This window comes from Henckelia pumila, chromosome 3, assembly GCF_033568475.1.
Source record: "Henckelia pumila isolate YLH828 chromosome 3, ASM3356847v2, whole genome shotgun sequence".
NCBI classification, from domain to species: Eukaryota; Viridiplantae; Streptophyta; class Magnoliopsida; order Lamiales; family Gesneriaceae; genus Henckelia; species Henckelia pumila.
This window is the reverse complement of record NC_133122.1, coordinates 127,879,892-127,951,980: the sequence shown is the minus strand read 5'-3', so window position 1 is coordinate 127,951,980 and position 72,089 is coordinate 127,879,892. Positions and strand designations below refer to the sequence as shown.

Sequence of the window (72,089 nt, the reverse complement as noted above, 5' to 3'; positions counted from 1 at the left end):
TGTTGGCACTGTATCTATTTGTGAATCTTGTTTGAAAGGAAAAATGACTAAAAGTCCTTTCTCTGCAAAGGGCAATAGGGCCAAGGAACAACTACGACTAATACATAGTGATGTATGTGATCTCATGACTACACAAGCTAGAGATGGTCATGAGTTCTTAGTCACTTTTATTGATGATTACTCAAGATATGTATATGTTTATCTTATGCATAGAAAATACGAGACTTTTGGAAAGTTCAATGAATTTCATGCGGAAGCCGAAAGGAAACTAGGTAAATCGTTGAAGTGTCTTCGATCTAATTGAGGCGCTGAGTATCTTGATACAAAATTCAAATATTATTTGCTAGAGCGTGCTATATTGTACCAACTCACTGCGCCTAGTACCCATCAACAAAATGGTGTTGCTGAAAGGAGAAATCGTACTTTGCTTGATATTATGAGATCCATCATGAGCTACTCATCAATGCCAATCTCGTTTGGGGTTATGCAATAGAGACGACAACATACATTTTGAAGGCAGTGCCATCAAAGTCAATCTAAAAGACGCCCCTAGAGTTGTTGAATAGGAGAAAACCAAGTTTATCTCATTTTCACATATGGGGTTGTCCAGCACATGTGTTGGAAGGAAAGACTGGAAAATTGCATCCACGTTCAAAAGTGTGTTTGTTCATTGGATACGCCAAAGGGACGAGAGGAGGTTGGTTTTATGATCCCGAAGATAATAAGGTAATTGTTTCAACTAATGCCATCTTTCTTGAAGAGGATTACATGACCAACTTCAAGCTTCAAAGCAAGATTGTACTTGAGGAGTTACTAAATGATGAGATCATTCATAGTTCAAAAAAAGTTATTAATCAAACCATTAATCATACCACTGAGTCAAGTCAGGACATCATGCCACCTAAACGTAGTGGGAGGGTAGTGAGACTACCAATCCGCTATCGACAAGAGGAAGAGGCAAATGTTGCCATGATTGATGGGGTAAAAGATGATCCATTGTCATTCAAACATGCAATGGAAGACTCTGACAAAGAGAGGCGGCTTAAAGCTATGAACCAAGAAATGGAGTCGATGTATTCTAATTCTGTCGGGTTCTTGTAGATCCACTGGAAGAGGTTAGGCCTATAGGATGTAAATGGATCTACAAGAGGAAAAGAGGTGTAGATGGGAAAGTGGAGACTTTCAAAGCAAGGCTAGTAGCAAAATGTTATACCCAAAAGGATAGAGTCGACTATGAAGAGACTTTCTCTCCAGTAGCTATACTAAAATCAATCCACATATTAGTTTGACTATGTAATATGGCAAATGGATGTCAAGACGGCCTTTTTGAATGGCCATCTAGACGAGAAAATCTATATTCAGCAACCAGAGGGTTTTATAGCCCAAGGCGAAGAGCAAAAAGTTTGCAAATTACATGGACTAAAGCAAAACTCTAGATCATGGAACCATAAATTTGATGAAACGATCAAATCCTATGGGTTTGATCAAAATTTTGATGAGCCTTGTGTATACAAGCACATCTGATAAGTACATTTTGTGTGCATTATTTCGTAATAGGTTTATGTCTATTTTGTGTGCATTCATATTTTTTTTATGTGTTTTAGTGCATGCTTGTGTATTTCACTCCTCGGGTTGATTTTGTAGGAAAATGGATTTTTGAAGAGTAAATTACGGAGCAGCTTTGTTCAAAAAATCAAATTTAATTTTAGAAAAATCTAAATCAGATCTCCACCTTTCAGAATGAATTCCAAGATGTTTTAAAGCTGCTGTTTAAATTTTAGCTCGATCGGACTGTTAGAACTTGAGATATGAATTTTTCAAAATCATCGCTCGGAGCATAAAATATGAGGTGCGTGAGCAATATTTGAGCTCGCCCGCGTGCGAATCAGAGTTCCAAAAATCTGTTTTTTTGTTGTGCGCGCGCGCGATACTTCTTCTTGGCGCGCGCGTGTTCTGGCGTCAAATTTATTCGATAATCCTATTTTGTGAAGGAAATTAATTGGTACAAGTTCAGGACACTATAAATGGATGATATATCATATTTTGAAGGTGTCCGAAGTTTCAGAACGTAGACAACACAGAGGAGGAGGCTACAAGGCTTGGGAGAGAAGATTTCTCTTTTCTTTTCTTCTTATTTTTATTTTTGAATTATTGTTTTTAATTATTGAGTAGTTTTTATTCAACCAAAATGGCGTGATTGGGCCGAACAAATTTATGTAGAAAACTTGGATTTTTGTTTGGGATTTTTCAGAGTTGATTTTATTTTATTGATTGTCAAATTTATATTTGTCTTGTGAATAGTCTGATCAAATGTTTGCTTGCATGTTAATCTATTCCAAGTCGACAGTTGAGATTTTGATTTTGATCACTTTGATAATAATCATATTGTAAAACCGACTAGAAATAGAATTCGGTTTCAGTGTGCAGTTTGGATGTAAACTGAATTTTCACAAATATTTAATGCACTCAAATTTGATTAGAATTATGAAAGATTAATCCATCAATATTTGAGTAGGTTTGATTATTCTAGAAATATACCTTTGAACAAGATAGAATAATTCCTGTAATTTAAGATTAAATCTGAGTCCTGAATCGGCTACATGCTACATGATTTGTTCGGTACCTGCGTGTGTCTTGGTTGTCTCGTTTTAATTAAATTTTCCTTTCAACTATTTTAATTATTATTTGTTAAGCAGTTTTTTTATTTTATATTCTTATTTTATTTAAATCAAATTTCTCTTTATAATTTTGTCTAGATTAAGTAAAATAATTAATTCTTGAGAATTGACTGCAGTCCCTGTGGGATCGATACTTGGACTCTCTGTCCACTTTACTATTACTTGACCTGGTACGCTTTCCAGTAGATTTATATCACACCGATTTAGCCGGTCAAAATCAAAGATGGGAAAGTGGTATTTATTGTGATTTATGTAGATGACATTCTATTTATTGGGAATGATGTGAAAAAATTGTCAACGGTAAAGGGTTGGCTAGCCAAGCAATTCCAAATGAAAGATTTGTAAGAAGCAAATTACATCCTTGGAATTTGAATCGTTCGAGATCGCAAGAATAAATTGTTGGCATTTTCTCAAACAACTTATATTGATAAGATGCTAATGCATTATAGAATGCAAGATTCTAAGAAGGGTTTCCTACCAACCCAACATGGGGTCGTCCTCTCCAAAGAGCGGTGTCCTAAGACACCTCAAATGGTTGAGGACATGAGACGAGTTCCCTATGCCTCTGCAGTAGGCAGCCTCATGTATGTGATGTTGTGCACAAGGCCAGAAAATTTGTTATGCTGTAGAGATAGTCGGCCATTTTCAGTCAAATCCTGGTATGGATCATTGGACCGCGGTGAAAAATATTCTCAAGTATCTTCATAGAAAGAGAAATTATATGCTTGTCTATTCGGGTAAAGACCTCAAAATAGATGGTTACACTGATTCTGATTTCCAATCAGATAGAGATAATCATAAGTCGATATTGGGATCAGTGTTTACTATTGGTAGCGGTGCCATAGTCTGGAGAAGCATCAAGCAATCCAGCACAGCCGACTCGACCATGGAGGCCGAATATATAGCCGCTTCCGAAGCTTCTAAAGAGGTTTTATGGCTCAAGAAGTTCCTATCTGATAAAAATATTTAATGACATGAAAAGAAACCACGATTATAAATAATATCGCGCCCTCAATTCAATAAAAAAAATATTTAATTGTTTTCCAAATATTTTTGACACAAGTAAGTTTGAATATTCACCCATATTTTACAATGAAACTTGTAACAAATAAACGCAGAATAAACAATTGAATTCAAATGAACCTTCAAGAATCTTGTTTCTGACAATCCACGATGAAGAACAATCGATAAACGCCACAAAGTTGTTAAAATTTGATAAGTTTGATTTGAAAAACAAAGAAAAACTTTTAATAGAATTCTAGAGGGAATTTTAGGATTGATAAAAATCAATAAATCAATAATAACCGATGTGTTGTTGTATTGTAAAATTTAAAATATATAAAAAAAAACAAACTAAGACCCCTAATAAAATTATACTATAAGTTTTCTAGTTGAAAAATAATACCAAAATAATCAAAATATAGTTTTCTAATATGCTTCAAACTCAAAAAAAAAAAGGAAAATATCACAAAAATACTCAAAAATCTCGCACACATAGTACATGTCGCACTATGTGAGAGAGACAACAACGCGGGTGCGCTAGGAAGGAAGTGCGGGTGCTCCATGGTTTGGGCGTGGGTGCGCTGGCCCTGCGAAAATCATGGCGCGGGGGCGCCAGTCCTCGAGCAAGGGTGTGCTGGTGCTTCGAACCATGTGGCTTCTTTTTGTGTTTTCGTCAAGGATTTCTTCACTTTTTTGATCTTTTTGGACTTCACTAACATTATAACATCTTACAAATTGATCTCCAAGCATTCCAACTTGATTACCATGGATTCCAAATCCGTCTAATCTCGATGGCAAATTACGGAACAACTCTTGGAACAATATGAATCTTCGAGCGCCTTCTAGATTCGTATCAGACTCCCCTTGTTCAAAAAGATTTGTCCTCACATCTTTCTCGTTACCTAACAAAACAACAAGATATTAATAATACTAAAAAGTTTATTGAAAATACACTTACCTCGTATTTTCTCGTTGCAAGCTTTATCATCCAACTCGAGCAACTCCTCCTTATCAATGATTGTACCTTGTATTCTCATAACAAGATCGAAGAACACCTTATAACCATTAGCATGCATAAACATGATCAAAATTCCATCAAGTAGGACAACGATCAAATTCCTCCCCTTCTTCGACCTAGTGAACCACAACACAAAATTCATATATTTATATAACCATTGTGTTTTAGGAATAATAAGTATTTTGAACAAAGCATACATTTATAAATTAAACATTCTTTGCCTACATGCAATATCCTTCTCACAACTCCACTCAACATACATCTTCATATGTAAACACAACAAATATTCATTCAAAGTAGTTATCACTTCAGATTTGTCATTGTAACACCTCAAACATATGCTATAGGTTCCCTCAACAAGTAACTCATTCAAAGATGAACTCATAAAAAAATTCATTTTCTTTAAACAAGTAAACATTGCGCAAACAAAATTTATCAATATGATTACTCCAACAAAGCTCAAACTCACACTTAAAACCACTATCCAATGCATACAATTTTTTAGCATTCTCAACCCCCAAAAAATTTAAATCCAACATAATTAACACAAGTCTATAATGTTCAACATGCTCATTCAAGTTTTTGCTATATACTAAGATATAATCAAAATATACCACAACAAAGTTACCCATATATGCATGCAACACACAACTCCTCAATCTCATGAAAGCACTAGGTGCATTAGTTAGTCCAAAAGATACTACTTACTACTAAAAAAGATCAGACTTTCCACCTAGACAACTCATGCGCAATTCACACACATCAACACGACTCAAATAACTCAATTTCTTAACATAACAAGATTTAAACAACTTAATATTAAGATTTGAATTTAAAACATAATTCATATGTAGTACATTCTTAAACCTTTCAACAAAGTAGTTAAATCCAAAAAATTTAGAATTGAGATCATACCTTTGAAAGTTGACATGGTATTTGTACCTTTGATTTGAATTTACATCATACCTCACAAAGGACAACTTTCAAGTTTCCAACCTTACCTTGTGTGTGACCAACTTTACATTGATCAATCATGCTTACTCTTTTAGCATTAAATACCCTTTGCCTCATCATGAATACATCTACAATATCCTGCAAAGAAGAAAACACAATGCCCGAGATTGAACCAGTTATATCATCACAATGAGATAAAACCTCTTTGTACATAAGTACTTTAAAGATTTTACTTAATCTCAAAATTTTTTCCATCTCACTATTTTGGATCATAATATTATTTTTCGTGGTCTCTTTCCAATTTTTTTTTCTTTCCTCTCTTTTTTTCTCTCCAATGTCATTTCACTCTTTTGTACACTCTTTTTTTTCGCCCTCTTCTTTTTCTTTTTCTTTTTCTTTTGCTTTTTTTTCCATGACCACCTCACTTTTTTCTTCACTCTTTCTTTCGGCCATATCACTCAATTTATGCAATTCCAATTGATCCTCAAAAACTTCTTTTGGATTCAAATGCAAAGAAGGACTACATGGTTTTTCCTCCAAAAATTCATTACTAGCTTCAATAGTAACACCAACATCACTATCTTTCACAACATGCAAAATTGAAGATTTTTCATCAATTAATAATTCACCTTCCATCGCACATTCTCCAACATTCACTTCATCAATCATTGAAGTATCATAATCCTCAATTTTCTCAACTTCAACTTTTGATTCAACATTAACTGCAACTTTGGATTCAACATTTTCTTGAGAATCCCCCACTTTCCTCACCTCACTCGGACATTGGATAACATCATGCCCAGTTTTATAGCACCATAAGCATATAATATCACAAGTACTAGAATTTAAAAATTTAGATGTACCTTGATATCCATGCTTGGGAACTTCACTTCTTGAATTCCTCATTGATTCAGTCACGATCTCCGCTTCTTCACTCGATCTCCATGTGGATGCCTCACGCAAATTACACCTATCAATTTTATTATAATGATTAGGAGCAAAACGTTTTCTCATCACACTTTTCACCTCATTATTTGTTGATATAAGAATAATTCCACATCTTTACCTATTCTCCACCAATCGATCTCAACAAGTGCAAGCATAGTCGGTAAACTCTTTTATGACAAGTTTAACATTCTTAGCTTCAAAAATATCATGACTATAAAATAAATAATCTACCCTTTTCTCCCACTTCAAATACAACTCTGGATCCAAATCTCCATGGAACGACGAAATATTGTTTTCCTTATTTCTACCCACATAGTCTCATCATCATCATCATGTCTAAAACGCATCTCTATACCCATCAACTCTTCTCTCTCTTCTACTACTATCATACCCATGGTATCTCCTTTCTCTTTCCCAATTCTCACTACAACTTTCATCATCTCCACCAATGACATATTTTCTACAAGACATTGTACCTGCAAGAAAAAAGGTTAGTAATAAAAATTTCTTCACACAAATTCTCACAATTCGCTCCAAAGAAAATCACCCACTCTCTCTTTTTTTTCACTAAAAAATATGTAGAAGGGATTATGCTTTGTGGTTTAAGTATATCAAACTCACAAGTTCAAAACTTGTAGACACTTTCAAATCGAATCACGTGAACGTCACAAAAAACAAGCGAATTGACTATGGAAAATTGATTTTGACTTTGCACCCAAGGATAAACAAAAACAAAAGAAATTTGCCACAAGTTATTTTGCTTCTTTTTTTTTAAATTCGGTACTTTCTATTTTTTTTAACCAAACTGAAACTTTTTTAAAAAAAAAACTTGTAGCACAAGAAACGAAACGTGGGTAACAAGATTGACAAAAAAATGACCTAGAAATTTGACGAAGAAAAGACTCAAACGAAGAATGACAGACGAAGAACGAAGAACAGATAAGAATCAAAGATATTGAAAACTTTTTCAAAACCTTAGTTCTTGATACCATAAGATAAGAAGAACGAAAAACAAGATACGAAGAAATAATATGGATAAAAGAAGGATAATACTTAATTGAATCAAAACTTAAACTCTGATTACCAAATGATAAAAAACTTTAATGGCATGAAAAGAAAACACGATTATAAATAATATTGCGCCCTCAATTTAGTAACAAAAAGATTTATTTGTTGTACCAATCTTTTTGACACAAGTAAGTTTGAATATTCACCCCTAGTTTACAATGAAACTAGTAACAAATAAACGCGAAATAAAAAATTAAATTCAAAGGAACCTTCAGGAAAAATTTTTCTGACAATCCAAGATGAAGAACAATCGACAAACGCCATAAAGTTGTTAAACTTTGATAAGTTTGATTTGAAAAACAAAGCAAAGCTTTGAACAAAATTTTAGAGAGAATTTTAGGATTGATAAAAATCAATAAATCAATAATAACTGATGTGTTGTTGTATTGTAAAATTTACAATATATAAAAGAAAACAAACTAAGAATTCTAATAGAATTATAATATAAGTTTAGTAGTTGAAAAATAATACCAAAATAATCAAAAAATAGTTTCCTAATAGGCTTCAAACTCAAAATATAGGAAAATACACAAAAATCCAACACACATAGTACATGCCGCACTATGTGAGAGAGACGACAGCGCGGGTGCGCTAGGAAGGATGAGCGGGTGCGCCATGCTGGGAACGGGTGCGCGGGCACGGATGCGGTCGCTCTGCGTAAAACACGGCGCGGGGGCGCAAGTCCTCGAGCGCGGGTGCGCTGGTGCTTCGAACCATGTGGCTTCTTTTTGTGTTTTCGTCAAGGATTTCTTCACTTTCTTGATCTTTCTGGACTTCACTAACATTATAAAATCTTACAAATTGATATCCAAGCATTCCAAATTGATATCCAAGCATTCCAACTTGATTACCATGGATTTCAAATCCGTCTAATGTCGATGGAAAATTACGGAACAACTCTTGGAACAATATGAAACTTTGAGCGCCCTTTAGATTCATATCACTATCTGAACTGAAAGTTGTTCCTAATATATATAAGCCACTCACACAATGGTGCGACAATAATGGGGCAGTGGATAATTCAAATGAACCTCGTAATCACAAGAGATCGAAGCAGTTTGAAAGGAAGTACTATTTGATTCGAGAGATAGTGCAAAGAGGTGACACTTCCATTCTTAAGATTGCGTTTGCTGATAACCTTGCCGATCTATTCACCAAGACATTGCCAACAAAAGTGTTTGAAAGGAATATGCTGAATCTAGGACTTAGAGATATGGCTCACATGCTTTTTGTCAAGTTTGATGGGATAGTGTCCTAAAAGCATTGTAATAATACATGTTTTTATTGATAAAAGTGATATTTATTATGGAATAGTTTTCCTTGCAATTATTGTCTTGAATATCATAGAAAAATCTCAAGTTTATTGAATGTAACCATGATTTTAGTATAAATATAAGTTATATATATACAAGAGGATTAAAATTATGGATAATAAACTTAAATAAAGTCATTGATGAAATTAATTAAAGACTTAAAGTATGAGATCTTTAATTAAATAATCACTAATGCGGCCCATGAACATTATGAATGTGACCATATTATCCGGACCATCTATGTGGAGACATCTATATGAGGGCATTTATATATAATGAGATTATATAGGAATTGGACCGATTTAATTATTTATTTCATGATAAATTCCGTTATTCATATGAAATTCTAATTAAATCATAAGATAGTCATATATGGACAAATCTTTCAGCGAGAGTAGAAAGATAATTTTCTCATTTGTTAATTCTAGAACTGAGTGTTGAGCACAAATAATTTATAACTATGTTATAAATTTGTAAGGGATAATTGGTTGCACATAAACAGATTTAGGTGTTGTCACAAGATGTTGACATCACCTTCAATAACACCTTGAGTAATATGCAGCGAAAAATAATAAATGCGTGAATAAAATAAACAAACAACCAAATAAATAGACTTAGATATTTAATTAAGAGAATAAAATACTCTTGCAACGCCTCAGGGCAAAACTTTCACTAGAAAATAATCAAAGAGTTTACAAAACCTTAAAACTAGTTGATATGAATCTTGGATGCATGAAAAGCAAACACGATTATAAAGAATCGTACCCTCAATTCAATAACAAAAAGATTCAATAATTTTGTCCCAATATTTTGAACAAGTTAATTTTAGGATATCCACCTCTAATTTACTTGAAATTAGCAACAGATAATCACGAGAAAAAAACAATCAATCACAACGAAACCTTCAGAAAACTTGTTTTTGACAATTCACGAAGATAATAAATTGACAAACGCCACAAAGTTTATGAAACTTTGATAAGTTTGATTTGATAAAATAAAGCAAAGCTTTGACAAAATTCTAGAATTTTTTTTAAGAATTGATAAAAAAAAATCAATAATTCAATAACTTCAATAATCTATGTTATTTAATAATGAATGTCATGATTGTATTTATAATACAACTACAAAATAGTAAAAGATAACGCAAAATAATGCAAAAGATATCAAAGATATCACCAAAAGTTTCCTAATAAGCTAAAAAGACTCAAAAATAGGAATAATATCAAAAATATCACAAATCCGCCAAAACATGCACAAACACGCCGCAGTGTATGTGTGCACGGACCCTAGATAGGGGTCCGGATCAAGGTCCGTGTGCCCATGGAAATTGAACTCAAAATTTGACGAAGACGTCTTCTTGGGCACGGTGTCCTTGCCTAGGCCCGTGCCATGCACGGACCTATGTCCAGGATCTGGACACGGGTCTGGACCTGGTCCGGGCTGGGTTTGGATGTGGGTCCGGGCCTTGATTTGGGCTGGTCCTTGACTGGTCCGAAGTTGGTCCGAAGCCGACCTTATTTCCTTGGTCTTCTTGCACTCTAATCATGTTAAAATGCTCTCCAATTTGATTCCCATTGGATCCCAAATCCTTCAAGTCTTGACGGAAATTCATGAGATGATTTTTGATACATTACAACTCTTTGATGCGGCACTTTGAACTTCTTGCCTTGGCTTCTTGATTTAGGACTTTCCTGCAACTCTATCACATTCATAGCATCCTTAGCATCTTGATCAATTTGTAGGCTTTTCAGATTCATATCAGACTCCCCTTTTTCAAAAAGATTTGTCCTCAAATCTTGCACCTTACCTACAAAAACCAAACAAGATCTAGTAACTTTAAAAATATTCTCCACATGCACTAGTGTACCTTGCAAACTCTTAACCATAACAAAATTCATGAAATTCTTCATGCTTAAACTAGAAACCTCATAACCATTAACACACATAATCATGATTAAAATTCCATTAAGCATTATAAAAAATCAAGTTTCTCCCCTTCTTCGACCTAGTTAACCCCAACACAAAATTCATAGTTAAGTACAAACATTGTTTTCTAAGAATAAGAAACACTTCACATACAATATGTCACTCACAACTCCACTCGATATATCTCTTCATGTGTAACCATAACAAATATGCATCCATTAGACTCATTCTTTGGGATCTCTCAAAATTACACTTCAATCTCAAGACACATACCCTTTCATCAAGAAAATCATGCAATGAAGAACATATATAGAAAAACTTATTTTCTTTAAACAAATACTTGCTCACATAAAATTTATCATGAACAATGCACAAGTATTTTTCAAACACATCCTCAAAATCATTAACCCATTCATGCAATTTATTAACATTTTCAGACCATAAGAACCATGTAACCAAAAGAGATAAGAACTCATACCTTTGTGATAGTTTAGTAACTACCACATTTTTCTTATCTCGTTGGTACTTGATCAACTCTTTACCAACAATTCTAAATCCTTGAGAACTTACACCAAAATCAACAAGTTCTCTTGAATGAAATACACTCAACTTCATATTTCATGCTTTCACAACAAGTAACTCATTCAATGACGAAGATGAAATGAAAAACTTTAAATCCCATGCAATTAACACAAATCTCAATTGCCCAACATGCTCATTCAAATTTTTGCTATATACTAAGATATAATCAAAGTATACCACAACAAATATATCTCTAGATGCATGCAAAACACAACTAATCAATTCCATGAAAGTATTAGGCACATTAGTTAGTACATAAGACACTACTAACCACTCAAAATGATAAGACTTACCACCTATACTATTCATGCACAATTGACTCACATCAACATAACCCAAATAACTCAAGTTCTTAATATGCCAAGAGTTAAACAACTTAATATCAAGATTTTAATTTAAAACATAATTCATATGTAGTACATTCTCAAACCTTTCAATGAAGTAGTTAAACCCAAGAAATTTAGAGTTAAGTTCATACCGCTGAAAGTTTGTATTAAATTTGTACCTTTGAATTAAATCTACATCATACCTCTCAAAGGGAACAACTTTCAAACATCCAACCTCACCTTGTGTGTGACCAAATTTACTTTGATCAATCATGCTTATTTTTTTTTGCATTAAATATCCTTTGCTTACTCATCCCAACATCTTTCACAACCTGCAAAGAAGAAAGAATACTGCTCGGGATTGAACCGGCTATTTCATCACAATGAGATAAAACCTCTTTGTACATAAGTACTTTAAAGATCAATTGCACAAATTTTTCAACCTCACAATTTTGTACCATAATATTTTCTTTTTCTTATTGGTCTCTTTCTTCTCTTTACTTTTCTCTCTTTTTTACCTCAAAGGTCATCTCACTTTTTTGAACACTCATTTTTTCGGCCTTTTCTTTTTATTTTTTTATTTTTCCATGGCTATATCACTCTTTTTATCACTCTTTATTTCAGCCATATCACTCAAATTTTGAATTTTCAATTGATCTTCAAGAAAATCTTTTGGATTCAATTGAAAAGAATGATTACAAGACTTATCAATAGACTCACAAGTGATACAAACAAGATTATCATCTACAACATGCACAACAGAATAATTCTCATCAATCAATGATTCACCCTCCACCGCACATATTTCAACACTCATATCATCAATAGTTGAAGTATCATCAACCTCAAATTTCTCAACTTCTTCAACTTCAAATTTTTCCTCAACATCCACTAAAACATTGGATTCATCATCTAATTTACAATCCACCACTTTCATCATAACCTTCTTTGAACATTGACTCTTATCATGCTCATCTTTTATATGACATCATAAGCATTTAATGTCACAAGTACTAGAATTTGAAATTTTAGATGTACCTTGATATTCACTCTTTGGAACTCCACTTTTTTCTCATTAGGAGCAAAACGTGTCCGCATAGCTCTCTTCATCTCATCTCATGTAGAAATAGGACTCATTCCATGTCTTTTCCTATTCGCCATCACTTTATCCCACCAAGTGCAAGCATAGTCGGTAAACTCTTTTAAAATAAGTTTAACCTTCTTAGCTTTAGACAAATCATGACCTTCAAATATATTCTCTACTCATTTCTCCCACTTCAAATACGACTCCGAATCCATATCTCCATTGAACGACGAAATTTTATTTTTCTTAAACAAATCAAAATAATAAAAAAAATCTCTCCTATCTTCTTCATCATATCTCCTTTCATCTCCATACCCATCAAATATTTTCTCTCTCCTACTACTATCATATCCATAGAATCTCCTTTCACTCTCCCTATACCCATCGAATTTTCTTTCAAACATTGTACCTGCAAGAAAAAATTAGTAATAAATATCCTCACCCAAATTCTCACTAGTCACTCCAAAGAAAATCACTCAATCTCTCTTTTTTTTTCACTCAAAATATGTAGAAAGGGCTTATGCTTTGTGATTTTGTGTGTATCAAATTCACAAGTTCAAAACTTGTAAACACTTGCCAATCGAATCACGTAGATTGCACAAAAACAAGGAATTGAATTTATGAAGATTGAAAAAACTTTGTACCCAAAGACTCACAAGACACAAGAAATTTTGCCACAAGTTTTTTTCTCGCTTCTCTTTTTTTTTTGAAGCTTTTTGGTCCTTCAATTTAATTTTTTTGATCGATTTTTTTTTGACTTTTTCGATTTTTCTTTTTTTTTGATAACTTGTAGTACAAGACATGAAACTTGGGCAACAAGACTGACAGAATGAAGAACAACGAACGAACAACGAACGAAGAACACGAAGAAAGGATAAGAAGAACAAAGAATAGATAAAAAGAACAAATAGAAAGTTACGACTTACTTGAATCAATGAAACCTTAAGCTTTGATACCAATGATATGAATCTTGGATGCATGAAAATCAAACACGATTATAAAGAATCGTACCCTCAATTCAATAAAAAAAAGATTTAATAATTTTGTCCCGATCTTTTGAACAAGTAAGTTTTCGGATATCCACCTCTAATTTACTTGAAATTAGCAACAGATAATCACGAGAAGAAAACAATCAATCACAACGGAACCCTTAGAAAACTTGTTTCTAACAATCCACGAAGATAATCAATTGACAAACGCCACAAAGTTTATGAACTTTGATAAGTTTGATTTGATAAAAACAAAGAAAATATTTGGCAAAATTCTAGAAATATTTTTTAAGAATTGATAAAAAAAATTAATAATTCAATAACTTCAATAATCTATGTTATTCAATAATGAATGTATGGTTGTATTTATAATACAACTACAAAATAATAAAAGATAACGCAAAATGATGCAAAAGATATCAAAGATATCACCAAAAGTTTCCTAATAGGATTAAAAGACTCAAAAATATATAAAAAAATATCACAAATCCGCCAAAACATGCACAAAAACGCCGCACTATGTGTGTGCACGGACCCTGGATAGGGGTCCGGATCAAGGTTCGTGTGCCCATGGAAATTGAACTCAAAATTTGACGAAGACGTTTTCTTGGGCACGATGTCCATGCCTAGGTCCGTGCATGTCCGGGGTCTGGACCAGGTCTGGGCCGGGATTGGACGTGGGTTCGGGCCTTGGTTCGTGCTGGTCCTTGACTAGTCCGACGTTGGTCCAAAGCCGACCTTATTTCCTTGGTCTTCTTGCACTCTAATCATGTTAAAATGCTCTCCAATTTGATTCCCGTTGGATCCCAAATCCTTCAAGTCTTGACGGCAATTCATGAGATGATTCTTGATACATTACGACTTTTTGATGCGTCTCTTTGAACTTCTTGCCTTGGCTCCTTGATTTAGGACTTTCCAGAAACTCTATCACATTCATAGAATCCTTAGCATCTTGATCAATTCGTAGGCTTTTCAGATTCATATCACTAGTGAATTATTTTCAAATTAAATTTTCTAAAAAACAAGTGAGTAAATAAAAAGTAAGAACAACTCCTAAAATTATGTACAAGATAGAATAATAAAACAAAGCAAGGAGTTGAAATCTTGATGAATAAAACACGAGAGCAACACGGGCTTGAATCTTCAATGCTCTCCAATTCTTTAAGTCGATCAAGCAAGAGCGAGACCAATATGAGCTTTAGAAATATCCGGAATTCTTCTTGAGTTGTATGCACAAAAATCACAAAGCTCTCTTCAAGAATATCACCCAGTCTCTCTATATCTTCATGTACACGCCTTCTTTTATAAACAAGGCCAAATAATCCTTCTTCACATTGTTTCCTTATATGCGTAGGATTCCCCTAGATTTGACCATATCAGATCTACAAAAATAAGAAAGAGATCAATAAGATATGAGAGAGTTAAATATTATGATAATATCTCAAATCTACTCAAATAAGGAAATAAATATTTTATCTCAAAGATACTTCATGTCCAAGAAAGGCAAAAGACTTTAAATAAAATCTTTTTAGGCTTAAGAAATTTTAGGAATAAAATATTCCCTTCAATCTCCCCTTTTTTGCCTTTCTGGACAAAACACATTTAATTCAAGAAAAATAAGTTTCCCATTCATCAAAACTCCCCTTGAATATAAGAACAAATTCTCCCCCTTAGTATAAGCAGAAATGTTGTTACAAGATGTTGACAACATCTAGCTACAACACTCCAGATCAACAATCATATGTAAAAGGAGAAACAAATAACACATCAGAGTAGAAAAAAGGGAAAAAATATTTTTGATTAGGAGCAGAGCAAAAAAAACTTATTAAAACTCAAAACAGAAACAAATAAACAAAACTAAACCAACTAAACTAAACCAACTAAAACTGATTGCTCTCAGACGAGCCATCTTTAGCCTTTTCTTCTTCATCTCCTTCTCCAGATTCACCACTTTCTTCTCCCCCTTTTTGTCCAGAAGAGGGACCTACTCCAAGGAGATTTTGGTAGTGAACTTTCAAAGCCTCATAGTAAGCAAGATCTGCTTTGGCTTGATTTATTTTATGTTCAGCATGCAGTAGTTGAGCTTCAATAAAAGTGTTATCCAAAGATTGAGGTACAGATGGGGGCACAAATATGGCAGTGGCAGAGGAGGTGTTGGCAACATCTGCCACAACATCTGCAGCATCACCTGATTCAGACCAAGGAAAATCCAACTTCCTATTTTCTCGTAGTAGTGCAGGTGAAATCTTCAACACCTCTCCAGGCTCAGTAAGTGATTCATCATCATCCTTCTCGATTTCTTGAGATATCAACATTGAATAGATCAAGGAAGGATATGGTAGCTTGAGACTAGGCTGAGCACAATCTGCAAAGGCCATGACTGTGTCAAACACCAGTCGGTCATTATTGAAAGCGACTCCAGTTCCAATAGCATACAAGACAGGATCTCGATGCTTGGTGACAACTGTAGAATTTCCAGAGGGAGTCCAAGTTTTCACAGCAGTTTTGTACAAAATAGAATAATGAAAAGTCAGCTTGGCAGCAGATAGTTTGTGAGGATGAGCTGGGAATGTTGTGACTTGACCACCCGTAATGATAGATGTCATCACATCCAAAGTGGGTAGAGCCGCATCATCACTAGCCGGTGTATGGAGAAAACCATTGATCACAGCAGGACTGAAAGAGAAGATCTGTCCTCGCACATACACTCTCCCATACTTCACAAATCTGGGATCCTTCACGGCTTCAGTAAGATTGCAGTAGAATTCTCGTACGAGTTCCTTACAGTATCGAGCAGCGGTGGTAACAGTGGCAAACATGTTTCTCACTTCAAAAAATCTAACCATGTTCTGAGCTCCATAGCTCTCCAGCTCAATATTATGCTCGTCCAAAAATTCACGATCCGAAAACTTGTCCCAATTATCTGAAATTTCCTTGGAATAAAAAGAGGAGGAGTAAGACTCATTTACCCGATAGTCTTCTCCCAAGGTGTTGTCCAAGGTGTCGTCAACACCTTCCTCAACATCTTCCTCATCTTCTTCAGAGTCATCAGATTCTGACTCTTATTCCAAGTATTTCTCAGCATCTGAATCTTCACTTGAATTAGAACTGGAACTATCAGAGGAATGGGGATGGTTATCAGCAAACTCTTGTAACATCTCCTCGTCGTGTTCATCATCGAAGTCGTGAGGAGAAGCAGTAGGATTTTTACCCTTTGTTTTCTTCATCCCAACCATGAACTTGGCTATGGATGCTTCCTCATCATCCGAAAAAACAAGTGGAACATTAGTGGTTGGATCCTCAACAATAGGAACAGATGCAGATGCATCTTTTGTAGCCGCAATAGGAGAGTGAGTCTCTGACTCTGTAGAATCATTACCATCATCAGAAGAATCACCTGCTGATTTACTTGCAGCAGCAAACGGAACCGTAATGGCATCCCCAGTAGGTTCCTGGGTACTTGATTTTCCCCTCTTATGGCGTACCAGCTTAAAATCTTCATCGGAACTTGCATCACCAAATGAGAATTCGGTGTCCACCAAAGAAGGTCTTGATGGTTGACCTTTCCCACGGAATATCTTTGAGGCATTGTAGTCGGGATTATATTCTGCTTGGCGCTTGGATCGGCGAGTCAAGGATTTCGGAGGAAACACCTTGTTCAGAGTAGAAAGGTCCGGTAGATTCTCCACATCTAACTCATTACCAGGCTCTCCTGGTGCAATAGAGTCCAGGGGCACAGGTTCCTCGACAACAAGAATGATAGCATGCTCAATTAGAGAGTGTGGAGACGGAGGTGTTGTCACACCGTGAGCAGCATCTCCAGAAAATCCCATCTCAGTACAAATATCATGAGAATCATAACCCTTTCCCGCCATTTTAGATTGTGAAAGTGAATGATACAGAGAGAAATTTAGGGCAATAGATAAACAGGGGCGACGAGTGAGTAGAGGGAACACGAAGGCAAAACAAAGAAAATAATATATTTCCAAAACAGATAAATATTCAATATATATCACACAATTCCTTCTCTCCCTAATTTCACTCAGAATGACCGCCCCTCCTAACGCTAAAAAATCCCCCAACGGTAATAAAATCGAACGGCCAAAAAATCCTATTTGAATTAGGAAACAAATCGTTTGATTTTTTTGGCAATAATCAAGACCCAAATATTTAACCAACAATTTCCATAATTAAACTCCTCATCGATATATATAACACCACTGAAACAAAATCGATCGCAATCAAAATCAAAATTTTAGAGGATCAGGCAAAAATCAAACATTTTGTTTAAAACTTCAAACTTCTTAGCCACATATATTCACACAAAAATTAAATATGCATTTCCTAAATATGTCTAAAACAGAGTGTGACATAAAAATAAAATGCGATCACATGCAAAATATATGTTGACAAGTGAGGTGTTTTCCACGATTTTGGCAACATCTTCCAGCAGCACTTCAGGATTCTAAATTTTTTTTGTTATCTAATTAATTATCACAGAAGTGGTAGCCTGCACACTAAAGGAACGATCTTCAACGGATCCTTTTAGGTAGCTTTTTCCATTTGCTTCTGATTTTTCAATCAAATTTGATGATTGAAATAATCACGTTTTACCATACTAATAAAATGCACGTGCTTCGCACGTAAGATCACTTATTTTATGACAAATATATATAATTGAATTAAAGATGATTCTAATAATGAAATATACAGTGACATTTGTTATATATATATATTGTAAATCATTTCACATATTCCAATATGCATCATTAATTAATAGTTTTGATTATTATTTTAATATTCATCCTAAATTTATCATATTTAGTTAACATTTTATTTTATTTTATTTTACCAACTAAAAATTAAACATAACAATTATAATAAAGATAATTTTATAATAAATTTTTAATTATAAACATTTTATTAACGTGTTGTATGATTTATTATATTCTTTTTATTCACTTTATGAAAAGATTTTATTATTGACATATACTCAACCCTATCACCATGTTAAAAAAATAAATGTAAACATAAAAAATGAGGAAATATTTTAACAAAATATTTTTTATACAAAAGTATAAAATATAATAAATTAATCTCCTTGCCATAATAATTTACATATTCAAAATATTATTTGTAAATAAATTATTTTTTCTAAACTTTTTTACTAAGTATTATTTAATGATAATTGATATTTTTATTTTCGATCATTTGAATTTTTTTATACCGAGTAGATAAATTATTTTTATCTAATAATTTTATTTAAATCTATTAAAAGTATTTTTTTATGTTTATAATTTGCTACGTTTTTATTAATCTATTGATTTTTATATCAATTCATGTATATATATATATGTATATAAATATATATATAGATATAAATATATGCATAACATTTCATTTATTAAAGTGATCATAAAAATACATGATATTTTATTTTTATATTAAAATGTATCTTTCGTAAAGAAATATTAACAATTATTGGTTTATAAGCTACACAATAATAAATTTAGATAACCAATGTTTTTTTTGAAATAATGTAACCATTTTTTAAACAACCAAACTAATACAATAATCATGAAAAAATAATATAAGTATACAATATATTATCAAATGCATAGAAATTTCAAATAAATCATCATAATAAATAATTGAAATAAATATTGAAATTTTGAATAATTGTTTAGTTATTTAAAATATTTTAAAAAATTCCAAAAATACTATATAATTTTTACTATAATAATTTATTTATGTTGCAAAATTTTTTTTAATATATTAATTGAATTGTCCTCATGATAATTTATTTGTATATACTATTATAATATAAGTGCAATCAAGGAATAAATTATTTCATATAATTTCTTTGTTATTAAAAATACATTGTGTCAATTCACATGCATCTTATTTAATTATAAAATTCACATTCAATGAATTGGTTTATAAGCTACAAAATAATAATTGTTATATATATATATATATATATATATATATATATATATATATATATACTATTTGAATTGATCTTATAATAGATCTTTAAAATAAATCATCATAATAAATAATTGAAACAAATTTTGGATTTTTGAATTTCTGTCTATTTACTTTAAATATTTTATGAGAATCAGTCAAAATGCTATATACTTTTAATATAAGTATTTATTATTTTGTAATTTTGAATTTCTGTCTATTTAATTACTTTAAATAATTCTTGATAATTTGTCAAAATTCAATATAAATTTACTATATGCATTTTTTTTATTTTGCAAGAATTTTTAATATACTATTTTTCGATGACAATAATCTATTCCTTGATTAAATAGTATTAATATATTATTAAAAAAATTATATTAGAATATTACAAATACATGGACAAAAGGAAAAAAAAACATATAAATTATATTGTATGACAAATATTTAACACAATTAATAGTAGGATAGAACTAAAGTGGAAGTTATATAATTAAATAGAGGTCATTAAAATAGAAGTTATATGTGAAATTATTGTGTTGTGCATTTTACATCTTTGTCCCTATCTTTTTTGTAATTTTACAAATATAACTCTCATTATTATCTTATTTATATAGAATAAAAGGAAAAAAAACATATAAATAACTTTAAATAATTATAGTTAAAAAAACTATATAATTTTGAATTTGTCAAAAATTTATTTTTGAAATATCTTCTAAATATGTTACGAAATATGAATTGTTACGAAATATACACTCTAATACAAATAAAATATCATGCATATGGGTGATCACTTTGAAAAAAAAATCATTATATATGAATTGATAAAAAAAATAAAATATTATTAAAAACGTAGTATATTAGAATTCTTTAATATATGTAAATTATTATGTATACTAAAATATTATTATTATTATTAATATTATTAATAGAAAACGATGATGTGATAATCATAGTATTTAAGTTTTATTAAAACTTTTTTATGAAGTTTTATTTTAATTGTTAAATTTTTTATGTTAAATGGATCATATTATATTATAATTTAATAAATAATTAGAAAAGGATTATATATATTTAAAAAAAGTTTGAAAATTTCAAATAAAAGATCATAAAGTAATGAATTAGTATGACAAAAAAACTTAGCGGTTTAACAATTTTAGTTATTATGTTATTTGTTAATTATGAACATTAATTTTCCTTTACTTCCTTCTTACAATAAATTGTGTCAAATTTTTATATATAAATTTTATATGTTATTGTATGATTTTTTTCTTTTCATCCATGTATTTGTAATATTCCAGTATAAATTTTGTAATAACATATGAATATTATTCAATCAAAGAATACATTATTGACATCGATAAATAGTATATTAAAAATTCTTGGAAAATAAAAAAATACATATAGTAAAATTATATAGAATTGTGACAAATTCTTTGCAACAAAAATAAATGGGATAATAATGAGGGTAAAAAACTTTGCAAAAAAAATAAATAATTACAGTGATTAAAATACTATATAACTTTTACTATAATTTTGAATCATTTATTAAATCTTCGATTGAATATTAATAAAATAGTATTACAAAAATTTATATTAGAATATTGCAAATACATGGATGAAATGGAAAAAAAATCATATAATAACATATAAAATTTATGTATGATAAATTTTTTAGACAATTTGACACAATCAATAGTAAAAAAAATGGAAGTTATAGAATTAAATAACTTCTATTAAGATCGAAGTTAAATGTGAGAAATTATACCACTCAATCAATTATTACACCCAATCAATTCTCGTGTATTTTCTCATTTTTGTCCCTATTTTTTTTTGTAATTTTACTTATATAACCCTCATTAACATCTCATTCATATTGAACAAAAGGGTAAACATGTATATACACAATGCAAAAAATGTGAGAAATTATAACACTCAATCAATTATTACACCCAATCAATTCTCTTGTGTATTTTTTCATTTTTGTCCCTATCTTTTTTGTAATTTTACTTATATAACCCTCATTAACATCTCATTCATATGGAACAAAAGGATAAACATGTATATACACAATGCAAAAACTTTACCCCTACATTCATACTTTTATAGTAGGTAAAGATAGATATTTTGAGTTTCTGAATTTTGAAAAATCAATTTTCACTTGGGACAAGATCATGGAATACACGAACATCTCTTCACTACTTTGTGATTTAGTCAGAACTCTTCATCAATTAATCTTCATTAAACTGTAAAACACTTTTGCAAGGAACCCTGAGTGAAAAATTGGTCAACGGTTACACAGTATCAAACACGTCACAAAACATAGTGAATGCATGAATGCAATATGCCTAAGATCCTAAAAATGCACATGCATGAAAAAGTGTTGTCGAAGGGTGTTGGCAACACTCCAGACAGTATCTCAGTTCTGTATATAATGCACACACGCTGAGAGACTTCCTTATATTGGAAAACCTCTGAAAATCCAAAGCTTTTGTGAATATATATCTGCTAATTGGTTATTAGTTCCAACAAACTCAATAATGATCATGTCTTTCTCGACCAAATCTCAAATGAAGTGATGTCTAATGTCAATGTGTTTGGTTCGAGAGTGTTGTACTGGATTTTTGGATATATCAATGGCACTAGAATTATCACAGTATACAATAGGAGTATCACTCTTAATTCCATAATCATTCAACATTTGATTCATCCATAGGCGTTGTGAGCAACAACTACCTACAACAACATATTCAGACTCGGTAGTAGAAAGTGAGACATAATTTTGTTTCTTACTGTACCATGACAATAAATTATTTCTCAAGTAGAAACATCCTCCCGAAGTGCTCTTTCTCTCATCTAGATCCCCAGCCCAATCAACATCACTAAACCCTACCAAATTCTAATTGATTTCTTTAGTGTACCACAAACCCAAATTTAAAGTACCCGCCACATATTTCAGTATAAGTTTCATGACCTTTAGATGTGTAACTTTTGGGTTAGACTGGTATCTAGCACACAAACAAACGCTAAACATGATATCAGGTCTATTAGCACTCAAATATAAAAGACTATCAATCATGCTTCTGTAGAGGGTGTTGTAAACACCTTCGGAAACATCTTCCCTAGACATTTTTTCATTAGACCCCATAGGTGTATGCATGTGTTTAGTGTTGTCATTCAAGAACTTTTTCATAAGATTTTTAGCATACTTACTCTGACACAAAAATATACCATCATGAATTTGCTTAACTTGCAATCCCATGAAATAAGTTAACTCACCAACCACGCTCATTTCAAATGTAGAAGACATGCACTTCACAAAATCATCAACAAGTTTATCATTTGAAGCACAAAAGATTATATCATCTACATAAACTTCGCAAATTAAAATATTACCTTGAGACTTTTGCACAAATAAAGTCTGATCAACTTCACCTCTTTTGAAGCCAAGATTGAGCAATTACTTGGTTAATCTTCCATACCATGCACGTGGTGCTTTCTTCAATCCATACAATGCCTTTTTCAACTTATACACATAATCAAGATGATTTGGATCCTCAAACCCTTTAGGTTGTTTCACATAAACTTCTTCATTCAAGATCCCATTCAAAAAGGCACTTTTTACGTCCATTTGAAAAAGTTTCATATCCATATTACATGAAATAGCAAGCAAAAGTCGGACTGACTCAATGCAGGCTACATGAGCAAAGGTTTCATCAAAATCTACCCCCTCAACCTGTGTATACCCTTGAGCTACCAACCTAGCTTTATTTCTTATGATGTTTCCTGACTCATCAGTTTTATTCTTGAAAATCCATTTTGTTCCTATGACATTACCATGATCAGGACACGGTACCAAGTACCAAACATCATTCCTAACAAATTTTTCTAGCTCTTCATGCATAGAATTGACCCAAAATTCATCTTTTAAAGTTTCTTCAACCTTTTTAGGTTCAATGTTTGACACAAAACATGAAAATCATACCTGAGAATACATATAGCTCATGCATATCAGACCTGCCATTTTTCTGTAGTCCACTTTCTATTTTCTTCGAGTTTTCATGTCTCCATGTACATCTCCAATAACCTGTTAGGTTGGATGATTCTTCTAAATTTTTCTTAGAATATTTTTACCATCTTCATTTACATCACTGTTATTATCCTCATCAGTAAGTTGTTCAACCTTTGTTTCTGGAATTCGTGCTGAAGGTGTTGTCGGAGGTGTTGTAACACCTTGGAAAACATCTGAATTTTCAGAATTATCAAGTAGATCATCTACTTCATCCTCAGCAGTTTTCTTCTTTAGATCTGCAAAATCATCAAATACAACATCAATAGACTAAAAAATAGTCCTAGTTCTCAAGTTAAAAATCCTATAGGCTCGGTTATTTGATAAATATCTTAAGAACACACATTTATCACTTTTTGCATCAAACTTAGCAAGATGATCTCTATCATTCAAAACGTAACATACACATCCAAAAACATGAAAGTACTTGAGGTTTGGCATCTTTCCCATGAGAATTTAATAGGATGTCATAGTAGTACCATTTCTCAAATAAAATCTATTTGAAATATGACATGCAGTATTCAAGGCTTCAGCCCAAAAAAATTTTAAAATATTTTTCGAACTTAACATCACTCTTTCCATCTCTTGCAAAGTTCTATTTTTTCTTTCAGCAATTCCATTTTTTGTGGGGTTTTAGGAGCAGAAAATTAATGAGAAATACCTTTCTTATCACACAAACTTGCAAAAAAAGAGTTTTCGAACTCCTTACCATGATCAGTGTGAATTCTGATTACCTTCAATTTGTGTAGATTCATAATCTTAGTGAGAAATTTCAAGAAAGGCATCATATGTGTCTGATTTTTCTCTCAAAAAATTCACCCATGTATATCGTGAAAAATCATCAATAAAAACAAAAGAGTATTTCTTACCATCAAAGCTTTCAACATCCATTGGACCCATTAAGTTCATATTAATAAGCTCAAGACAACGTGTTGTCACAGATGTTGACAACACCTGATGTGACACCTTAGTCTGCTTCCCTTTTTGACATGCTTCACACACAAATTGAACACCAGATTTCAAGTTAGGCACACCTCTAACAGCATCAAGCTTACTCAAGTTCTTTAAGGTCTTGAAATTGGCATGACCAAATTTTTGATGCCATAGGTCAAATTCTGTCACTTTTGTGTGCCTACAATCCATCTCTTCTCCAAGTTGATAGCAGTTATCAGATGATCTTGTACCTGTTATTACACACAAGTTAGCACTATAAAAAATTTTGCACAATTTCTTTTCAAACTGAACATGCAAGTTATCATCACAATGCTGGCTAATGCTTATTAAATTTGCTGTAAGCCCTTTTACATGAAGCACGTTGCGAAGCTTAGGCAAACCAGCAATATTTAGTGTGCCTTTTCCAATAATGTTTCCCTTTGAGCCTCCTCCATAGGTTACTTTTCCACTTTTCTGTTCAACATAATCAGTAAGAAACTTCTTGGAACCTGTCATATGACGTGAGCTACTGCTATCAAAGTACCATGCACCTGAAACATTAGTTTTTAAAGAAGTATAAATCATATTACAGTGAATATCAGCTTTTGGTACCCAAACCTTTCTTACAGTAGATCTGTTCTTGGAGATGTTGTGGGAGGGTGTTGGCAACACCTTAGGCAACACATTCGATGCAGATCTTTGTCTGTAATCTTCCTGCAACTTAAAACAGTATGGTTTGATATGACCAGGTCTATGACAATAGTGACAAATATACTTATGTTTTATTCTAGAATTTAAAGGAGCAGTAGGCTGTGGCTTTGTTTTTGGAAAATCGGTTGATGTGACCTTTTTGGTTGAGCTTTCTGAAAAGCTACTTTATTTGATAAACACAGGCCTTTTTGAGCATTCACCAACCTCAAATTTACTGTTCTCAAAGCCTAGTCCAGCCTTACCATCTCTTCCCATCATGAGTAAAGAATCAAGCTTGTTTGTGCTTGAATTGAACTTGGCCAATGTAGCTTTAGCTTTTCCGAGTTCTTCTTTTAATTGACACAATTCCAGATCATTCTTACTCAGCACAACTTCAACTCTTGACACAGCAGCCTTCAAATCAGTATTTTATTTTGAAAGAATAGTGTTCGACTAATTTCTTTCAATCCAATCAGCATAAAGCTCTTCATACATAATCCGAGCTTCATCCATAGACAATATTCCATCACCTGCATCAGAAGTACACAATTTATCAACAGTAGAGAAATTAAAACAAACTGACCTTTGGGAGATGTTGCGGTCAGGTGTGGCAACACCTGCGGCAACACCTAAAGGATTGACTTGAAAACACTTCTTGTTTTCCAGTAGGGCCGATATTGCAATGTGACTTTATTCATCTTCTTGTTATTCATCTTCTTCAGACTCTTCATCAATCAAGAATGTGTTCATTCCTTTCCTATGCATGTTAGCACACTCATTAGCATAATGTCCAAAACCTTGACAAGCATGACACTGTACCGTGTCTAACTTATTTGAAACAGACTTCTTCTTTCCTTCCAACATCAGTCGAGGCTTCGGAGGATCAGTAGACTTCCTTGGTGATTGTTCTGGTCCAGAAATTTTCAAAGGCTTGTTAGACAACATTAGAGCCTTAAGATTTTGATCCGATTTCTTAACCTCCTTCATCCTTTTCAGATATTCATTGAAATTCTTGGTCATCAGTGAAATCGTATCATCTTCAAGATCAGATTGAAGAAAATTCTAACAAAATTGAACATACTCCTTATATGAGTCATCAGAAGTTATCAAGGCAATTGATTTTCCTTTATCCTTCTTCTGTGCAGTGTTATTCATCTCAAATACTTGAAGAATGCTCATCAATTCTATCAACTTCATCTTCGAGGTATCCTTGATTTCTTCAAGAGCCCAAATCTTTCCATTGAATATTTCAGGTAGTAACCGAAGAACTTTATTCACAAGTCTCTCGTTGGCAATTGGTTCTCCAAGATTGAATGTTTCAATAACCAGCTCTCGAAGTCTTTGATCATATTCAAAAATAGTTTCATCTTCGCTCATTCAAAGATTTTCAAACTTGGAGTTAAGTAGCCTCATCCTTGTTCTCTTTACACTCTCGGACCCTTCACAGTGCTCTTTTAGGGTATCCCATGCATCCTTGGCAGTAATACAGTAAGAAATAGGACTGAACATCCTCATGTCCACACTGGAAAATATGGCATTGATAGCCTTAGCATTAAAGTTTGAAATTTGTGCTTCCTCGGTTGTCCATGTGGTTTCTGGCTTGATGATGTAATCACCATTCTTGTCCACAATCTTTGGAGCAGTCCAATCGGTAAGAATACTCTGCCATGCACGTTCATCCATAACTTTAACAATGAAGCACATCCTTGTTTTCCACAAAGGATAATTCGTGCCATCAAAAACCAGAGGTTTCAAAAACGAGTTCGCAGTAGTTGATGAGTTCATCTTATTCCCTATAATAAAATAAACAAAACAGGATCAGTTCTTAGTGTATCAAGAATATGTCTCTGATGTCACTTGTAAGGGATAATTGGTTGCACATAAACAGATTTAGATGTTGTCACAAGATCTTGACAGCACCTTCAATAACACCTTGAGTAATATGCAGCGGAAAATAATAAAAGCGTGAATAAAATAAACAAGCAACCCAATAAATAGACTCAGATATTTAAGCAAGAGTGTAAAATACTCTTGCAATGCCTCAGGGCAAAACTTTCACTAGAAAATAATCAAAGAGTTTACAAAATCCTAAAACTAATGAATTATTGTCAAACTCAATTTTCTAAAAAACAAGTGATAAAATAAAAAAATAAAAGTAACTCTTAAAATTCTATGCAAGATAGAATAATAAAACGAAGCAAGGAGTTTAAATCTTGATGACTAAAACACGAGAGCAACACAGGCTTGAATCTTCAATGCTCTCCAATTCTGTAAGTCAATCAAGCAAGAGTGAGACCAATACGAGCTTTAGAAAATCTCTGGAATTCTTCTTGAGTTGTATGCACAAACCTCACAAAGCTCTCTTCAAGAATATCACCCGGTCTCTTTATATCTTCATGTACACGCCTTCTTTTATAAACAAGGCCAAAGAATCCCTCTTCACATTGTTTCCTTGTATGCATAGGATTTCCCTAGATTTGACCATATCAAATCTACAAAAATAAGAAAAAGATCAATAAGATATGAGATAGTTAAATATTATGATAATATCTCAAATCTACTCAAATAAGGAAATAAATATTTTATCTCAAATATACTTCATGTACAAGAAAGGAAAAAGACTTTAAATAAAATCTTTTTAGGCTTAAGGAATTTTAGGAATAAAATATTTCCTTCAAAATTGAACCACTCACTAGTGAATTAACGGTAAATGAAGATAAAAATAATTGGAGAGCTAAACGAAAAATTTCTAGCTCCAAATTACGAATTGTCTATGGAGGATTAATTCATATGTAATGATTATATCAATGGACTGTACTTCTAGTAGAGTAAAATATTTCATAATTAAGAAGAGTGCAATTTTGTATTTTTAATGGAGTAATAACAGAATTAATAAGTTGGATAAATTGATTAAATATTTTTGTTGTTTATCTGATTTATTGGAGCTTCTAATTATGGGTCCATGGTCTCCGGTAAGCCTTCTTAATAAATTATGGGCTAGAATGAAAATAAGAAATCAAATGTAACAATGAAAAATTGTTCCATTTATTTAAGGGATTGTATATATATATATATATATATAAATTAAATATCATATATTTATTTGATTTAAATTATAACTATGAGATAATTATATATTCGAATTATTATAGTAATATCCAAATAAAACTCAATAATATATTTTATATATTGAGAATACATATTATATATCTAAAAGATTTGATCTGTAGGGATTCAAATTCGAAATTCTCGAGATTGTTTAGGATTTGTGAAATCCTACAATATCAAAAGATAAGAGACTTCAATTTTAAAGTTGATACTTTCTTTTAATATAATTTTTTAAAATAAAAAATTAACAACACCAACGAATTGGTGTTGTTATATATATATAAAGTGTAGCAGAAGTCTGATTACAAGAGATAATAAAGTGGGTCGTAACCCATCATAGGCCCCCCAACTCTCGGGTGGGCCACGTGCGTCGAGAGGACCGAGAGTAGAAAATTTGGATATAATGTTATGAAATAACCATAATAAGATTGCGATGCAATTATTTGCATATATTGATTTGCAGACAACGAATAATGTTTGCCACTGCAAAAACTATGGAGATCGACCTGCCCGGTCAGGTCGCAGGGGCTTGGGGGCAACGTCCCCGAAAGCTCTTCAGATTCCTTGCACCCATTTGCGAGTAGAATAACTCTTCAAAAACAACACCTTATTTCATGAACAGATGTGTGGCCATCTAAATCCTTTCTATATTTCAAAATTTTTCTCAGTAGGAATACAGTCTCAATTTTACTGACGAACGTAAGAATCTGAGTCCTATATGAATAATGATCGCAAAAATGCTGTAGAACTCTGGCTGGATTAATTATTATAAATTCAATACCGTAGTATTTCCATCACAACATATTAACGTGAAATTATCTCTCAATTTTGTATTGCAGTATTTGCGTGGTCGCATGTCAAAAATCGTTAAGGGAGATATAAATCACCGGATACAGATGACATGTAAAAATCACTTTTGTTAATGTGTACCCTTAATTTTGGATAAACTCTTTTCTCTCTCCTCTCTCTTCTCCTCTCCCTTTTTCAACATGAATATTGGTGTATCTATGTGTGTCAATATGTGTGTATATCCCTAACTATTGAATTCTTCACCATCTCCATGGATCATCGACTGAGCACCAGAGGGGCGGCGGCGACGGTGACAAGTGGTGCAGGAGGCGGCGATACAAGCAGATCAAAGAGGGGAGGAGGGGCGGCGGTGAGTTGATACAGAGGTGGAGGAGGTGCGGCAGTGCGATATGAAGGATGAGAAAGGCAGCGACGCGACAAAATCTGAGTGGTTAGAGAACGACAATGGCGATGCAGAGTTGGTGATATGTCGACATTTTCCTATGTTTACTTGGATTAAATTGTCAGGATTAGGTGTGTTTTGATTGATTAAATTCATTTTATAGTTTCTAATAATTGTATGTGATTTGGTGAAGGTAAAGAGAATAAATGGAGCAAAGGATGGAAGAAAAGCGCAGAAAAAGAAAGAATTTGGAGTAGGAGAAGAGCCGCAAGAATGAATTACGGAGCAGCAATGGTCAAAAAAAGAATGAATTTGGAGGAGGTGCGGCAGTGCGATATGAAGGATGAGAAAGGCAGCGACGCGACAAAATCTGAGTGCTAAGAGAACGGCAATGGCGATTCAGAGTTGGTGATATGTCGAACATTTTCCTATGTTTACTTGGATTAAATTGTCAGGATTAGGTGCGTTTTGATTGATTAAATTCATTTTATAGTTTCTAATAATTGTATGTGATTTGATGAAGGTAAAAAGAATAAATGGAGCAAATGATGGAAGAAAAGCGCAGAAAAAGAAAGAATTTGGAGTAGGAAAAGAGCCGCATGAATAAATTACGGAGCAGCAATGGTCAAAAACTTATTTTTGATGCTAGAGAGATCTAAATCCGATGTTCACCGTTCAAAATGAAGTCAATATGTTTTGTAGCGGCTGTCCAAATTTTATCTCGATCCGACGGCTAGAGCTCGAGATATGAATTTTTCAATAAAACTGCGCACTTGAAGGGAGGTATGCACGGACCCAAGAACAGACCTGGCACGGGGTCCGTGCATGTGGAGAAATTTTAAAATTTGGGATAGAAATTTGCTCGCTCGATCGGTAACTTTTGACCAATCGAGCGAGATGCGGATTTCGGGAATTATATTTTAAAAATTAAATTTTTGTGGGAAGGACTCTAGCCTTAATTATAATATATTATCTCGATTTTTAGATGGGAGAATCAGGTTTGAGACGGCGAAAAGGGAGAAGAACTCTTTGGCGTCTAGGTTTTATCTTTCTTGTTCTTAATTAGATTTAATTTCTTCCTTCAATTCTTCTAAGTTTTAGTTCTTAGTAGAGGAAGACGAATTCTTGAAGTTTATTTATCTCGTGAGATTTTGATTTTCTTTGTCTAATTTTTATTTGAGTATCAAGATTTGTTTGGGATTGATTGATATGCTTGTATGTTTGATTGTTGGCTTGATCACCTGATAATTTTCTAATACAATCTACAACTAAATTAGATATCAAATCCATAATTGTTTGATTCCTCTAATTTGTGAAGCAACTATGATTAATAATTTTTGCTTGTGAATTTGTTAATTCGTAGGAACATCTCTTGACTAGATTAAATACAACTGCTTGTGTGACGCCTAAAATCCAATTTACTAATTACATGCATTAATTTAATAAATATTATGATTAATATTTTTACGTTTAATTGATTTAAATTCTTTATTTGAAATTATGTGCTAATAAAATATTTTATTATTTGTTCAAATGATTTTATTTTACTAACTATTTAATTAATGTTTTTAATTGTTTAATTTTATCTGTCTAAATGATTTTATTGTGCAATTTAAATTGTGTTAATATTTTAAAGGTTTAGGCTTGCATATTTAAATGATTTTAATTTTAATTGTTTAGTTTATTCTCTTAAATGATTCTAATTGTCTAGTTTATTCATTTAAATAATTTTAACTGTTTAGCTTATTTGTTTAAATATTTTCGAGTGTCCAACTTATTTATTTTAAATAGTCTAAGATTAGCGCAGTTAGTTATTTTAAATTAATTTTTTTTTAACTATTTTAAGTGTATAGATTATTTGTTTAAAACCTTTTTAATTGTTCAAATCATTTTAAAAGTTTTTATTTCCGCTTGTGTGTTTATTGAAATTGCTTTTAAACGTTAATCTAGTTTGTTTAAATTATTTTAATCGCTCTACTTGTTATTTAAATATTTTACTCGCCGTCGTGACATCAAAATATTCTCAGTGTTTAATTCTTGGATTTTCATGCCTAAATCAGACTTTAATATTTATGATTTTAATTATTTTAATTTTCTGTGTTAATTTGGCTAAATATTATATTTTTCCCGCGCATTAGAATTTATTATTTTTAACTTTTGTGAAAATTAGCATTTTTATTCTCGGTCTACTAAAATCAAATTTAATATTCTAAATTAGGATTTTTAAGCTTGTATTTTTATTTAGTGCGATTTAATTTATAATCCTAATTGCTATTATGATTTGGCACTTTTAAAAAAGTGTGTAGTACTTTTTTTCCTATCATTCACACTCATATACCTATACATACATCTATATTTATACACACCCCTATACACTCAAACTTAATATTTAACCCTAGCCCTAAATTTCACACTCAATCTCACTCAAACTCACGCCCAAACACACTCAACCCCCCTTTCACCACATTTTTCCCATTCTCCTCCAACACAATCCATCGGCTATCTTCTTCTTCTCTCTTCAACTCACCGTGACAGCTCCATATCCTTTCTTCTCATACGAAACACCTTCTAGGCGAGCTGGTCGAAGCTGCTTCCCCTTCCTTGAGCTTGGTTCAGCGCATTTCAGCCCGAGCAGCTCCAATCTCTCTGCTTCGGCTTTAGCTCATTTGAGCTCTTACCTTTCAATTTCCAGCTTAGGCAAGATTATGAGTTCCTTTCTCACCTTGTAGATTTATATGTAGTGTGTTTAAATTGCGTTTACTCATTTCACGTTTTTCTTCAAAATTTATGCCCTGTTTTGTCGAAAATGTCATTTGGAATCTTAGCCAGGTGTATGCATGATTTTATTATGTTTAATGTTGAGAATTGAAGATGGTTATGAGTTTGAAATGTTGAATGCATTGATGCCATGTATTTCGAAAATTCAGAAATGTGCATAGCATGTGTTCGAGCATTGTCCAGATTTCTTCATGCCTTGTTGTTTGAATTTTTCAGATTGGTTGTCATAAGCATGAGTTCGAAATTCCAGATTTTTCTTCATGCTTGTGTTCGAGCATTTTCCAGAATTTTATTCAAGGCTTGTGTTTCGAATATTTCCAGAATTTTACCTTAGCATGTTGTGTTCGAATTCCAGAATTTTCCTTTGCTTGTTGTGTTCGAAATTTTCGGAGTTTCCTTAGCATTGTGGTTCGAATATTTCCGAAATTCATCATGGCTTGTTGTTCGAATATATTTTTTTCCAGAATTCTTCTTGGCTTGTGATTCGAATGTTGGTGTTGTATTGTGTTGATTGGATGGTGAATTTAGGAGCTACCATGGGTGAAATGTAGTTCACATGGTAGCGTTAGAATGTGTGAAATTGCAATGTGGTCTTGGTTTGGAGGATTTCGAAACTGCCCAGTTTTCTTAGGGGTTGGTTTTTGTTGCTTGGTGGAGTTACATTTGAGCTTGGGTATGGTAAATTTTAATGAGTTTTGGGTGAGCTTAGATGTTGGTTTGTGATTCTAGGATAGTGGCTTGGGGTGATGGACAAATAGATAGGATTTGGATTTGATAGGAGGGAGTGGTCATGAGCAGATTTTTGTGAACTTAGGGGCTGTCCAGAAATGTGAGTATAAGGCGGGGTTAAAGGTAGAATTTGGCTAAAGGCTCGAGTCTGAAATTGGGTTAAGATGTTAGGATTATGTCGGTGAAAGCGGAATTTAATTCGGTTAAAGTTTGGTAGGGTTATAAGCTTACGAAGGTCTAGGTGCAGATTTTTGGACTTAAAGGGGCTGCTGTCCAGAAATAAATTTCTATAGCATGATTGGATGGGAATAATACATCGAGGATCACTTATATGTTTAGTTTTAAGTGTGAGGGAGTCTTGGTTTCAAGCGGAATCCTTTTTGAATAAGAATCAAGCAAGTTACAAATTTTACGGGCGAACCGCTCGAATTGTCTTAAGCGCTATATTATGGTTTAGTTTTCCATCCTTTGGTTTGTCTCCTAAATCACCATCCCGATCATCCGTGTGTGAGTCATATGCATGATTATCGTTTAATATTTACATGTACGTCATATTTACATATGCATGCTAAGTCCTATATTCAAGAATGAAAGGAAAATAATTTTTTTTACGAACGAAGTGAGATGATTGTGACTATATTTATTGACGTGTATGTGTAGGGTTGGGAGACGTTCTGGGCTACCTTACCACCTGACGTGTATGTGTGGGGCAGAGAGACGTTTTGGCCTACCTTATCAATTATTTACGTGTATGTTAGGGGTTGAGAGAAATCTTGGTCTCCCTTACCAAGTATGGGCAAGATGGGTTGGGAAATACCTGACCTCTTTGCGGCATAGTGCACTGCATCCATGATCATAATCGAAATCACAGAGTCACAATCCATGGATCTAAGTTCAAATATTTATGACTGTTTCAATACAGTTTATTCAGTTACGGTGATTATATTCTACTTAGCCATGCATATGATTCATTTATGTTCACTTCTTTCCTTTAGAGATCATTTATTCAAATTAAGGGCACAAAGAATTTTATTATCAAGATATTTTTAATTTGTGTGTGCATGTATTTATGTAGTACTCGTTATTTTCCCCATATTCTTGTTAGGCCCCTAGGCTCACTACATCTACTTGGTACAGGTATAAATTATCATTGAGATCGAGGGGCAAGACTATCGAGTGGATTGCGATGCGGGCACGGCACATCCCTCCGACCTATGCTAGTCTTCCGCAGAAGTTTATTTTAAACACTTTATAGCTATTTATTTTGTTGTTTGGACAAATGTAGTGTAAGGATTTATTGTAAGTATATGATTATGTAAATATTAAATTATTCAACCTTTGGTTGTTTGATTATCGAAATTATTTATTGGGTGCTCGTTCTTTTCTCGGTCCAGTTTATTTAGTGTTGTCGGTTGTTTTCTTTTCTTTTAAATTTGCTGTCTGTGACAGGTGGGTTGTGTTATAATTAGTTAGGTCATGTCGAAAATTTTTAAAAACCCGTATTTTTATTTAATTATTATTTAAAGTAGAGTTGAAGTCGTTTCAGCTTGTGCTTGTATTGTTTAGCTTCATCAATTTCACCAGTTTGAATGTTACCTTGGATTTAAATCTTAATCGCTTGTATTTTGGTTAATTCATTGGTAAAGATTAATTTAGAACGCTTGTGTCTAATTAACTAAAATTAAGGCGAGATAGGAATTAAGTTTTCAATGATGAATATTCAAATGTTAATTAATTATTTTTAGAGAATCGATGATCGAGTGAATAACTTCAAGGGTGTAGTCGACCGATACCAAGACTCGTTAATTAATTATTTTTTCATACTCTGAATCTTGCATGCTAGTTGGTAAAATTTATTTTATTATAATTTACTTTTAATTATTAGTAGTTAATTTTAAAATCCAAAACCACTTTTTAATTATTTTCAGTATTTTTAAGAACACAAATAAATTTCACCTTCTTCGTGGGAATGATCCCTACTCTCGCTACTACATGTTTATTTAGTTAATCTGAGTTGGGTTAATTTGGGCTCCACACGACTAAGCGTTACCAAATTTTGGCGCCGTTGACGGAGAAGGCGTTTAATTTATTTGTGATTTTTTTTATTTTATTCACCGTTTTTAATCTGTTTTTTTTTTTTTTGCAAGAATTCTTATGGTGTAATACTTTGAGATGTCAAATCAATACGTATTCACAAGTTTTATCCAACAACACGGAGAACCATTCTACGCAGCATGGGAGAGATTCAAAGATTTGACAACCATCTTCCGGTATCATGATTTTTCTAACTATTCTATTCTTACATTTTTTCTTGAGGGTTTGTATGCAGTGACAAGAAGATGGGTAATTGATGGAGCTTTCACAACCGGTACTCCACTATTTTGCTGAGATGATGATAGTATGATACACCTGTTGGATGATATGGCAGAATTTGACTATCACCAATATTGGGATCTTACACCACAGGTATGGAGCCACCAATACCCACAAAATACTCAATACCCGGATTTTACAGACCAACCATTCGAGTTTCAAAAGGAGAAGGGAAGTTGTTCTCGATTGATTTTACATCCGCTAGAGGATATAATGAGCAATTTTGTGGCATCGACTGAGGCAGCTATAGAGGATCTAATCAATTCTAGATGCCACCTTGTGGATAAAATAGAGAATATGAAGAGATCAATCCTCCATGAACACCAAGAACAAGAAGTGAAGCAAGATACTCAAGCAGTGACCAACCCAATTTGGTTCGATGATGATGACTTAGAGAACCATGATTGGGAGTGCGAATCAAATCATGCTGATGATTTAGAGATATTTGAGTCTTCTCTTTTTATTGAACCTCGGTTGGAAGATGTTATGGAATAAATAGGGTATGATGGAAATATGTTACCACTCAAGTTTGAGGATGACGGAGTTCAAGAGTCTATCGATTTGAGCTCATTGATAGTATTATCATACACACATCTGCAAGATCCTTCATTTTCATCAATGCCAGTTTCAAAAGATTTTGGCTTCCGAGAGCCCACCGATGATTTTATGAAGTTGGAAAAATGAAAATTTTTGTGAAATTTTTTACTCTTGATTGGATATGAGAAACTGTAGGTTGAGTAAATATTTTAAAGCACACATGTTTAACTAGTGAATTGTAGTGATGCATTAGATGATGTTTGTGTCTGTTGGACCATTGCATGGCAATAGGTGTTCGTGGAGTCTGATAGTGTTTTTGAATCTTGATGACCTTTTTAACATGACATATACGATCTTGGGCGCACATGTGAAAATTGTTTTATGAAAATTTTGGGAAAATGAAATTAACTCAATCCGGGTTATGAATAAGTGATTGAAATCCTAGTCGCCTTGTTCTTGACTAAGTATGCGGAATCAATGGGGTTAAAAGTTTAAAATTTTTGGAAATAAATAACAATTCCATCCGGGCCTAGAAAGCGATTGAAATTATAATCACTTTTCCATGGAAAAGTTTGTTGGTTCAATGAGATTGATGCTCCGTCCAGGCTATAGAAGAGGGGATTTAAATTCTAATCCTATCACAGTTATAGCTAAGTTTGCAAGTAATTATTTGGGATTAAAAAAATCAGGTGCAAAATCCGGAGGTGCGTAATAAATCATAAGAAAGTCGTGTTTTTGTTTAGGGATTGTTGGGAGGAAGGAGCCCTTGATTGTGATACTCACACTGATTTGTCATAGGCCGTTAAGCAGTCGTAAAATGGATTCTTTTGAAGTTGCATGTAGCTGGAATAACATGGCACACACGCACGTTTACGCTTGACTGGAGGTGTATTGTGAAAAATCAAGAGTATTCGTAAGTTTGTTTTTGTATGTTGGAACTATTCGGAGGCTATGATGTCATGATTTATCCTTGCTTATGTTTTTTTTATGTTTGCATATTGTTTTTGCATGACTTGCTCGAGGGCGAGCAAAAGTTTAAGTATTGGGGAGTTTGATATGTCGACATTTTTCTATGTTTACTTGGATTAAATTGTCAGGATTAGGTGCGTTTTGATTGATTAAATTCATTTTATAGTTCCTAATCATTTTATGTGATTTGACGAAGTTAAATAGATTAAATGGAGCAAAGGATGGAAGAAAAACGCAGAAAAAGGAAGAATTTGGAGTAGGAGAAGAGCCGCAAGAATGAATTACGGAGAAACAATAGTCAAAAACTTATTTTTGATGCTAGAGAGATCTAAATCCGATCTTCACTATTCAAAATGAAGTTCAATATGTTTTGAAGTTACTGGCTAAATTTCAGCTTGATCCGATGGCTAGAACTTGAGATATAATTTTTTTAAGAAAACTGTGCACTGAAAGGGAGGTATTCACGGACCCAGGAACGGACCTGGCACGGGGTCCGTGCATGTGGCAAATTTTTAAATTTGGGACAGAAAGTTGCTCGCTTGATTGGTAACTTTTGACCAATCGAGTGAGACGCAGATTTCGAGAATTATATTTTAAAAATGAAACTTTTGCGGGTAGGACTCTAGCCTTAATTATAATATATTATCTCGATTTTTAGATGGGAGAATCAGTTTTGAGACGGCGAGAAGGGAGAACTCTTTGGCGGCTAGGTTTTATATTTCTTGTTCTTAGAATTAATTTCTTCCTTCAATTCTTCTAAGTTTTAGTTCTTAGTAGAGGAAGACTAATCCTTGAAGTTTATTTATCTCGTGAGATTTTGATTTTTATTGTCTAATTTTTATTTGAGTATCAAGATTTGTTTGGGATTGATTGATATGCTTGTATGTTTGATTGTTGGCTTGATCACATGATAATTTTCTCATACCATCTACAGCTAAATTAGATATCAAATCCGTAATTGTTTGATTCCTCTAATTTGTGATGCAACTATGATTAATAATTTCCGCTTGGGAATTTGTTAATTCTTGGAACATCTCTTGGCTAGATTAAATACAACCGCTTGTGCTTGTGTTGTTTAGCTTCATCAATTTCACTAGTTTGAATGCTACCTTGGATTTAAATCTTAATCACTTGTATTTTGGTTAATTCATTGGTAATTGTTAATTTAGAACGCTTGTGTCTAATTAACTAAAATTAAGGCAAGATAGGAATTAAGTTTTCAATGATGAATATTCAAATATTAATTAATTATTTTTAGAGAATCGATGATCGAGTGAATAACTTCAAGGGTGTAGTTGACCGATACCAAAGCTCGTTAATTAATTATTTTTCCATACTCTGAATCTTGCATGCTAGTTGGTAAAATTTATTTTATTTTAATTTGCTTTAAATTATTAGTAGTTAATTTTAAAATCAAAAACCCCTTTTTAATTATTTTCAATATTTTTAAGAACACAAATAAATTTCACCTTACTCGTGGGAATGATCCCTACTCTCGCTACTACATGTTTATTTAGTTAATGTAGTGACCCTGCATTGAATCACTTACTAACTGGCAACTATGACATGCATTAAACTTAAATAAAATATAATTACTTAACAGAGTAAAACACGTGGAAACATAACATATATTACAAAACCAATAAGTACAAAGTTCATTGCTTAATACTATAGTGATACAACCATATTGAAACAACTAGAAAGTAAATATTATACAACTACATCGAATCCTGCTGTATAAAATATTCCTGTAGGCTCCTGCTCACTACTCCTGCCTCGAACTACCGGCTCTGTCCATCCTGCGACCTGCCCCATGGAATAGGGTGTCCAATATAACAACTAGGACGTGAGCGCTAACGCCCAATACATAAACATAAGTAAACATATATATATATATATATATAATGCATGCGACCGCGATGACTGGTAAAAAGGTTATCTGATAAGTCATGCTCAGTACAGGCGCCACATGAGTGCTGTAACCTCGCGGATCAACCTCTGGGTACAACCACACTCGTCTAGTACACTAGAGTAGTCAGACATACATGTCCCTGTTGTCGCGGTACTCTCAATGACAAACTATCAAGTATAGAGCTGAGCGGCTCTATAATCATGGTATAACAAGGTACAGGATCAACGTGTATGTGCACATGACATATGAATATAGAAAGAGATAAAACATATATCATGCCACATAATAATGTCAAGTAAATGCAACATATAAACATGTATACTCGCTGGCAATCTCAGTCAATGTGTACGTACTTAACACCAAAGTCCGAACTAAGCTGGAAGAAGACAACCTGTGAGACCTCGGTTCTAAACATCTAATCTCTGATTAAACAGTAATTAAGCATACAATAATCCAAGAATCAAAAGCATAGAAGAATGTTTTTTTTAAAGGTCCTCGCTCGATCGGTAAGATTCAACCGATCGAGCGAGCAAAGAATGGCAAAATCTCTGCCCGAATAAAACCAGCTCCGCTCGATCGGTCAAAAGCCACCGATCGAGCAGGCACCCTGCAACAAGAATAGAAACATGGCAATTTGTCACCCGATCGATCGATCAAATCTCTACGATTGATCGGTGACAGTACAGAAGCAAAAATACATCAAAACATGATACAACTCAAATCCAAAACCTTCAAATCATAATCATGCATTACAATCACAATCTCTCCAAATGATACATGAAGTTCTAGAGTTGATCAACCACTCATAAAGATAGAACATGCATCGGTTCTAGCTATTACAATCCAAATACAAAACATAGCAAGTTTGAGTTCTAACATGCTTCAATCTTAAACTAAATAAACATGCTGATTTGACTTATAAACCGAGTACCACTACTAACTCTCCCTCTTTATGCTAACAAAGTCTTCGCTGACTTGATCCTGCCCCTCCTATTTCCAAGTACACATACAAAACAAAGCAATAGCCGGATAACTCCGGTGAGAATTATATTCCCAGTAAAAGCAACATAACACGTAATACAAGTAACATATCAACAACATGCTTTCAAGACAACAAAAATCAAATCAAAACGAATGATATGCATGTCTTTAAAATAGGGATATCAATTCTGATAAACAAGGGATTGCTGCTCTGATTTTGGGATCCCGAGGATGAGATCACGTAACAACTCACCGACTCTCCCAATCAAGGTGGTGCCACGTATCCCAATCCCCTAGACTTTGGTGCGACTATGAGGAGTATGCTGACACTAGGTAAACTACTAAAACCAAGGCCACTCGCAACATAGCCCCCAAAACGTCTAAATAAAAATGGCCGTTCTTCCCGCTGAAATAAAAGGATTGGCTCAAGATGAATGCATAAGAAAACATAAACATTAAGCCATATAACAAAATCTAAAACAACCCAAAATACAAGTTCCGAATTCTAGAACAAGTATTGATGCAAGTATGTGATTTAAGGGAAAACTCAAGAACCAATCTGTCTCGAGTATGCTATCCCGCTATACAATGACTGCTTTTACCTTTCAATGCAAGTAGCTCCAACTCTGGATACGCTATAAAAAAGGTTATATCAAAATCTAAACAACCTTAACAACAACAAGGCTCAAGGTAAACTCTTTACCACTCTTCGTCCAACTCTTTGACGATTGAATGCTTCTAACACAGAGCTCGACAAACTCTAAACGAATCTGTACGAAGACAAAATATGATCAACAATGGCGATCAACTCACAAGCCAAGGTTCAACAACACAAAACGGTTCAAAATCTCTAAAACTCAAAACGGCGGCATAACGGCTATAAAATGAACAAACCGGGAAAACAGACAGTAGTACAATATCGATATCAACTCATATCAATGCTAAGACAACAATAAAGGCTCAAACCCAACTAATCTCAAAACTAGATTTTTGAAAATAGGCTTCCAAAAATCATAAAAATTCCAAACGTTGCTCTATTTCAAAACCGACTGAGAATAAACGATCAGAACTCTTACAAGAACAACATAATCGAAACTCAATCGTTTCTAACAACATCCAAAAAATTGAATGTATCTGATCGAAGAAAAACTTACGATATAACGAAGCTCTCGCTGCAGTGATCACTAATCTGCCTTCAGAAATAAATTCCAACGGACGGATCGAGCTCGGACTGAAATCCCAAAGCTTGAAAAGGGTGTTGGGGCGTAACAATGGTGGAGGAGACTGCTTTGAGGAGATGGAGTGAGTCAAGCATGACAACCAAGTCAAGATAATATATTGAACTCCAATTTTTCACTTTAGTCCCTGAAATTTCCAAATTTTGCAAAATAGACCCTGATCAAAATCAAGTCGGCTCTTGAACTCTGTAATCTCCGATTAACTCAATTAAGCTCAATTAAGAAAAAATTGGGGCATTTCTATTCCCCCCCCTCTAAGAAGAGATTTCGTCCTCGAAATCAATATGAATCATAGTCATAAGATAGAATAAAGAAATAAAGACAATAAGAAGAACTCACGTCATCCGAATAACTCAGGAAAATGCTGTCTCATGTCAGATTCTGTCTCCCAAGTCGCTTACTCGACTCCGTGACGGCTCCACTGCACTTTCACGAACTGGATCAACTTGGTTCTGAGCTTTTTCTCCTTCCGATCAAGGATCTGAATCGGTCGCTCAAAGTAGCTTAGAGTCTCGTCAAGCTCGGCTTCGTCAGGCTGAAGAATATGAGAAGGATTAGGATGATACTTCCACAACATAGAGACGTGAAAAACGTCGTGAATATCAGATAAAGACGGAGGAAGTCCCAGTCTATAGGCAAGGTCGCCTAACTTCTCGAGAATCTCATACGGTCCGATGAATCTCGGAGATAACTTCCCTCTCTTACCAAACCTGACAGTGCATCTGAAAGGAGAAATCTTAAGGAAAACTCGGTCTCCCTGCTCGAAACTCAGAGGTCTACGTCTGATATTCGCATACTTCTCCTGTCTATCCTGAGCTGACTTCATTCTCGACTGAATGATTTTTACTTGCTCTGCCATATCTCGAAGCATATCTGGTCCAAAATCAGGTGAATCGGACAAATCGTCCCAAAACAACGGAGATCGGCACTTCTTACCATAAAAATCCTCAAAAGGCGCCATACCGATACTCGCTTGAAAGCTGTTGTTGTAAGAGAACTCGACAAGAGGCAAAGAATCTTGCCAACTAGTGCCAAAGTCTAGCACTACTGCTCGAAGCATATCCTTTAAAGTTTGGATAGTCCGCTCTGACTGTCCATCGGTCTGAGGATGATAAGCTGTACTCAGATGCAATCGAGTACCAAGTGTCTCCTGAAGACTGTGCCAAAAGTGCGAAGTGAATCTAGGGTCTCGGTCTGAAACGATCGACTTCGGCACACCATGCAATCTCACAACGTTGCTAACATACAACTCAGTCATCTGATCGTGACGATACGTCATCCTGTACGGAATAAATCAAGCAGACTTCGTCAATCTGTCGATCACTACCCAAATAGCATCGCATCCTCGAACAGATCGCGGTAGCTTCGTGACGAAATCCATAGAAATGTGATCCCATTTCCACTCAGGAACAGATAGACTGTGCAACAGACCTCCTGGTCGCTTCCTCTTTGCTTTCACTTGCTGACAGTTCAAACATCGATATACAAACCTCTCAACATTGCTCTTCATTCTCTTCCACCAAAACTGATTTTTCAGATCGTTATACATCTTCCAACCTCCAGGATGAACACTGAACCGACTGCAATGAGCCTCTCGGAGAATACGCTGTCTCAGCTCCGAAATATCATGCACAACAATACGGTTATTCACAAACAAAACATCATCTCTAACCTGGAATTCATACTGATGCCCAGATCTGACTTTCTCTACTGAAACCTGAATGCTCGGATCAGACGTCTGTGCTTCTTTGATCGCAATAAACAACTCCGGCTCGACTTGAATAGCAAACACTCTGATAGTCTTCCTATATGTTTCAAACCCCAAACCAGAAGTGCAACAATCACTGATCAACTGAGAAACACCGATAGTAGAAAGAGATAAGGAACAAAGCTTTCGGCTCAAGGCATCTACAACTGCATTCGACTTTCCCGGATAATACTTGATTTCACAGTTGAAATCCTTCAACAGATCTAACCATATTCTCTGTCTCATATTCAGCTCTGCCTGTGAAAACAAGTACTTAAGACTCTTATGATCAGAAAAGATCTCGAAAGACTCACCATACAGATAGTGACGCTAGATCTTTAGAGCGATTACAATCGCAGCGAGTTCAAGATCATGAACCGGATAATAAGTCTCGTGTGGCTTCAGCTGCCTCGATGCATACTCTATCACATGCTTATGCTGCATAAGAACACAAACCAAACCTCGGTTAGAAGTATCACAATAGACTGTGAAACCTCCAGTACCTTTTGGAATAGAAATAATCGGAGCACTGGTCAGTCTCCTCTTCAGATCAACAAATCTAGCCTTACAATCTGTAGTCCAGATAAAAGGCGCATTCTTCTGATTCAGCTGGGTAATCGTCTTGGCAATAGATTTGAATCCCTCGATAAATCGGCGATAATAACCAGCTAAACCCATAAAACTTCGGATCTCAGGCACTGATGTCGGTCTAGTCCAATTCATAACCGCTTCAATCTTGCTGGGATCGACATAAATCCCATCTCCTGAAATAATGTGACCGAGAAAGACAACTTGATCCAACCAGAATTCACATTTAGATAGCTTGGCAAACAACTGCTCAACTCGCAAAACCTGCAAGACGATCCTCAAATGCTCTGCATGGTCAGTACGGTTCTTCGAGCAGATAAGAATATCATCGATGAAGATAATAACAAACTCATCCAAAAAGCGCTGAAAGATACGGTTCATCAAACCCATAAAAACTGTCGGAGAATTAGTCAAACCGAACGACATGACTATAAACTCGAAATGACCATAACTCGTTCTGAATGCGATTTTAGGAACATCTTCCTCTCGCACTCTCAGCTGATGATAACCTGACCTCAGATCAATCTTTGAATAGAAAGAAAAACCCTGCAGCTGATCAAAAAGGTCATCTATTCGGGGTAAAGGATACCTGTTCTTGACTGTAGCCTGATTAAGTTGACGATAGTCGATACAGAGCCGCATAGAACCATCCTTCTTCCGAAAAAACAAAACAGGAGCACCCCAAGGCAATACACTAGGTCATATGTATCCCTTGGCAATTAAATCCTCAAGCTGCATCTTCAACTCTCTCAATTCAACCGGTGCCATATGATACAGAGCATTGGGAATAGGTTGAGTACCTGACACCAAATCGATGCTGAATTCGATCTCTCGAATAGGCGGCAATCCAGGAATCTCTTCCGAAAACACATCAACAAATTCTCTAACCACTGGTATATCAACCAATTCAGGGCTAGATTTCAGTACATCAACTGCATAAACCAAAAATCTCTCTGCACCTCTCTGTAACAAACGATTCATAGATAACACTGAAATCAAAGGAATTTTAGATCGAGATCCCTTACCAATGAATTTCCACTAGTCTGCCATTTCAGGTCTAAATCTGACAACCTTTAGAAAACAATCGACGGTTTCCCTGTACTTGGTTAAAGCATCTATACCAACAATACAGTCAAAATCTAACAGCCCAAGTACAATACAGTCAAACTCTAACAAATTTCCCTCAAAACAAAGTTCACAGTTCCTGACTAATCTGACAGAAACAATTCCTCCACCCAAAGGTGAAGTAACAGCTACTACAGTAGGCAAGGCATGCATCAACACAAATTTTTCAGAGATAAAGGAATGGGAATAACCTGTATCTATCAAAACATGAGCAGAATAACCGAAAATCAAATAGTTACCTGCTATAACATCGTCCGGTGCTGCCTGAGCCTGATCCTCTATCAACACAAAGACTCGTGCCTGCTCTCTCGGAGGCTGGTTCGCACTAGAGTTACCTCCCTATCTATTCTGCTACTGAGGCTGGAAGGAGTAAACTGCAGAAGACTGTCGCTCAGGATGAGCTTTAGGTCTAGATGAACTCCCACTCTGAGCTCGATATCTACTACACTGAGGGCACACCTTAGAGAAGTGTCCATGTTGCTGACAGGTATTGCAGTTCCCAAAGAATCCTACACACTGATCCGGTGAGTGTCTACCTCCACACTTGTTGCAGAACAAAGATGAAGATCCAGAACTCTGTCCTGAACCGAATTGCTTGGAACCACTGGAACTAGAAGAACTGTTCCCTTGCCTCTTGAACTGTTTCCCTCTTGCTTTGTAATGATCCTTCCTATTACCACCACTGCTTCCTCATTCGTACCTCTGAGATTGGTTCTGATACTGGGTTGGCTGATTCTGATACTGAGACGGTTGATTCTGAGACTGTCTCTGCTGCTGAGGTACCATCTGATTTCCTCCCTGTCTCCAGAAACCCGCTTTAGCTCCCTTTGCGTGATTCATGACATCCACAAAGTTATCAGGCCTAGCAGTGTTTACCAACATGAAGATGTCGGGATTCAAGCCGTTGATGAACTGATCGGCTTTTGCTTCTTCATTGTCGGCGATATGCGGTGCAAAATGCAACAGAATGTCGAATTTGGCAACATACTCTTCAATGTTCAAGTTCCCTTGCTTCAGATTAGCAAACTCGACACCCTTGTCCTTTCGGTACAAAACATGGAAAAACCGCTTATAAAACTCAGTTTTGAAAAGAGACCAAATAACAACTGTATCTCGATTCACCATGGATCTCTTCGTCGTGATCCACCAGTTTTTAGCAACACCACGAAGCTGATGAATGACTAACCTAGTTCGGCAGTCGTCAGAGTAATCAAGGGAATCGAACAACTGATCAATGTCGTCCAACCATCTCTCACAGTCAACTGGATTCTCTGTACCTAGCAACAAAGGCGGATTAAACGACTGAAACCTCTTCAGCAAGGTTTCCATAGGCGTTGCTGTAGTACCCATTTCAACCGTTTCAGTACTAGCTTGCTCATTCGGTGGAGTAACAAGCGGTGGGTTTCTATTAATAACTCGACGAGGACCCATCTGATAATCAAAGGTTAGGACACGATATATCTCAATTGCTACCAATCGGTTCCTTTACAACCACTCCGAAAATCGGATACCAGTCGATAAACAAAAGCATTTATATCTCAAGTAGATCATGCTTTATAAATTAAATCACATAGTCATGTAATTCAAATAATTCTCAATAATAAAGCATTCTCGCATGGAATTAAATTATCGAATAAAATAACTCAATCACATGCGAGGAGCCAATACACGCAGACTCGATCTACCCCACTCACTCTAGTTCAACCAAGAACTTATCGCTCTGATACCACTTAATGTGAGACCTTGGTTCTAAAAATCTAATATCGAATTAAATAGTAATTAAGCATACAATAATCCAAGAATCAAAAGCATAGAAGAAATTTTTTTTAAAGGGCCTCGCTCGATCGGTAAGATTCAACCGATCGAGCGAGCAAAGAATGGCTAACTCTCTGCCCGAATAAAACCAGCTCCGCTCGATCGGTCGAAAACCACCGATCGAGCGGGCACCCTGCAACAAGAACAGAAACATGGCAATTTGTCACTCGATCGATTGGTAAAATCTCACCGATCGATTGGTGACAGTACAGAAGCAAAAATACAGCAAAACTTGATACAACTCAAATCCAAAACCTTCAAATCGTAATCATGCATTACAATCACAATCTCTACAAATGATACATGAAGTTCTAGAGTTGATCAACCACTCATAAAGATAGAACATGCATTGTAGTGACCCTTAACCGGATCACCTACTAAACAGAACTTAGGCATGCAATTAACTTAATAAAACAAATATCAGAATAAAACTGCGGAAACCAATAACATTATACAATCCCAAGTAAAGGAATCTGTAATTTATCCAATAATATACAACCAAATCGAATAGTTGAATAAACCCAAACAACAGTAATAAAACCTAGACGAAGCTCCAGCTGGCCAACCACTGACTAGCCCCTCCTGGATCCACCCTCCTCGTCCAATCGCAAACCTGCCCCATGAAATAGGGTGTCCAGAAAATACAGAGTACGAGACGTGAGCATAAAACGCTCAGTGCGAGAGTATGAGTATACATGCATGCAAAGTGAACTCCCTATAGACTCGAGGTCAAGGATCAGATAACAGAGACAGACCGGGCCCTGGTATGTAGCACGCTGTGCCGTCGCTTCAGGAGGTGGCTCCCATACCGAGATAATCGTGGATACGCCGGACCCAAATCGATGGAAGTCCATCCACTAACAGGATAGGGTACAAACCTACTACAGACATCTCGAAGGAGATACAGCAAGATGCAAATGAATGCAGCATAATGACAAATAAATCATGCAGTCACATAATACATGCATACTCAGTCAGGATATCTCGAACAGTACTTCCGTACCTCAAAACAGTGCAAGCTCTACCAACTCTAGGTCCACGCCTATAGTCTGCTCTACACTGCCAAATGATACTACTATCATTAAAGTGCTCTAAAAGCCTTAACTAAGCTATTGCATACTCCTAAATATTTATAGGAAGCAAAAGCTATACCTTCGTCCGTCGTTAGCCCTTTGATGTCGATGCCTCCAGAACTTGGGCACAACTCCGCTACGACTACCGAACGCCTCTCCGACCTCCGGACCAAGCCTAAGAAGACTAGAACAGTTCCAAAAGGACTAGAAAGGAAAGGAGAACTCGGAATTGGCAAATAAAAGTGAAGTCTCGGCCTTCTATTTATAGACAACGATCGGAACTTCCGATCCTTGATCGGAACGTCCGAACCTCGATCGGAACGTCCGATCCTGTCATCGGAGCTTCCGAAGATCCTGATCTGCCACGTGTCAAAATATCACTTGTTGACTCCAGATAGGGGTGATCGGAGCTTCCGGTCCTGATCGGAGCTTCCGATCCAACCACACGTCATGCCTGACGTAATATCGATCGGTGCCTCCGATCGCTCATCGGAGCTTCCGATCCTGTTCGGAGCTTCCGATCGTGCCTTCGGAGCTTCCGATCCGTCCAATACCCAATTCAATTAATTAGCATTAATCCTTTAATTACTCAATTAGGGCACGGGCTACTACATTCTCCCCCACTTAAGATATTTCGTCCTCGAAATCAGATCTTAAGTACCGAATGCAAATACAGAAGTCAGAAACATTCTTTATTCAAATCAAACGTTTACAGAGTTTGCAACTGAATACAACTTAAAGAATGAAATCAAAACACTCAGGATGGTCTTTACGCATCCTGTCCTCAAGCTCCCAAGTGGCTTCCTCAGTGCCTCGGCGCTGCCACTGAATTAAAACCAAAGGAATGACTTTGTTCCGTAAAACCTTATCCTTATAATCCAGGATACGAAGAGGTTTCTCAACATAAGTCAAATCCTTGTCTACCTGAACCTCAGACCGCTGCAGAATATGAGATTCATCCGCCACATACCGTCGCAACAGAGATACGTGGAACACGTCGTGAATGCTGGATAGATGCGGTGGCAATGCTAGTCGATAAGCCAAATCGCCAATACTCTCCAAGATCTCAAATGGACCGATAAATCTGGGAGATAACTTGCCCTTAAGGCCAAACCTGAGAATCTTGCGGAAAGGTGACACTCTCAGAAACACTTTCTCCCCGACCTCGAACTGCAAAGGCCTACGCTTGATATTAGCATAACTGGCCTGACGATCCTGGGCAGTCTTAATCCGTTTCTTGATCTGATCAACAATGTCTATCGCCTGCTGGATAAACTTCGGTCCTTCAGCCTGTCTCTCCCCCACTTCTTCCTAGAAGAGTGGAGTACGACAACGTCGCCCATACAACGCCTCAAAAGGTGTCATCCCAATACTAGTGTGATAGCTGTTGTTGTAAGCGAACTCGATCAACGACAAATGATCCTGCCAGGCTGAACCAAAATCCATGACGCACGCTCTAAGCATATCCTCTAACGTACGGATAGTGCGCTCTGACTGACCATCAGTCTCCGGATGATAGGCTGTACTCAAACTGAGAGTAGTACCCATCGCACGCTGAACACTCCCCCAGAATCTAGAAGTAAACCTGGGGTCCCGATCGCTGACAATGCTCACAGGCACTCCATGAAGTCGGACGATCTCCTGAATGTACAACCGAGCCATGCGATCCACAGAGTACTCTCGGCTATAGGCAATGAAATGCGCTGACTTGGTGAGTCGGTCCACCACCACCCAGATAGCATCACAGTTCCTCGTGGATACCGGCAAATGGGTCACAAAGTCCATAGTGATAAACTCCCATTTCCATTCAGGAATAGGCAGACTGTGAAGCAATCCTCCAGGTCGTCGGTGCTCTGCCTTGACCTGTTGACACACCAAACATCTCAAAACAAACTAATAAACACTGCGTTTCATTCCCTTCCACCAGAAACGAGTACGTAGATCCTTGTACATCTTGTTGCTCCCAGGATGAATACTCAACTTAGTGCGATGTGCCTGAGATAAAATCTCCTCTCGCAACTCTTCATCCTGTGGAATCACAAGCCTACCGACAAACACAGAAAGCCATCTGACTGATAATGAAATCCAGACGAGCTACCCTCGTTAGCTAGACGAGCTAAACGCTGGGTCTTTGAATCAGACATCTGAGCATCTCGGATCCACGAGTACAAGGCTGGCTCAGATAATATCGCAAACATCTGGATACTCTGCATACCTTTCTTATGCTTGAAGGTAAAACCTGAAGTACAACAGTCACTGATCGCACTAGACATCGAACAAGTCTGAAGTGCGGATAGTCGCACCTTGCGACTCAAAGCATCAGCGGTGAGATTAGCAGCTCCCGGATGGTACTTAATCTCGCAATCATAGTCCTTAAGCAAGTCCATCCAACGTCTCTGTCTCATGTTCAATTCTGCCTGAGTGAACAAATACTTGAGACTCTTATGGTCGGTGAAGATCTCAAATTTCTCGCCATAAAGATAATGACGCCAGATCTTCAAAGCGAACACAATGACTGCCAATTCCAAATCATGGACTGGGTAATTGTCCTCGTGAAGCTTCAGCTGTCTAGAAGCGTATGCGATCACATGCCCATTCTGAGTCAGGACACAACCTAACCCCTGAAGAGAAGCATCCGTGTAAACTACATACCCTCCAGATCCTGACGGTAATGCTAACACCGGCGCAGAAGTCAACCGCCGTCGAAGCTCACGGAAATTCTCCTCACACTCGGAGGACCACTCAAAATCCACACCCTTGCGGGTAAGCTGCGTCAACGGTCGAGCTAACTGAGAGAAGTTCAGAATGAAGCGACGATAATACCCTGCTAGACCCAGAAAACTACGGATCTCAGCAACTGTTGTCGGACACGACCAATTAAGTACCGCTTCAATCTTGCTTGGATCAACAGAAATCCCCTCCCTGGATATGATATGGCCAAGAAAGACCACTCTATCCATCCAGAACTCACACTTGCTCAGCTTGGAGTACAATTGCTCATCTCGAAGAGTCTGCAGTACCAACCGCAAGTGAGAAACATGCTCTTCCGTATTACGCGAATAAACCAGGATGTCGTCAATGAAGACCACGACAAACTTGTCCAAATACTCCCTGAAGACACGGTTCATCAGATCCATGAATATAGCCGGCGCATTAGTCAAACCAAATGGCATCACTAGGAACTCGTAATGCCCATAGCGAGTACGGAATGCAGTCTTGGCTACGTCCTGATCACGGACTCTCAACTGATGATACCCAGATCTCAAGTCAATCTTGGAGTAAATTGATGTGCCCTGCAGCTGGTCAAACAAGTCATCAACACGAGGCAACGGATACTTGTTCTTCACAGTGACTCGATTCAGCTGCCGATTGTCAATGCACAGCCGCATCGACCCATCCTTCTTCTTTACGAAGAGAACAGGAGCTCCCCAAGGAGATACACTAGGACGAATGTACCCCTTGTCCAAAAGATCCTGTAGCTGATTCTTTAACTCACGCATCTCTGACGGAGCCAGACGATACGGTGCTCTAGAAATAGGCGGAGTACCCGGCATCAACTCTATGCCAAACTCGACTTCCCTAGCAGGAGGAAAACCCGGAATCTCATCAGGAAATACATCTGGAAATTCATCCACAACAGGAATGCTCTCTATCTCAATACTCTCAGCGGACAAATCAACTGCATAGATAAGGTAGCCTTCCCCGCCAGACTCTAGAGCTCGACAGGCTCTCAAAGCTGATACCAAAGGCATCGGGGGTCGCGCTCCCTCACCATAGAAAAACCAGCTCTCACTCCCCTCCGGATGAAAGCGTACTAATCTCTGATAGCAGTCCACTGAAGCTCGATAGGTAGTCAGCACATCTATTCCCAGAATGCAATCAAAGTCGTCCATCGCCAGGACCATGAGATTCGCTAACAGAATGTTCCCTTCGAACTCTAAAGGGCAACCCATCACTAGACGCTTAGCCAAAGCAGATTGGCCCGTCGGAGTAGAAACAGACATCACTACGTCTAGTGCAATGCATGGTAACTTATGCCTCTTAACAAAACATGCAGAAATGAAGGAATGAGATGCACCAGTGTCAATAAGTACAAGAGCAGGTATATCATAAAGCATAAATGTACCCGCGATGACTTTCTCATTCTCCTCCACTGCCTGATCATGTCTCAGGGCAAACACCTGGCCAGAAGCTCGTGGCCTCAAATGAGAACTCCCAGCAGACTGTCCCTGCGACCTCTGCTGTACGGTAGCCTGAGAACCCGATCCTGAACCAGAACCAGAACCACCTCCCCCAGACTGTGGACAATCCCTCCGGATATGACCAGTCTCTCCACAACGGAAACAAGCTCCAGAAGCTCTGCGGCACTTGTCGGATGGATGGTTCTTCCTACAGTGATCACACTTGTCCTTCTTACCGAAACGGACAACACATCCCGAACCAGAGGAAGAAGAAGATCCAGACTTCATGAAAGTTTGGGCACGGGGACCCAAAGAACTAGCAGGCCTCGACTGAGGGAAAGATCTGTTCCGCCGAATGCTGTCCTCTGCCTGATGACAACGGCTCACCAAACCCTCGTAGGACATGTCGTCGCCAACCGCCACACGGTCATGGATCTCAGGGTTAAGGCCCTGAAGGAACAGATTATACTTCATCTCTGAGCTATCAGCAATCTCGGGGCAATAGGATAGCAGATCAAAGAACCTCTGCTGATATTCATCGATAGACATAGTTCCCTGTCGCAGACTCAGCAGCTCGCCTGCCTTCGACTGTCGGAGTGCAGGAGGAAAATACCGCTTTTGGAAAGCTGTGCGAAACTCGGCCCAGGTGGCCACTCCTCTCGCCGCAACAAAAGGTGCAGAAGTAAACCTCCACCACCTGCGCACACGCCCATCCAGAAGATAGCCAAGGGTCTCCACCTTCTGCTCATCGGTGCATTGGAAAGTCTGAAAAGTCGTCTCCATGCGATCTAACCAGTTCTCCGCATCCTCCGGAGACTCACCTCCAACTAAGGGCTTGGGACCCATAGCTAAGAATCGACGCACAGTGAAACGCTCGTCGTCATGGTGACGATGACGCCGTTCTCGACGAGGCTCCCGGTCGGCATCACCTCAACGCCCACCAACACTGCCATGAGAACTCTGGTCGTCACGATTTGACATCTACAAAAATACCTCAAGATGAGACTAAATCCCAATAAATCTTTTGCATGCTCTGATACCATAAATGTAGTGACCCTTAACCGGATCACCTACTAAACAGAACTTAGGCATGCAATTAACTTAATAAAACAGATATCAGAATAAAACTGCGGAAATCAATAACATTATACAATCCCAAGTAAAGGAATCTGTAATTTATCCAATAATATACAACCAAATCGAATAGCTGAATAAACCCAAACAACAGTAATAAAACCTAGACGAAGCTCCAGCTGGCCAACCACTGACTAGCCCCTCCTGGATCCACCCTCCTCGTCCAATCGCAAACCTGCCCCATGGAATAGGGTGTCCAGAAAATACAGAGTACGAGACGTGAGCATAAAACGCTCAGTGCGAGAGTATGAGTATACATGCATGCAAAGTGAACTCCCTATAGACTCGAGGTCAAGGATCAGATAACAGAGACAGACCGGGCCCTGGTATGTAGCACGCTGTGCCGTCGCTTCAGGAGGTGGCTCCCATACCGAGATAATCGTGGATACGCCGGACCCAAATCGATGGAAGTCCATCCACTAACAGGATAGGGTACAACCCTACTACAGACATCTCGAAGGAGATACAGCAAGATGCAAATGAATGCAGCATAATGACATATAAATCATGCAGTCACATAATACATGCATACTCAGTCAGGATATCTCGAACAGTACTTCCGTACCTCAAAACAGTGCAAGCTCTACCAACTCTAGGTCCACGCCTATAGTCTGCTCTACACTGCCAAATGATACTACTATCATTAAAGTGATCTAAAAGCCTTAACTAAGCTATTGCATACTCCTAAATATTTATAGGAAGCAAAAGCTATACCTTCGTCCGTCGTTAGCCCTTTGATGTCGATGCCTCCAGAACTTGGGCACAACTCCGCTACGACTACCGAACGCCTCTCCGACCTCCGGACCAAGCCTAAGAAGACTAGAACAGCTCCAAAAGGACTAGAAAGGAAAGGAGAACTCGGAATTGGCAAATGAAAGTGAAGTCTCGGCCTTCTATTTATAGACAACGATCGGAACTTCCGATCCTTGATCGGAACGTCCGAACCTCGATCGGAACGTCCGATCCTGTCATCGGAGCTTCCAAAGATCCTGATCTGCCACGTGTCAAAATATCACTTGTTGACTCCGGATAGGGGTGATCGGAGCTTCCGGTCCTGATCGGAGCTTCCGATCCAACCACACGTCATGCCTGACGTAATATCGATCGGTGCCTCCGATCGCTCATCGGAGCTTCCGATCCTGTTCGGAGCTTCCGATCGTGCCTTCGGAGCTTCCGATCCGTCCAATACCCAATTCAATTAATTAGCATTAATCCTTTAATTACTCAATTAGGGCACGGGCTAATACATGCATCGGTTCTAGCTATTACAATCCAAATACAAAACATAGCAAGTTCGAGTTCTAACATGCTTCAATCTTAAACTAGATAAACATGCTGATTCGACTTCTAAACCGATCCCACTACTAAATCTCCCTCTTTATGCTAACCAGGTCTTCGCTGACTTGATCCTGCCCCTCTTGTTGCCAAGTACACATACAAAACAAAGCAACAGTCGGATAACTCCGGTGAGAATGATATTACCAGTGAAAGCAACATAACACGTAATACAAGTAACATATAAACAACATGCTTTCAAGACAACAAAAATCAAATCAAAACAAATGATATGCGTTTATTTAAAATAGGGATATCAATTTTGATAAACAAGGGATTGCTGCTCTGCTTTTGGGATCCCGAGGATGAGATAACGTAACAACTCACCGACTTTCCCAATCGAGGTGGTGCCACGTATCCCAATCCCCTAGACTTTGGTGCGACTATAAGGAGTATGCTGACACTAGGTGAACTTCTACAACCCAGGCCATTAGCAGCATAGCCCTCAAAAAGTCTAAATAAAAAGGGCCGTTCTGCCTACTGAAATCAAAGGATTCGCTCAAGATGAATGCATAAAAAAACATAAACATTAAGCCATATAACAAAAGCTAAAACAACCCAAAATACAAGTTCCACATGCTAGAACAAGTATTGATGCAAGTATGTGATTTAAGGGAAAACTCAAGAACCAATCTGTCCCGAGTATTCTATCCCGCTATGCAATGACTACTTTTACCTTTCAATGCAAGTAGCTCCAACTCTGGATACGCTACAAAAGAGGTTATATCAAAATCAAAACAACCTTAACAACAACAAGGTTCAAGGTAAACTCTTTACCGCTCTTTGTCCAACTCTTTGACGATCGAATGCTGCTAACACAAGGCTCGACAAACTCCAAATGAATCTGTACGGAGACAAAAGATGATCAACAATGGCGATCAACTCACAAGCCAAGGTTCAACAACACAAAATGGTTCAAAATCTCAAAAACTCAAACCGGCGGCATAACGGCTATAAACTGAACAAACCGAAAACGCAGACAACAGTACAATATCGATATCAACTCATATCAATGCTAAAACAACAATAAATGATCAAACCAAACCAATCTCAAAACTAGATTTTCGAAAATAGGTTTCCAAAAATCATAACAATTCCGAACGTCGCTCTATTTCAAAATCGACTGAGAATAAACGATCAGAACTCTGCCAAGAACAACTTACTCGAAACTCAATGGATTCTAACAACATCCAAAAAATAGAATGTATCTGATCGAAGAAAAACTTACGATATAACGAAGCTCTCGCTGCAGTGATCGCTAATCTGCCTTCAGAAATAAATTCCAACGAACGGATCGAGCTTGGACTGAAATCCCAAAGCTTGAAAAGGGTGTTGGGGCGTAACAATGGTGGAGGGGACGGCTTGGAGGATATGGAGTGAGTCAAGCATGACAACCAAGTCAAGATAATATATTGAACTCCAATTTTGCACTTTAGTCCCTGAAATTTCCGAATTTTGCAAAATAGACCCTGATCAAAATCAAGTCGGCTCTTGAACTCTGTAATCTTTGATTAACTCAATTAAGCTAAATTAAGATAAAATCGGGGCATTAAACAACCCCTAGCTGTCATAGGTTAAAGCCCGACCCGACCTGGTCCCAAGCCCGACCCTACCTGATCAGCACCTGGTCAAGACCGACCAGACCTGGCCTCGTGGTCCGACCCCGAGCTCTTCCTTCCCAAGCTCCCGAGCTACTCCTTCCCGAACTCCCGAGCTACTCCTTCCCGAACAGAGATACGAAGTGTGACGGAAGGGGTGTGAAAATATCTGAACCCTCAACTCCTATTTATAGGGAATGGGCTGGGACAGGTGTCTACCGCATTGCGTAAAAATTTGACATCTGGCAGGACACTAATCATGTCTTAACTTGAGCTCTTGACACCTCGCATAACAGCTCATGCTATGATTCCGGTTCCGCCACGTATCATTCCCGACCTGAACACAAAGTGCTCTTCCCATGGCCGAACACTAACTTGACCAAACACTACACTTTCTTGAGCACCCAAAGTCCCGACCCGAGCCATGTCCTTCCTTGGCCGAACCCTCTTTTGGTTATTATTATGACCGACCCGATCCCCCAAGGAAAGACCCGAGCTCAACATGCCCAAACACCCGAGCACTTAGCACAGTCGAGCCACCACCATTTGCCGAGCCAAGCACCATGACTTCTTGAGCACTCCATTAGTTCTCACCATGGCCGAACACTTCCTCTTCTTGAACCCCTAGACCCGACCCGAGCTACACACACCCTTGGCCGAGCCCCTAAGTCCGAGCCCTCCATTAGTGTTCACACCATGGCTTTCTCGTTCCCCCAATGGATGACCCGAGCTCATGCCAAGATCCATGCCCTAGCCACACATACAAATGACCAAGCCCTAGCTCCATGCCCGAGCCCTTGATGCTCAACCATGATCGACCCGAGCCACTCATGACCTACTCGAGCCACTCATGACCGACCCAAGCCCATGGTCAAATCCATCAAACCCTAGCTCATTCTCAAACCATGTGTTCATGATCTTGACTTATGCTCTGATTTATTTAATCAGTTACCCTTAATCATGTTTAACATATTATTATCTTAAAATGGAATTTGTGTTACTACATTCTCCCCACCTTTAGATATTTCGTCCGCGAAATAAAATCTAAAGACAAATCAAGAGGATAATATAAAACATCAAACCATGTTTTATTACAACAAACTGTAATTATACTGATTCATGGTAATCAATAATATAAAGCAAACAACTCAGGATATTCTGCTCGCATACGGCCCTCTGTTTCCCAAGTTGCTTCTTCTATGCCTCGACGCTGCCACTGTACCATCACAAGTGCTATAGTCTTATTCTGAAGAACATTTTCTTTACTTTCAAGGATACGGAGTGGTCGTTTGTCATACGACAGATCTGGATCTAGCTGAACATCATTAGGCTGGACGATATGTGACTCATCAGCTATGTACTGTCGAAGTAACGACACATGAAAGACATCATGTATACTGGAAAGATATGGCGGTAATGACAAACGATATGCAACATCTCCAATCTTCTCCAGTATCTGAAAAGGCCCAATATAACAAGGTGATAACTTGCCTTTCCGACCAAACCTCATCACCTTCCGGAATGTGATACTCGCAAAAACACATTCAACAGGCTCAAACTAAAGTGTCCTGCGATGAATATTAGCATAACTATCTTGTCTATCTTGAGCAGCTTTAATCCTCCGCTTGATCAAATCTACCTTGTCTACAATCTGCTGCACTAACTCGGGACCTTCATGTTAGAGTAGGTGCCCATAAGGCCAAATGTTGGCAGGAAATTATTGACTCTATGTACAAACAATCTTTATTTAATACAATTTATCTTTTGTATATTGCAATCTTTATCTCTATACTCATGCAAGCTGCATTGATAAAGACCTTGAATATACTATAGTGCATGAAAGATGAGATATCCTTGGATGATAGTCATGAAACACATCTTTATTCCACTGTATATTCTAAACATAGTTCATAGTCGATTAAGCCGCCCAAAAGAAGGATAAAGGTCGCTTGAGATTGAGACTATCATCTGTGATGTGGAGTACCATGTTTCATTGGTAACAGACATAGGATGTCCGAAGCATACAGGTGGTGACACATAGGATGTGTTCATTGAACTACCCTCGTAGGAATTTTCAAGTGGTTATCAGTTTCCGAGTGGATGAAGTCCTGATTATGGTTGTACACCATTAGTCCTTATGACCCGAGGTAACACTAGGCTCTGTGTATTAATACTGCACTTTGATCAGTTTACTGGCTCCAAGAGAGCACCACAGTGGCATGGTTGGGTGTAGCTATGACATACATGGGAGTCAGTGGTTGTAGTCGAAGATTCACCGCACATTTATGAAATGTGGATATCCTATATGATCTGAGAAAATGATAGTGTATTCAGTCTCTGGCCAGGGCATGATATATGTTTTAGGGAAATGGTTTCTCTAGTTACATATACAATATCACTATGCATTATCCAAGAAGATAGAATATAGTTATCGAATCAAAGGCAACTCTCGATATACTAATGGTTGCTGATTCGATCAGGATATATGAGATGAAGGGACTGTACTGTACGCTAACCATAATCGACTGGTTCTTGCAGGCTCTATCAGTGATACCTAGGAAATCATGGGGCGGGGCTACTTAACGTTCTTGCCATGATTCGATGGGTTAAATCAGAAATGAGTTCTGACATTTTATGATCAAGAAGTTGATACTTAAAATGGAGCTAAAAGGGTAAGGCCATATAAAGGAATATTTTCTGAATCACAAAAGGTTGTGAACCTACAGCTAGCTGTATCTCTGAACCATTGAGGGTTACACAAGTACTGGTTTTCTTGTTTTCGTTGAGATAATAAATTCAAAAAGTTGAATTTATGATAAAAAAATTTGACTGGATCGATAAATAAGCATATAAACTATTTATAAGAGCTTATATAAATTTTGAGAGCAAATTAATTAAAAGGTTTAATTAATTATTCCAAGTTGGACTTGGATTTAAAAGACCCATGAAATATACATATAAATATATATAGATATATATATATTTGATATATATATATTGATATATATTTAATTAAATATGGTGGGACCATATTTTATTATATATTTATATATTAATAATAAAAAAGGGAAAGTGGAGTGTCGGCAATAATGGCCAACACTCACTTTCACTTTGGTTATTATTATTATTATTATTATTATTATTATTATTATGTATATTATAATTGAGAAGGGATCTGAATTATTATGAAAAAGGATGGGTTGGCAACCGAGGAGAGAAGGAGCATCAGAATTGTTCATTTTTGCTCAGAAAATATTTCTACTCTTCGAAGCTCTCTCTCTTTGCTCTCTCAATTCGTCCAGCCAGAAGATTAATAGTAGAATTGATGTGATCAATTTTCTTTTTAATCTCAATGCAAAATTTCTTCTATTTCTTAAGTGCGTTTTAGAAGAGGAACATGAAATTTGGTCGTGGACCTGATTTGAAAAAAGGAGGAAAAATCCAGTTTATTGTTCGTAGGGATATACAACAAGAGCTATTTTCGATTTTTCGAAATAGTTGGAGTCCAGTGAATTTGTTCACCGAAGGTATAACTTCATAAACTCGTTACGAATAATTTTTTCACTATACGAGTGTTCAAGATTATTTTGAACGTCAAAATAAATTTTTAAACTTTCGCTGCATCTTGGGCACAAGAGATCCAGTATCCCAACACTTCAACTTGCCGTTCTCCTATCTCATCCCAGAATAACGGAGTACGACATCGTCGATCATATAATGCATCGAAAGGTGTCATATCAATACTACGATAATAACTGTTATTTAGGCAAATTCGATCAAAGGTAACTGATTTTGCCAAGACAAACCAAAATCCATAACAGAAAAACGTAACATATCCTCCAGCGTACGAATAGTGCGCTCTGACTAACCATTCAGTCTCCGGATGATATGCAGTGCTCAGACTCAGAGTGGTACCCAACGCCTGTTGAAAACTACCCCAGAAACATGAGGTAAATCGCGGGTCTCTATCACTGACTATGCTCACTGGAATCCCATGCAAACGCACTATCTCCTGGATGTATAAGAGTGCCATGCGATCCTAAGAATACTCCATGTTGTAAGGAATAAAGTGTACTGATTTTGTCAAACGGTCAACAACGACCCATATAGCATCACACTGACGTGAAGTCATAGGCAAGTGGGTGACAAAATCCATAGTCACATGCTCCCATTTCCATTCGGGAATCTCAAGATTCTGCAGTAATCCACCTGGTCGTCGGTGTTCAGCCTTGACCTATTGACAAACAAGACATCGATAAAAAAATTGATACACACTTCGCTTCATCCTCTTCCACCAGAATCTAGTTCGCAAGTCCTTATAAATTTTCATACTTCCAGGATGAACTGATAATCGACTCCTGTGAGCTTGAGAAAAAATATCGTTCCTGAGCTCCGCATCATCAGGTACAACCACTCGATTCGATAAGCACAATAAACCATCTGCCTGATAATGGAATCCAGATGTATTAATTCCATTGGCTAGACATGCCAAACGCTGAGTCTTAACATCAGATATCTGAGATTCTCTGATCCGAGAGTATAATGTTGGCTCAGATAAAATAGTATACAAACGAATTCCATTTCTCCCTTTCTTGTGCTTAAGTGTAAAACTCAGTGAACAACATTCCTGAATCAAATGAGATAATTCACTAGTCTGAAGAACACAAATTCTAACCTGCCGACTCAAGGCATCAACAGTAAGATTAGTAGAACTTGGATGATACTTAATTTCACAATCATAATCTTTCAGTAAGTCCATCCAGCGTCTCTGTCGAATATTCAACTCCGCCTGAGTGAATAAATACTTCAGACTCTTGTGATCCGTAAATATCTCAAATTTCTCTTCATAAAGATAATGCCTCCAGATCTTGAGCACAAATACAATGGTGGCTAACTCGAGATCATGCACTAGATAATTCACCTCATGCATCTTTAACTGCCTTGAAGCATAGGCGATAACATGTCCGCACTGTGTCAAAACACATCCTACCCCTGACCAGAGGCATCAGAATAAACAATATAACCTCCTGATCCAGAAGGTAGAGCTAGCCCAGGTGCAGTAGTAAGACGTCTACGCAGCTCGTGAAATGATTCCTCACAATCCGAGGACCATATGAAGGCAACATCTTTCCATGTAAGCTGTGTCAAAGGCCTGGCCAACTGTGCAAAATTTTCGATGAACCGACGGTAATAACCAGCTAGACCGAAAAAACTTCGGATCTCAACAACCGTCGTCGGACGAGACCAGTTCATCACTGCCTCTATCTTACTTGGATCCACATATATTCCTTCACTTAAAATCACATGACCGAGAAATACTACCCGATCAAGCCAAAATTCACACTTGCTCAATTTCGCATATAGCTGCTTATCTCTTAACGTCTGCAATAAAATTCTCAGATGATGTGCATGCTCATCCATGTCATGAAAATAGACAAGAATATCATCAATGAAGACGATGACAAATCTATCCAGATATTCTCGAAATACCTGATTCATCAGATTCATATAGATTGCCGGTGCATTTGTCAAACCAAATGACATAACCAGAAATTCATAATGCCCGTATCTGGTCCTAAAAGCAGTCATAGAAATATTTGAGTCTCGTACCCGCATCTGGTGGTATCCAAATCTCAGATCTATCTTAGAGTAGACAAAAGTACCCTGTAATTGATCAAACATATCATCAATTCGCGGCAAAGGATATTTATTCTTGATGATGACACGATTCAAATACCTGTAATCAATACATAATCGCATCGATCCATCCTTCTTATTGACAAACAAAACAGGTGCTCCCCACGAAAAAATACTCCGACGAATATATCCCTTATCAAGCAGATCCTGCAACTGCTTTTTCAATTCCCTCATCTCTGACGGTGCCAGACAATAAGGTGCTCGGGATATAGACGTTGTTCATGGTACTAGATCAATATCAAATTCAACCTCTCGAACCGGAGGAAAACAAGAAATCTCGTCAGGGAATACATCAGGAAAATCGCTGACAACCGGTAACTGATCAATACCCGGACTACTCGTGAACATATCAACTGCATAAATGAGGTATCACTCCCCACCTGACTCTAAGACATGACATACCTTCAGAGCCGATACAAGTGGCATCAGAGGTCGTGCTCCCTCACCATAGAAGTACCAGCTATCACCCTCATCCAGATGAAACTGTACCAGACGCTGATAACAATCCACAGTAGCGTGATACAAAGTCCGAAAATCTATTCCCAAAATACAGTCAAAATCTGCCATCAATAAGATCATCAGATTAGCCGATAACACATGGCCCTCAAACTCTAGAAGGCAACCCATCACTAGACGCTTAGTTACTACCTCCTGCTCCAGCGGAGTAGATACAACAAAATCCAGGTCTAATGATATCCTCAAAGGTCAAACTTATCTGCTCAGAACAATCACGCGTCAAGGAAAATCCCTCCAAGACTAATTCTGAAAGCAGAAAATCCAGAATATGTATCTCTGACGTAAATCAGACAATAAATATACTCCCGATACCCAAACCTTGTATTCAAATCAAGGTCATACCCTGTTGCGACTGTTGCCCAAATCATTTAGACTAAGATAGCCTTCCTGAATCGGCCATCCTGAAGTAGGTAATACTTCCAGGAACATCTCTGAAGCATAAAAAACTTTCAGAGTCATACTGACATAAGGTCGCGCTTCCTTACGTCTAATCCTGATTACAGTCCACAAATCTTGGTATTTCTTAACCCGATATCAAATCATACTCAGAACAAGCATCAAATGAGTGTCTTAATCGCACGGATTAACCTCAAGATATGAACACAATTATCTAAAACATCGTAGTAACAAAACGTAACTGTCTCCCGCAGTTGCAATACTACCAATGCTAGACTAAATCCCAAGTACTAATCCCAAAATCTTTGCATGTTTTGATACAAAAAATGTAGTGACCCTGCATTGAATCACCTACTAACTGGCAACTATGACATGCATTAAACTTAAATAAAGAATAATTACACAGAGTGAAACACGTGGAAACATAACCCATATATTACAAAACCACTAAGTATAAAGTTCAAGGCTTAATATTGTAGTGATACAACCATATTGAAACAACTAGAAAGAAAACATTATACAACTACATCGAATCCTGCTGTATAAAATATTTTCTGTAGGCTTCTGCTCACTAGTCCTGCCTTGAACTACCGGCTCCATCCATCCTGCGAACTTCCCCGTGGAATAGGGTGTCCAAGATAACAAATAGGACGTGAGCGCTAACGCCTAGTACATAAACATGAGTAAACATATATATAATGCATGCGACCATGATGACTGGTAAAAGGGTTATCTGATAAGTCATGCTCAGTACAGGTGCCACATGAGTGTTGTAACCTCGCGGATCAACATCTGGGTACAACCACTGTGAAGACCTAGAAATTCCACATGCATGCATGACCACTTCATCTAAATAATTGCACTACTAAAGCCAATCAATTCGACTTTGAAGGCTTATAGTAATGAAGACCATTCGTAACCCCCACATTCACCATTATGATTAGTCATTATGAGGCTATTAATGGACCATAAAGCCAAGGTTAATGACACCAATTATTCAGCCATGCAACCCCCATCATAAAGAGTCATTATAACCATGATTAAGGACGTTTATGACCACTTAATTGGCTATAAACGTGTGTCCCTTCAAAGGACCAAAGTGTTGGATAACTGGCGGTCAGATCAATCACGATTGATACCCGGTGCAGCGGAAGTTTAAAATTTTTTTTTTATCATGGAACAATTCTATGGTGTGGGTATCAACCATTCAACGATTAAATTATTGTGTGTGTAAAATTCAAATAACAATTAATTAAATTTTACCTTCAATCTCGAAGCGAGATTATTGGACACCACACAGATTTCTCTGCGCTTCTTGTATCTCCCAGGAACTGATGAACTCCTTCAATCAGGTCCACGAATGGGGTTTAAATCCCTCTGATAGATTGCACTAGAAAATCTATCAGAAGTTTTCTGCGAAGAGATTAAACGAATCTAATTCGTTATTCCTGACTGCGATTCAAAATCACAGACCGAAATTTCTCGGGCAGAGGTAGGGAGGGGTCGGCCGATTGCTTTTTGAGAGAGAGGAGGGTTCGAAATTTCTGTCTCAAAAATAATGACCTGTTGTGTCTAATTTCTGTACTGCAATAACTTATTTATAATGCAGGCCACTAACACCTTAGGGCCATTAGTCATAAGTTGAGGCCCGACAAGCAAAGCCCGCTCGTTCAGAAATTAATAAAAATCATCGTGACTCCGATTGATAAACCGATTTTACCAATGTGCACAGAAACCATTTCTGCACATTTTAAAGTCAAATAAATTTTCCTGAATCCGAATTCAGTGGTTTCCTAAAATGTCCATCCCTATGTCATTTTAGGAAATCCTACTCCCTTACTCTTATTTAAGAAGTCCAACTCCTTAGTTCATTAAATTTAACTCTTTAAATTTAACTATCTCAACGGGGATTAAAACTCCATTACACTGTGTGACCCTCAATGGTTCAGGGATACAGCTAGCCGTGGGCTCACAACTCCTTGTGACTCGGAACAACACTTTCCGACTTGCCAACGAATCATGGTAAAGCGCCTAGCAACATCGCCCATGATTCCCTAGGTATCACTGATAGTGCCTACAAGAACCAGTAGATTTTGGTTAGCGTACAGTACGGTCCCTTCATCCATATATCCCGATCGAATCAACAACCATTGGTATATCGAGAGATTCGATAACTATGCAATACATCTTGAAGATCAAATTAGTGACATCGCATGTGCTACTAAGAAACCATTTCTTAAATCACATCAAGTACTCTGGCCAGAGATTTGTCACACTAATATCTCCTCAGATCGCATAGGATATCCACACTCGCAAGTATGTGGTGAATCCTTGACAACAATGCATTGACTCCTATATGTGTCGTAACTGTACCCAATCTCGACACCTGATGACCCCATAGAGTCGGTAAACGAGTCAAAGCACAGCACTAGCATATAGAGTCTCCATGATGTTTCAAGTCGTAAGGACTAATGGTGTACAACCAAAACCGCGGACTTTATCCACTCGATAAGTGATAACCACTTGGAAAGTCCGGATAGGGTAGTTCGATTATTCATCCTATGAATATCCATTTGCATGCTTCGAACATCTCCATGTTCCTACCAATGAAACGTGGTACTCCGCATCGCAAATGCTAGTCTCAAACTCGAGCGATCCTTATCCTTATTATCGGACGGCTCAATCGACTAGGAACGGTTTTTAGAATATACAGTGACTATAAGATGTATTTCATGATAGACATCTCCATGTTCTACCACATCTTACATACACTATAGTATATTCAAGGTCTTTATCAAAACAACAATAGTATATCACAATATAACAATATGAAGTAATATAAAGTCATTGCCATAAAAGTGTAAATAATATTAAACAAAAGATTGTTTATACAAAGAGTCATCAAAGCCCATAGCCACACAGTTGGCTCACTGGCCACCCACTCTTACAATCTCCCACTTGCCCTATAGCCAACTAGTCATACTACGTAGACCCATTGCTTCGCGATGTTTGTCAAACAATGGTCCTGGCAAGGGCTTAGTAAGCGGATCAGCGATATTGTCTGCAGAGGCCACTCGTTCGACAATGATGTCTCCTCTTTCCACAATCTCCCGGATTATGTGGTATTTCCTCAGTACGTGTTTGGATCTTTGATGAGACCTTGGTTCCTTTGCTTGAGCAACGGCACCCGTGTTGTCACAGTACACCGGGACTGGACCAACAAATTCAGGAATGACGCCCAACTCTTGGATGAACTTCCTCATCCAAACGGCCTCTTTAGCAGCAGCTGATGCTGCAATGTATTCAGCCTCAGTGGTGGAATCCGCTGTGGTGTCCTGCTTGAACTCTTCCAAGAGACAGCACCGCCATTGAGCATGAACACAAATCCAGAGGTTGACTTCGAGTCATCCACATCACTTTGGAAGCTAGAGTCGGTATAGCCTTCCAATTTGAGTTCTCGTCCTCCATAAACCATGAACATATTCTTAGTCCTTCGCAAGTACTTAAGAATGTCCTTCACGGCTTTCCAATGCATTTGACCAGGATTAGACTGATATCTGCTCGTGACACTCAGAGCAAATGCTACATCCGGTCTGGTAGATATCATCCCATACATGATACTACCTATAGCTGACGCATATGGTACATGTGTCATATTCTCTATCTCTTCATCAGTCTTGGGACACATAGACTTGGATAGAGAAACTCCATGACACATGGGTAGATGTCCTCTTTTGGACCCATCCATTGAAAACCGTTTCAATATGGTATCGATGTAGGTTGATTGAGTGAGTCCTATCATTCTCTTAGACCTATCTCTATAGATCTGTATCCCAAGAATGTAGGATGCCTCTCCCAAATCCTTCATCGAAAATCTACCTGATAACCATATCTTTGTTGACTGCAACATCCCTACATCATTCCCAATGAGTAGGATGTCATCAACATAAAGTACTAAGAATGTCACCGCATCCTTAACTACTTTCTTGTACACGCAAGGTTCCTCCGGGTTCTTGATGAAACCAAAATCTTTTATTGTTTCATCAAATTTCTGGTTCCAACTTCTTGATGCTTGTTTTAGACCATAAATGATCTCTGAAGCTTGCATACCTTATGCTCGCTTCCCATGGATGTGTACCCCTCAGGCTGCTTCATATAGATTTCCTCCTTAATGTCTCCATTAAGAAAAGCAGTCTTCACATCCATTTGCCATATCTCATAGTCATACCATGCAGCTATGGCAATTAGGATTCTTATGGACTTGAACATTGCAACTGGTGAAAAGGTTTCGTCATAGTCAACTCCTTGCCTTTGAGTATAACCTTTAGCCACCAATCGCACCTTGTAGGTCAATACCTTACCATCAGGCCCAAGCTTTCTTTTGTAGATCCATTTGCACCCTATCGGAACAATTCCATCGGGAGGATCTACTAAAGACCAAACTTGGTTTGTATGCATCGAATCCAATTCTGACTGCATAGCTTCAAGCCATAAATTCGAATCCGCATCAGAAATTGCTTCCTTGAAGTTTCTTGGATCACATCCAATGTCGGGTTCATCTTGATCCCCTTCAAGAAGAAGACCATATCGAACTGGAGGTCTAGAAGTCCTTTCGGATCTTCTAGGTGCAGGCGTGTCCAGCAATGGTTCCTGAGGTGTAGGATCGTTATTTTGTATTTCGGGTTCTTCTCGAACTTCTTCGAGTTCCATCATCTCGCCTTTCTCATCCAATAAGAACTCCTTCTCCAAGAAGGTGGCATTCCTAGAAACAAACACCTTTGTTTCAGCAGGATAATAGAAATAATATCCGATTGAATTCTTCGGATACCCTACAAAATAACATAAGCTGGATCGACTATCCAACTTATCTCCCACTGTCCGCTTCACGTAAGCAGGACATCCCCAAATCCTCAAGTACGAATACTTAGGAGCTTTGCCATTCCATAACTCGTATGGTGTTTTGTCCACTGCTTTAGTGTGGACGTTGTTCAACAACAATACCGCCGTTTCAAGCGCATAGCCCCAAAACGAAGGTGGAAGCTCAGTGAAGCTCATCATAGATCGAACCATGTCCAACAAAGTTCGATTTCGACGCTCCGATACACCATTAAGCTGTGGTGTCATAGGAGGAGTCCACTGAGAGAGAATCCCATTCTCTTTCAGATAGTCCAAAAACTCGGTACTCAAGTATTCTCCACCTCGATCCGATCGAAGTGCTTTAATACTTTACCTAGCTTGTTTTCTACTTCAGCCCTGAATTCTTTGAACTTTTCAAATGCTTCAGACTTATATTTCATTAATATAAATACCCATACCTTGAATAATCATCAGTAAAGGTAATGAAGTAGGTGTGGCCATGTTGAGTCCCTACTCTAAATGGACCACAAACATCTGTATGGATCAAATCCAACAGATTTTGACTACGCTCAGGTTTCCCCTTAAAAGGAGATTTAGTCATTTTTCCTTTTAGGCAGGATTCACAAGTAGGTAGAGAATTAATATCAGACATATCAAACATGCCCTCTCCCACTAGCTTGTTCATCCTCCTTGAGGAAATATGACCTAGCCTAGCATGCCAAAGGTTTGCCGGGTTTTGACTATCGATTTTCCTTTTGTTTGTTGTCGCCGGTTTATCAACATAATTCACTGGAACGTCTTTTAGTTTTAAGTTGTATAGATCGTTTTCAAGTTGTCCATTTCCAATTAAACATTCATTCTTGTAAATATTGCAAATCCCATTCACAAAATTGCAAGAATAACCATCTCTATCAAGCATAGAAATAGAAATAATGTTTTTAATTAAATCTGGCACAAATAAAACATCTCTCAAAAGTAACTTAAAACCGTTCTACAAAAATAAATATTTCCCATAGCTATGGATTTAACTCTGGAACCATTCCCGAGCCTTGACTGGGTCTCACCCATCCTTATCCTATTACTTCTTGTTATCATTTGCAACTCATTGCAAATATGAGATCTACATCTGGTATCCAATACCCAAGAAGTAGTATTAAGAAAAACATTTATTTCAATGTAAAACATTCCCTTTGCAGTTCGCAACTGCTTGGGGTATTCCTTGCAGTTACGTTTCCAATTATTTCCGAACTTAGGACGGGAACATTTAAACAAATTTAAATTTCCTTTATTTATCTTGATATAAATTTTAAATCATATTTAAAATGAGGGATTTTTAATTATAAAAATATTTGTCTCATCATATTCATTTTATTGCACGCAATGTCTAAACATGCATACAATCATAATATCAAATATTATATAGGATGATCGATTCCATTTCTAATTGACCCGATATGACATTCATATCGGGCCATAAACCAGGCCCATTAATAAAACCAACAACAATAAAAACAAAATGTAAATTTCCAATAACATTTAATTCAAAATTATTGGATAACATGCAGTGGCAATTCAAATTTAAACAAGATAAAATCATATTTTATATATAAAATCTCATTTCACATATAAAATCATATTTTATCTCTATATCAAATAAAATCATATTTTATCTATAAAATCCAATTTTACAAATAAAATCATATTTTACTCAATATATCATAAGATCATATCTTATCATCAATTGTACCAAAATAATTGATTTCAAAATTCAATTTACGGATAAAACATTAAAATTTTCCAAAAATTCAAATTTATCCAAAATCAATTTTAAAATTTACGGACTCGAACAATTCGATCCGAAACCTCGTGAACCAATCAAAAACAATTTTTGACCGGACCAAAAATAAAATTTTAACATATTAAAATTAATTTTAATAAAAATAATAATTTTTCCCGCGGGCCGCCCGGGACACTCCCGGGCTGGCCCGCACCCGGGGCGCGGGCCGGGGGCAGCCCGGCTGCCCCCTTAGGGCAGCAACAATTGCTGCCCTGGCGGCGCCTGGCGCCGCCGCTGGGCGGCGCCGTGCGTCACCCTGGGCGGCGCCGTGCGCCGCCCTGGGCAGCGCCGAGCGCTGCCCTGCGCAGCGCCCTCCCTGGGCAGAGGTAGGGAGGGGTCGGCCGATTGCTTTTTGAGAGAGAGGAGGGTTCGAAATTTCTGTCTCAAAAATAATGACCTGTTGTGTCTAATTTCTGTACTGCAATAACTTATTTATAATGCAGGCCACTAACACCTTAGGGCCCATTAGTCATAAGTTGAGGCCCGACAAGCAAAGCCCGCTCGTTCAGAAATTAATATAAAATTCATCGTGACTCCGATTGATAAACCGATTTTACCAATGTGCACAGAAACCATTTCTGCACATTTTAAAGTCAAAATAAATTTTCCTGAATCCGAATTCAGTGGTTTCCTAAAATGTCCATCCCTATGTCATTTTAGGAAATCCTACTCCCTTACTCTTATTTAAGAAGTCCAACTCCTTAGTTCATTAAATTTAACTCTTTAAATTTAACTATCTCAACGGGGATTAAAACTCCATTACACTGTGTGACCCTCAATGGTTCAGGGATACAGCTAGCCGTGGGCTCACAACTCCTTGTGACTCGAACAACACTTTCGACTTGCCCAACGAATCATGGTAAAGCGCCTAGCAACATCGCCCCATGATTCCCTAGGTATCACTGATAGTGCCTACAAGAACCAGTAGATTTTGGTTAGCGTACAGTACGGTCCCTTCATCCATATATCCCGATCGAATCAACAACCATTGGTATATCGAGAGTCGCTCAAGATTCGATAACTATGCAATACATCTTGAAGATCAAATTAGTGACATCGCATGTGCTACTAAGAAACCATTTCTTAAATCACATCAAGTACTCTGGCCAGAGATTTGTCACACTAATATCTCCTCAGATCGCATAGGATATCCACACTCGCAAGTATGTGGTGAATCCTTGACAACAATGCATTGACTCCTATATGTGTCGTAACTGTACCCAATCTCGACACCTGATGACCCCCATAGAGTCGGTAAACGAGTCAAAGCACAGCACTAGCATATAGAGTCTCCATGATGTTTCAAGTCGTAAGGACTAATGGTGTACAACCAAAACCGCGGACTTTATCCACTCGATAAGTGATAACCACTTGGAAAGTCCGGATAGGGTAGCAAAGACCACTATATAAGCACCTCAACCTTGAGGGAAAATGACACACCAAAACACTCCACACCTTCAAGATTCGAGCAAGAGAAAGAGTTGCAATTCTCGTACATTTTAGTAGCTGTTTAGTAGAGTTATTTTGTGCAAGTAGTCGAACAAAGAGTTTTGTCTGAAGTATTTTCCTAATCGAGCCAAAGTTTCACGGAAGCACTACCAGACTTGAAGTAGAAATTCTGTCCATAGCATTCACTCACATTCTCATAGGATTCAAGTAAGTGGACTTATGTTTCTGAAGCAATTTTTCGTTCTATGCTTCGTTTGTTATCCTTTTCTTTTATCTCGTATTTTCTGAAAGTATACCTTTGTATGTATATTTCTTGATATAATGTTTGTACACTTATAATTCTTCATAAGTGGGCTTCTATTTATTCTTTTCAAATGATGATGATCTTGTTTCTGAAAATCCTATCGTACACCCATTATTTCGTGTCTTTGATAAGTATAAGATTCTGGGATAATTCCTAAATATGTCCCTGTATCTTTTTCATTTTCCGTATAATATCCCTCTCACTTTTCATGTTCCAAATATATCCCTGATTCATTAAACAGTTTCTTGAATTTGTCCTTAAAACTAAATAATGCCCATTCTACCCTTTATTTCCTTATTTAATTAAAATAGTGCATAAGCCCAACATGCTTCCATAAGATTAATTAAAATTAAATACCTCTTTGACCATAGTGTCGTCGGGTCATACCTGCCGAGTTTTACGAAGTGCTCCTCTCACTCAACCACGCAGTCGCAACAGATGATTTCTGCACAAGCTCCTTCAACGACACCCAGCACAGCCTTAATTAATTTTTTTACCTTAAGGAGTATGGTATATAAAATTAATTATAAAATATGAGCATGGATGAACAAGAGACTTAGGAAATTTATTCAGACAACATATTATTACATAACTCAACCTCCTTTGAAGAGGAGGAGATAACTAGTTTAGCTACTCATAGTAGCCTTGTTCTTGAAATACATAAAAGTAAAACTTAATACAAACTTAGAAAGAGAAATATTGCAATGTTTTATTTGTAAGAAAACTGAAGGGAATGATCGATGTCTTCAGCTTCCTTAAGAGCCTGTATTTATAGCTGAAGTTCCACTCGTTTCACCGAGAAACTTCAGGGAATCTTACAGCTGTCTTGAATTCTTTATGCCATTATTGATGGCTTCTTTTGCTAGTGGGCAAGTCACATGCCCGATGACATCTTTTACTAGTGAAGGAGTCACATGCTTGACTTTTCCTTTTGGATTTATTCTCCTCACATGCCTTCTTTATTTTTGTCGGGGCATCTTTTGCTTTTGCAGTGGGCCTCTGAGAAAACGCGGTTTTGGTGGTCCTTGTCTACCTTTGCTTGTCTCGAAAAAATCCTTTTGATCTGTTCGGGG

General features: G+C 36.9%; 1 protein-coding gene and 1 non-coding gene across 2 annotated transcripts; both read right to left on the bottom strand.

Moving 5' to 3' along the window:
• Positions 1–26,924: 26,924 nt before the first annotated feature.
• Positions 26,925–27,332, bottom strand: LOC140889473 (uncharacterized). Its single transcript, XM_073297194.1, has one exon. The coding sequence runs from the start codon at positions 27,330–27,332 to the stop codon at positions 26,925–26,927; it is 408 nt and encodes a 135-aa protein (XP_073153295.1).
• An 8,199-nt stretch (positions 27,333–35,531) lies between these two features.
• LOC140894176 (small nucleolar RNA R71) lies at positions 35,532–35,636 on the bottom strand. Its single transcript, XR_012153722.1, has one exon. It is a non-coding gene; the product is annotated as a small nucleolar RNA R71 (small nucleolar RNA).
• Between the last annotated feature and the right edge of the window lie 36,453 nt (positions 35,637–72,089).

Bases quoted from the DNA above. Each gene is read 5' to 3' on its own strand.
- LOC140889473 (XM_073297194.1), bottom strand. From the start codon at position 27,332: ATGAACTCATCAACTACTGCGAACTCGTTTTTGAAACCTCTGGTTTTT.